Source organism: Crocodylus siamensis, chromosome 3 (assembly GCF_052110815.1).
Source record: "Crocodylus siamensis isolate JL-2025a chromosome 3, ASM5211081v1, whole genome shotgun sequence".
Lineage (NCBI taxonomy): Eukaryota > Metazoa > Chordata > Crocodylia > Crocodylidae > Crocodylus > Crocodylus siamensis.
Window position 1 is genome coordinate 205,470,592 of NC_143397.1, and position 72,089 is coordinate 205,542,680.

General features: G+C 40.9%; 1 protein-coding gene across 8 annotated transcripts; it reads left to right on the plus strand.

The window, feature by feature from the left end:
* Positions 1-7,486: 7,486 nt before the first annotated feature.
* On the plus strand, positions 7,487-40,568 carry LOC149869368 (uncharacterized). Of its 8 annotated transcripts, XR_016441465.1 has the most exons (9): positions 7,542-7,728; positions 7,839-8,583; positions 10,604-10,848; positions 14,231-14,420; positions 18,536-18,689; positions 22,007-22,163; positions 34,414-34,781; positions 39,178-39,345; positions 40,430-40,568. XR_016441465.1 is itself a non-coding variant. In XM_090040210.1 (6 exons), exons 3-6 carry the CDS (start codon positions 10,824-10,826, stop codon positions 22,986-22,988), a joined length of 615 nt encoding a protein of 204 aa, XP_089896336.1. In that variant the 5' UTR covers positions 7,487-7,728; positions 7,839-8,583; positions 10,604-10,823; the 3' UTR covers positions 22,989-24,375. The 8 variants fall into 8 exon arrangements, 4 of the variants coding, with proteins under 4 accessions (XP_089896336.1, XP_089896339.1, XP_089896337.1 ...); XR_016441462.1 differs by lacking the exon at positions 18,536-18,689 and having other exon boundaries at positions 7,509-7,728; positions 21,999-22,163; XR_016441464.1 differs by lacking the exon at positions 7,542-7,728 and having other exon boundaries at positions 8,116-8,583; positions 21,999-22,163.
* The last annotated feature ends 31,521 nt before the right edge of the window (positions 40,569-72,089 follow it).

A 72,089-nucleotide genomic window follows, 5' to 3' on the forward strand; every position in this document is an offset into this window, starting at 1 on the left:
GAAACTCTAGCTAGAAATGGGGAGGGACAAACAAAACCCTTCTTCATTTTTTGTCTATCGACCTTGGAAAACTTGAGTTTGGACTCAGACAGTGAGTTTACCTGATTGGAATTTAGACATCTGGCTAAAAAACTGTGAGGCAGTCATGTGGGTGATGAACAGAATGTTTACCCCCTTTTCATTGAAAATAATTGGCTAAGTCTTAATATTTTGGTGGGAAGACAGCTTGCTAATTTGTGTATCATGGGTTTTGAAGGAATTATTATTGTGGTGTAGTCAAGACAGTGACCAACAGCCTGGATAAGAAACAAGAGCAGTTGGAGTAAATGGATCAACAATGGTTGTTCCTCTGCCCCAGTTGAATAAGTGGATGATGGAGAGAGAGCCCTAGGGTGGAAAGCATGATTGGGAGAGGAGGAAGGGGAACAAATCAAAGTAAAGAATAAAACGAAGAGATTCTCAGTGGTCATCAATGGATACATCCAGGCAAATGGTCTTCTGAGTTACCAACCCCAATGGAAGCATAAATCCTTTCACAGATTTTAACACAACAAGAATGAGCTAGGGATGAATTGGAATCTGATTATACTTGGTGAACTCAAATTTCATATAGTTACCAAAGTCCCCATATCCACTATGGCTGGCAGAAGAACATTTTTCATGGCTGTGTGGTGCAGGAGGAAGACAACTAAGACAAGGGTGATGTTGGTTATTGTGGCTACACTGGAGATTTTTGTGTGCAAGAGAAATGACAGTGGAAGAGCAGCTACATTGCATTGTGGGGGCTGACCCAGCCTGGGTCCTTCTATTTGAGACTAAACTAACTGGCAGTGGTGAGGCCCCCTTCTAGAGACTTACTCAAGTAAAATGTCCTGTTTCCTCACAACTGGGGTAGAGAACAGCGGTCGGCAACCACCAGCATGCATGCCAAAGCATGGCATATGAAGCCATTTTATCATGAAGCCACCAGGGAAGTCATCCTCCCACTTTACTCAGCCTCGGTGAGACTGCAGATGGAGTACTGTGTCCAGTATTGGGCTCTCCATTTTAGAAAGGATGTGGAGAAGCTTGAGAGAGTCCAGAGGAGAGACACTCGTATGTCCAAGGCCTGAAGGGAAGGCCATACAAGGCAAGGCTGAGGGACTTGGGACTCTTCAGTCTGGAGAAGAGACAGCTCAGGGGAGACTTGCTGGCAGCCTACAGTTACATAAGAGGGGTACATCAGGACTTGCACACCTGTTCACCAGAGCTCCACAAGGGATAACAAGGTCTAATGGCCATAAACTCCAACAAGGCCGATTTAGACTGGATATAAGAAAAAACTTCCTTACAGTGTGTGTTTCCAGGGTCTGGAACAAACTCCCCCCAGAGGTGGTGCAAGCACCTACTCTGGAATCCTTCAAAAGACAGGGGAATATATTTCTTGCTGAGGTGATTTCCCACCTATGGGGTCTGGACCTGATGATCTCTGAGGTCCCTTCTAGCCCCTAATGTCTATGAAATGAAATCTATGAAAATTTTGGTCAGCATATGACAGCTGGCCCAGGCTCTGGGCAACTACCACTGGCCATGGAGCCTAGGTTGCTCACAGCAGGCAGCAGGGAGGCTGAAAGCCCTGTTACAAGCAGCCTGGGTCCATGGCTGGCAGCTGATGCCTAGAGGCCAGGCTTGCTGTGTCAGGTAACTGGGAGGTTACAAATACCTGTACTGAACTCTGGAGCCCTGACCAGGCTCTGTGGCAGTGGTGGCTGCAGATGCACCTTAGTGCACACTGGCAGGAAGGGACTGGAGGCAGTGCAACCCTGGCCCCACCTTTGTCATGTGCTCTCAGGTGTATATGCAGCCACCAGCACCATAGAGCCAGTGCCAAGGCTCAGAACCTGATGCAGCTCTTTGCAGATTCCTGGCTGCCTGCAGCAGCTGCCAAGAGCCCAGTCTGGCTGTGGCAGGCAGCCAGGAGGTGGCAAACAGGTGCACTGGACTTTTACAGCTGGGGCTTGGAGCCTGGAGTTTAGCCAGGCTCCATGACACTGACAGCTGCATTTTTGCCTTGAAGCAGACAGCAGGGGAGAAATGGACGTCATGCTGGCTCAGGCCCCTTCCCAGCTGTGCGCACGGAGGCATGCATGCAACTGCTGCTGCCACAGGGCCCAGACAGGACCTGGTCCAGTTGTTTGAAGCCTTCCAGCTGCTTTCCATAGCTGACCCAGAATCTGGGAAGCTGCAGCAGGTGGTGGGCAGGCTGCAAACAACTGTACCAGGATCTGGAGCCCTGGCACTGACTCTGTGGTGGTGGCAGTTGCATGTGTCCTGGGGGGGACTTGGCAAGGAAGGGGCGAGGGGAGGGCAACTCCAGCCCTTCCCCTGCCTTCCACCCAGAGGTGCATGTGCACTTGCTGTGAGCAACAAAGATTGGGCCCCTTGCAGCTCCCCCACCATCTGTTTCTGGTATGTCAAATCAAGATGTGGGTCAAGGTTGGGGTGTTTTGGTACTCTGGCCAAAAATGTTGCTGGGCCCTGGTATAGACCATTTCAGTGTACAGACCTATGAGTTCATCTAGATCTTCAGGCTGGTCAATTCAAGCCAATTCCCTTTTTGTCACTGAGCCTTTGTCAGAAATGGAAATGCATCACTTCACTCTGTTTTAATGCTGAGATACCTAAAATCTGTAGCATAACTGGATATAGAGGTGGCACTGTACTTCAGGATGTGCAGGGAAGATGATCCCTGATGATTTTGGCCATTTGTAACAGGCTGGCCTTTCAGGGCTGGGTCTCAGTGCCAGCCACCCACCTGTTCAGGACTAAACCCCTGCCTCCCTCTCCTGCCACGCCTTCATGAAATAATATGAATGTTATTTCTAAGGCAGGAGGCTGCCTGTTGTTCGGCCTCTTGTTAACAAGGGCCTAAGTACACACTCTGATGTCCCCTTACATGAGTCCCATGCCTCACAGCTTTTTCTATGTCACATCCGGTATTTCCATATTGTCTCATCTGATATATCTATTTCCCCAAGTCAGTGGTTTGGCCCCTCACTCCTGGCCCCTTACTGGGGTCTTTCACCCAGTGGGGCTCAGGTGTCTGCCCCCATGCCAGGCCCTACACTGGGCTCAGGCAGCCCCCACACTGGGCTTGCCTGTCCCCACTCCATTCCAGTGTTGGTAACCCACCCATAGGCAGGGCCTGGGGTTATAAGATGCCCCACCTCACCTTACACCAGGAAGGTAACTGGCCTGGCATTTTGTGGGGCCTCCCACACCACTAGGATCCCCACCAGACCACCCTTCCCTAGCAGGGTGCAGTTTCAGGTCATGCCTAGAACCAGGAGCTTCCAAACCATCCCCATACCTCCTACCCTTACCTCCAAGATGTTCCAGGAGCAGCTCAGCCTGATGTTGCCTCCTTGCTTGCTCAGCTCAGACTGCTGCTTCTCTCCTTGAGGGCCTTCTCTCCCTGAGGGTTAAAATGGAGGCTGCTCCACCCCCTCTGCCAAACCCAGGGTCCTCCTAGGGTTATGTGTTAGCCTTGATGAGGCTAGCACCCACCTGCCAGATGACCCACTGCCAACTAGAAACCTTAAAGTGGCAGGCACTGCAGGTGCCTTGCCACACCATCTAAACTGACAACCATGGATTTGATAAATTTCTTGAGCTGCTCCAGGAGAAGACTTGAATTCTTGTTGAGAAGGCAGGTCCAAAACTAGGTCATCTCCTGTCAAGAGACTGATCGTCAGATTCTTCTGCTGCCTTGACTATGTTAGACCCACATACTAGACATGTAGTGTAAGCAGGAGATGATGATCTTTGACAAATTCCTACAATTTCCAGCAGTTTCCATCAAATTAACTGTGGAATTGGAACTCAAGTTCAGGGTTAGCTGGAGCTACTGGCCAAGTGATTAGTGACTCAAGGGGCCACAATCTGTTTGATGCAATCTGTTTGCATCATGTCATGTTAACATGGACATGAATATTCTTAAAGTAGTTACAGTGTGGTCACAGAAAGCAAGGCCTATGCTGATCCTGTCCTACAGATGACCCAGTAGAGTGGAAGCTGTATTGTTTTCTAGGGTAGATCAGTGTACCAGTTACTGTTGACATCTCTAGAGGAAGACAAGAAACTAGGCAGAGATCAGGTCAATATCCAAGGTGCCAGGTCAAACAGATGTACAAACCAAGTTGATGATACCAGCCTGAGGTCAGATGCTAAATGTCTATAGCCAGGATGTTGAGTCAAGGATGTAGAATCAGTATTTGATTCTACGGGAAACTAAGAGACAAGCTGATATCAAGAGACAGAGTCAGAAAGTTGGAAGACAAGCTGGTAACAGGAGGCCAAGAGATAAGTCAGTGGCAGGAGTCAATGAGCTATTCAGGGAGATGATAACAAGGCACTCATCTCTAATATGGTTACACAGATAAATCTGCTTATTGTGTATTTCTTGACAAAACATGCAGTATCTCCAGTCCATAGATTTCACAGAAGTAGACTAGTGTTAGACACTGGGGTCTTTATTTGGATTATCACTGTTCTCCACATGTTCCCCATCAGTTGCAGATGATCCTACTTTTTGTAACTTCTGGATTTTGCCTTAATTGGGAATGCCAGTTCCTGTGTCACATGATGGGCATTGTTTGTTCTGAATGAAGAAAATACTCTTCTTTCAGTGTTTTATTTTTCTGTATTTGACATCCTGCAGTTTCTTTCTAATAGCTGTTGACTGCCTTATACTATGGAATCCTTGTCCAGGTAGACACCTCTGCTTTATCAGAGTCTTGGCAAATAAAGTACAGAATACAGTAAACTGGTGTAGATCTCTTGAGACGTACTAACAGCTTCCTGATTTACCCAAGATGTACCAATATGAATGTCTTATATCATTACTTTATCAAAATACTATTACTGTGTTTGTAAAATTGCCAGCACTCTATGTTAGTTCCAGTTAAGCTACAAAGCAGTAAGAGCTAAAAGAGAAATACAAAACATTGAAGAAAATGTGAAAATGATTTAATTTACTCAAGAAAAGATATTTTTGTGCTATTATTTATTTCTAACTTTACAATATGTGGGTAATTAAATACCATTATTGGTTGAATGCATGGATTCAATAGAGAGATAGTTAGTCATGTTAGTATGAAGTTAGGCAGACTTCAGGGTAAGAGCAGGTTGCAACTTAGGGTATATACAGCCACTGCATTTAGATTGACCCAGCCAGGGTTAGGTTGATCTAAATGTCTATCTGTGTAGGCATTCAGAGGGGCTAAATCAGGCAAAACATGGTGCACTTGATCTAAGTTAGTGCATCGAAAGAGTTGCGCTAATTTAAATCAAGTTTGGGTTAACCCAGGGGTTCTGAAACTTTATGATACCATGACCTCGAGTGCTGGATGGTGGCAGCGGGGGGTGGGGAGTTTGTATGTGGCAGCCGCTGCCACCATCCACCACTCCTCACTGCCACTGTCACTGCCACTTCTCCACGCCACTGCACTTACCCCCTGGGAAGTTTGCAGCTCCCTTTTAAGTTGCTTGAAACCACCCTGGGTGTTGCAGTGTACAGTTTGAGAACCCCTGGGTTAACCCAATCTAGGAGAGGATTAACCTGATCTCCCGAACATCTGAACATGTTCACATTGCAGCCCTGGAGCTGGGGAAGCACAGCAGCTCACCCCAGCCTTGGTGCTGTGATCATACATTCTCCCCAACACTGACTGGGCTCTTTTTAGCCCCCTGACCACTCCCCCAACTGGACAACCCACCAACCTCTCCCCTCACCCAGACCTGCCAACCCCCCACCCCCCATAGACCTGTCAGTCCCCCTGATTCCACCTTGCCTCTCTCCCTACTCTTGGTTATTTACTCCAGTTTCCCTATGTGGGTCTCAGAAGTGGTGAAAATGGATGTACGTGCTACTCCCAGGAGCAGCAACTGCTGCATGTGTTGACTCCCAGTCTAGGTGTAGGCATCTTAAAGTGATCCTCTGACATCTAGACTGGGTGCGGTGTTTAAAACCATGGTGAGTTTCTTATCATTTTTTGTTCTTAAACTGAAAGAGAATTAGTTCATTCAGATTTTGATGCCAAGCTCATGGATGTATTGTTTGCATATCAACTATGTCTTGTAAATGTTAGCAGCCTAATTTGTTTTCCAGCATAAGGCTTTAGATGTCAAATTTAAGCTTGATGATAGCCATTTAAAAAAAATCAACAAGTCCAAATTATATTTCAAAACATTTGCCACGAACTTTTAACATTTTTTGTAGACCTCTTACTGAATCTTAACGAACGCTGAGATTTCTGAATAGCCTTAACGGCAACTCAGGTTAGCCAAAGCTAATCTGCTGGTACCATCCCTATAAGGTCTGTATATATGGTGTAAAACAGCATATAGACATGCTCACTGTCTCTGCATCAGAATCAGTATAACTATTTCTGCAACTCTGGATGTGGGCTAAAACATAGAGACATAACCTCAGAGCTTTACTGAGAATTATTCCAAGAGCTCTTGACATATGTTGTTTCCCTGATACTGCTAACTCATTGCAGTCAACAGAATTATTGTATGCAAGTTAGCTTTAGGGAAAGGATTGTGATTGTTTGAGTTACATTTAATGTCACAATAACCCCATTTAAGGTTATGTGAGATGTTGACCTGATCCTGTGTATAATCATAACTATTAGATGCGGTAGTGTTAATAAATTATCTTTAAACTTCAGTGTAGCTTATAGACAGAATTTCAATTAATTTGAAATGTATGGAAGGTTTGGAATGTCTATAATATTATTTATTAAGAATAGTTAAGACAAAACAGACTAATATAAAGTTTAAATTTCTAAAAAGTCTTGGTGTTAAATAAACTGATAAACAGAATTACTTACAAATTATGAAAAAAAATCATTCTGTACACAGAGCAGGTGCTGTAGATTTAGAGAGGCTATGTTGTACTTTTATATACATAACAAAGAGGAAGAATCTCTGTTTTAAGTGTCAAACAGAACTGAGACTTAACTGTGAAGCTGTGATGGGCTTCTCTCTAATACATCAGTAAAGTTTAGGTAAAGTATTTATCCTAACCATCTCTCTAGCTTGATATTTTATTTTAGTTCTCTGATGTGTAATATTTGAAGCAGGAAAATTATTGCTTACTCTGAGGAAAAAAACTAGGAAAACAACTTTAATATTTAATCCAAAAGACAAACACAATAAATGAAAAAAAAATCCTGTGACTAAACATTAAATCACTGAATGTTTAGAGAAATAAAAATGATTTCCTATGTATGAAGCCCCACAACTGGGACATCTCAAATCTAATTTATATGTATAGTAGCCAAATAGTTTGATTAGGAGGAAGGATAGATAGCATAATGCAAGAGTCGCAAATATTCTTATATGTGGTTACCTGGCTGCTATTAATCTCATTTTAACAAAAGTATATTTTATGCATTATATCATTACTAAAGATGTTGGTTGGACAGATTGTTGAGTAAGATGAAGTCATTCACCTCCTTGGAGCTGAAATAATGAACCTGCAGTTTAAGTATAAAGAAAAGTGTAACGAGATTGAGACAATTGATGACATAACTGACAGATAACAGAAGAGCTGCATCCCACACGAGAGGATCTTAAAAAAAACACCCCAAAAACAAAAAGCAAGCCAAAAAAAAAAAAAAGAATGGAACATGGAAAAATAATTCAAAACTCAGAAATGATACTGGCTGTCTTCAAAATGAGGTATTTTTACTGTATTAAAAATACATTTTGATTTTTATCTGTTTTTTATGAATGGTTTATCTTTACCTTATCTAGCATATATATGAAAATCTGTTGTGTTCTTTTTAAAGATTTCTGAAAAAGAGAGAGCCATATTTCAACTGAAGTCTGATTTTTCAGAATACCAATCTACTCATGGACATTCCAGTGAAGAGTTTGATGCACAAGCTGCCCACCCTGAGTCTTTACCGAAGGTTAACTAATATCTAGTAGCAAGCTTACAGTGTAAATGATTGGTTTTAAGTTACTCTGATGCGAGCAATTAAACTATGGATGTAAAGCATAACAGCCTTATCTAACTTTTTGTTAATAGGTGATGAACAAGGGTAGTACTGATTTTTATTATTATGAATGGGAATTTTCTCAAATAAAAATATATTTTTTAAATATTCATATTCCCTGAAAAATGTCTAAAAACCACACTGTCAACTTTTGCAATTCGGAAAAAAGGACTACATACATGTTTCTAAAATGGTAGCTAACTGAATTGGGACATCTGGTATAATGCACAATAATTTCTAATCTTAAACAAGAGCTTGCGATGGTGAAAAATCAATACAATGAACAATCTTCTAAAGTTGAAGAATGTGAGTGGATCATACAGGAACAAAAAGCTGAAGCTGCTAATGTACTTGACCAACAGAAGAAATCTGTTCTTGAAATTGAAAAGCTGGAAAAGACTTTACAGTCATTGCATCTGGATGTAATAGCTTCCCAGCAGAAACACAAAGTGGAACTTGCTCAGCTAGAACAGCAGATAACACAGCTTGAAAGGACCTTACAGATGCCAGGAAACTTTGTAGTCAAAAAGATCAGGTATGCTCTTGCTATGAGAATGAGCAAAACAGCTATCTCTTTAAAAATCACATTGCACAAGAGAATGTGAAGGAGCTGGGTATACAGTATTTCATACATATTTGTTATGAATTCTAGAGGAAAAAATACTTTATCACAAATTTTGTAAGTACATATTTCTCTGGTGTTTGTCTCTAAATTCAAGATATGTTAGCATTTCTGATAACAATTCTGTCAAAATGCATGCCGATAAGAATAAACTGAATACAGTAGTATGATTTCTTCTGTTATGTCTGCACAGATTTTAGAAAATGTATTTGCCAGTTTTAACAGAAAATCCCATTCATAGTTGTTTTCAATGTCAGAAACCTACCTAATATTCCTGATTCCATGGAAGAAAGGTACAAAGGCCCCATTTTTAGGTGTTTTTTTCTCACATCAGTCTGTGACTGCTTCCTATGTGATAAAGCATATAAGGTGAAAAAGGGTTACTTTTTATTATTGACTTAATATCAATATTGTTGAAATATAAAATAGACGGATATCATTATCATTGTTTTGGAAATTTCTAGAACAATATTTAATTGCATTTAAATGTCCAGTGAGAGCATTTAGGCCTTCATTAAGATTTTTGTATACTTTTATAATTGTTAAACTGACTGTTATAACTGAAGTAAAAAGGCTCCTAATTTTCTACGACTGAATTTATAGAAAAATGTAATGGTTTATTGTTTCTTAGCTAAACAGTTCAAAGTCTCACTAGTGAGGAAGCAATGCTGATTTGTTTAAATTTAACAATATTTGGTTGTTAAATGGGCTAAAAGCCACAGCAATATTTCCCTGTATTTAGATCCTTTTTATTATTTACTGAAGCAACAGAGTGAAATGGGACCTTATAACTGTGGCAAGATATAATACACTGTCTATTAAGTTTTACACACCTGAAAAAATATGTTAATACAAATAATTGTTGTCATGTTAACATTGCAGGTTTCAAGCTGTCTAAAGCAATTTTACATTCTCAATGAAGAATGTTAACATTTGAACCAAAAACAGTACAGCACGAATAATTAAAGGCTTAAGTTAAATACATAGACAGTCATTTAAATTTAGATCTGCAATAACATTTACTATGATTCTCTAAGGCTTTGACTGTGCTTGACAGAAACAAAGTACTCTGGGATTAATTTCAAGAAATGGTGCCAACTGTACGCAATTTGCTGTAATTAAGACATGAAAGAGTACTAAATATTCAGATTAAAAGAAGCATGATGGAGCATGATAGAGAATCAAGGTGTGGCATGAAGCCAATAAAGCACAGTCACTCATGAATTACTCAATAGTGATTGACATGAAACTTAAGCCAATAAATTTGGAGTATGTTCTTAAAAATTACATATGCAAAATTTAAAACCGCAACACTATTTTTTTATATTAAAGTGTTTCTGACCTTCAAAATGTAAAATCCAATTTTTCTACATGCCATTTTAAAATAATGCTAGGCAAACAAAATTAAAATGTCAAATGTCTTTTCTAGAGACAATAAGTTCAAGTGGTAATGAAAATTGGGATAGAACCTTTATGTCTGCGGCTTTGGGATTTCCCTCTATGCTCATTTAACCTACAGTGGTTTGCTTTAGCGCCAGCTGAAAGAGCACTGTAGCCATTGGCACCAAGAGGTTAAATATCTTTTTATATTCATAAAATCTTTTTTTTGCCTCACTTTTAAAAACATTTATTTAGATCAAAGTACGCCTTTACCCTTTCTCTTAGAATTATGTGGAATATTTTTTCTTTGCCTTTGAACTTGTAAGTATTGATTAATGATGTATTTATTGTAATGTTGAATCTTTTCTTCAACAGGCTTTTTTAAAATTTAAAGTCCCTGTTAACTTTTTGATCCTGGAAGAGACATGGGTACTTGACCCAGTTGCTAATGAGGTGCTGTATAATCTCATGTATCCTATAGCTCAAAATAGCAGGATGCAGTATAAAAAGTACATCATAAAAGGCACTATTGGAATGCTTTTTGTCTTCACAGGCAATACGCAAAAGAGATGACCTTCTAAGAAAGTCGGAGGCTGATCTCCTGCAGGCAAGGGAAGGTATCAAAGCAAAAGTGACTGAGGTGGAGCACCTTGACAGTGTGGTCAAGAAACTGAAAGCAAGTATCCAGGACACACAGAAAGAAAAGAATCAGAAGGAAAGAGAAACCGTCATACTGAGAACTGAGATACAGCAGCTAAATCAGGAACTGCAGGATGTACATAAGCAGTACAGAGACAGGTAATAACGTACAAAAATAGTAATATTACTGAAATGTGAATTTGGCACAGTCTAATATGATCAAATTCTCAATCATATAGCCATATGAGTACAGTAATCAAATAAAAGGTTTCTTGTGCTGCTTTAGGGCAAATTGACATCTGTAGACAACAACTTTATCAAAGCTAAAGTAACAACTTAATTCTTTACGCCTATTGTAGGGTATATGTAGAAAATAGGTTAAAAACATCCATTTGTGTGACAGAGTGCCTACTCATTCACTGGCTATACAAATTATAATTTGAACCTAACAAGTTTGGTAACAATGCTATTGTTTAGGTGACTGTTTTTTAGAACTGCTGTGGTTGATCCACAGCTTTACCAGTAACATACTGATAAATTGAAGATGTTAAGGTTTTTCTTATAAGGATAGTACCTGCAGAGCCAAAATAAAGTTCAGTCAGAATAGTAGGTTTACAAGGCAAGCAGCCATTCAACAATGGCTAGTAATCTGCTTTAAATTATTTTTGACCAGTACCTTTAGACCTCGCAGTAGAGATTTCAGAACTATTTTTCAAAATAAATAAATTCAATAAGGAGATGGCATTATTAATATTTTGGAGACATGGCTTCATAAAGTTTGGAAATACATTACTTTTACCAAATAAAATATTAATGAAGTCATTTGGAACATAATAGACAGCCTGTGTCAACCCCTTAATTTTCTCTTCCACTATTCACAACATTGCCAGATACGTGTTTCTGGATAAAACCCCCTAGAGGTCTGCTGCAAATTCTTTTTCAATACAACCAGATCATTGCAGATAATTGTATTACACAGGGTATTGATCCAAAATCGTTGTGCACCGGAAACATCTGAAAAAACATGATTATAGCTTTCTGTTTATTGTTCGTACATCATATAAGCAGGCTTTTGTGTGAATCACCTGTAAGAAAGGCAAGGTGGAAACATCAGAGAAATTACCTCTTTACAAGAATCTATTGATCACTTTAAATCAAAGAAGTATGTTTGACATAAGATTACCTGCCAGTTTGAACATTAGGTACACTATGTTATAGCCTGGGGCAGTTGTAAGTCTGACAAAGGGATTGTAAATAAAGCATGCAGCTGCTAGCGCCTCTGGCTTGGGATCAACCAAGGCTCAGGTCCAAGGCATAGGTAAACTTAAAATAATTTAACCCTTTTTTACCAGTACCTTGTGAATTCAAGTTAATTATTAAGAATTGTGATAAATACATCCATGTTGTCATTTTGAGTGGGCATGCCACTTCAGAAATATACACAGCTTCATCTGTTTACTATTCAAAACTATAAAAATAAGGACTGGTTGCAGGTTACCTTTGTCTTGACTTAGTAAATTGTATATTCCCAGGTCAATTTTACAAACTTTTGAAAACATTTAAACAATGTATTTCTAAATGGTGCAGGTAACTGTATTGTAGTTTTATTTCAACCTTGTAAACTGTGCGACTTCAATGGAAAATCTTTGATATTCTAAGTTTTATATTCTCTATATATTACCTAGAACTTAAAATGGCAAAGTTTTAAATAAAGGAAAGAAGAAATGCATTTAAGATACTTAGAAATTTTCAACTTCCAGATATTTGGTGCCCAATCCTGTGAATATTCAGTTAATTAACTTTACTCCCAAATAGTCAGATTGATTTTAATGAAACCCATATAAATGATTAAAGTTATCTCTCTGTATGCTCACAGGATTTGCTCCTAAATTAGTTATACCAAAAATGTTATTTAGCAATATAATTTATATTTCTGATTGAATGAAGGCAGCTAAAGCTTCTCTACAATAAAATAATTTTTGCCCAAAGGGTTCATTTCAGCTTTTGAAAGTAAACTTGTTTTAAGTTGTTTATTGGATTTTGTTCATATTTTAATACATGTTGAAATTATTAAACAGTTAACTCTTTTGTTCACAGATATTCAGATGTATTGGAGATTTAATAAAGATGAGCTGTGGGTGATACATGCTCCTTGTTAAATATTTAGCTGTTCAGGTTAGCAGCATGCTTTTCTTGAGGCACAAATTTAACCAGTTAATATATAGCAATTTTAAGTTATAGAAATGGTGGCTACTGAATTATTTGTGTAGGAAGGAATTTATTTGAATCTTTTTTATGTTACTGAAAAAGCAAAGCATGTTTTCTCCTTATTTAAAGAAACTGATCTTCTGGATGTTCAGAATCATACATAATTATGTAGTGGTAAATCAGATGTCTGTATTTAGATCCTGTTCATCTGGGCAGCGTTGTTTGATTTCAAAGGCTAGCGGTAAACATAGACTTATTTTAATAGTGTACTGTACTTTCTGTAAAGGGTACTATTTATATATGACAAAAAGCCCTAGTTTCCAACTTCACTGAAACACCTCCCGTTCAACATTATACTAGGATCATTAAAAGAAAAACATTGTCTATTCGTGATAATGTGAGCTTCAGTGTTCGATTCTTACAGCTGTTGTGGCTAAAATTACTTTAATGTGTTTCTTCTTGGTATCAGTGTTCGGAACCTTTGAAATGTGCATTAGGTATAGGCCTGCTTTTCTTAGAAAGTACACTTCATTGCAACACACTTGTTCCAATAATCAGTTTAATATCACTGTACCTTAAATTTGGAAACTGAATGTTTATATATCTCTGTAGCCATATATTATGGAATGATATAAAAATACAGCTACATATGTGTATATGTATGTGCTAAGGGGCAAATATTTAAATTAAACCCCATGTACATATATCTTTTGGCAATATGGTCAACAAAGAACAAAGGAAAAATGTCTTTGTCTTAAATCACTTATTTTTCTGAGCGCTGGAAGCATACTGTTATGGTTTGTTTTGGTCTAATGAAAGAGTGCCATCTATTGGATGACCTTGGAAAAGAATGTATTTATACTGTGTACATTGTATTATTCTTTAAAAAATGCAGTGAAAGAAGATTTTCAGTTTAAATTGCATACATGTTGTTTGTGGGGCAAGATAATGTAATCTATGAAAAAGTTATAATGAATACTTGATTAAATTACATTATGAAGTGTTTATCAAAAGCTGTATGTTTGAGACTGAGACAAACACCAAATGCCTGAATATGTAATGGGATGTGATAGCAGTTTCAATATTTTGTGAAAATTTAGACAAAGTATCTTTATAAGAATTTCTGGAAATGCATTTCAAGATACTGGAGTCATATCTTAATTTATTTGTGTTTAATTGTTTTGTTAAAGACCTGGGAAATGAGTGAAGCTCTTCTTCTGAAAACAAATATTTATCTAGATCTTATAGAGATTTGCACTGCATTACATTTAAAACAAAAATATAATCTACACTTGGTCTTTAAATGTAATGTGGTTTTTTTTTTATCTTTCAGCCCAAGAACTTGCCAGTCAAGATGAAAAACTTTGTCTAATGGAATCCAGCTTGAAAGCAACTCAAGAGAAGCTAAGTGAGCAAATAGCAGAAACAGTTCGCCAAGAACAGAACAGTAGAAAATCACAGACAGAGCTGAAGACCCTGAGAGAACATATTATAGCTTCTGAAGAAGAAATTAATGATTACAAGTGAGTTACTGCTTTTTTAGTATTTCAGAAAGTTTTAACACAAGACATTAAAGTCAACAGTAATTCTTTTTGATACGTACTTTATTAATCATTTACTTCAGGTAAGGTATGGTGTAAATGTCTTCTGCTAATTTATGGAATAAACTATTAAATCTAACTATTTGATTAATGTCTGTTGTAAAATATTTTTTTTCACTTTACCAAAACTGTAAGGGTCGAAACCTGCCCCCACCCCAGCATACTATTATCTAACAGCTATCTGTTTTACTTGTTTAGAAATTTTTTTAAAAGATCTAGCCTTAAAGAAAAATTATACATTTTATTTATATAGTGCCTATCTGCCAATGGCATTTCTCTTCTTCCTCTTTTTAGAGACCAAAGGTTACATCTGGCTCTTATTGTCTTTCTTTTTTGTTAAAGAAGCTGCCTCTAAGCAAGACGCTACTAAATTAAAGAAAATTTAGTGTTTGAACTTCTAGTCACAGCAGCGAGGCACGTATAAGGGTGCTAAAATAAGATAAAGATCTTTTTTGTATACTGTACATTTATAAAAGTTTACTGTTTGTAATTATTCTCTGTTCTCATGGGCAAGTTTAGGTTTTGTTTGACTACATATTTGCCCTAAGATTGGAATGCAGAAGTACTTACCTTCAGGATTTGGTATTATTGCTAAAATATATTAGGAAAACTTTAAAAATGCATTTCCATATTTATGAGTCACAAATTGATTTCCTATTTTTCAAGATTTAGAATGTGATGCGAATGGCATGTGAACTGATTGCTTTTGTCTTATATATGTATTGTAAACAGTTACATTCTACTCACTGGAGTTTTCTTATATTGAGTAATCACTAGACAAAACAGGCAACCAACCTGTCCTGTAATATCGTAGAGCACAGCTCAAGACTCTCTGCAAGATAGCTGTACTACATAAAAAAGACCCCTATTAATATAGTGATTAGCTGAATCTTTAAATTCTTAGATTTCTTGCAAGCATCAAGGAATATCTCAAATAATCATTTCCTTGATAGCAGATTTGTTAAATTTAGTATCAGTGAGCTCTGTCCTTTTAAAATCACTATATGGTTCATTTCCTTTAAATGGTTAAAAGTGTCAGGATAATGCTATAATTATTTAAGTTTTGTGTAATTAATTCTTACACATTGAATATTCAACCTTCCTGTAGTTCATATACTTTAAGTTAATTTGTCTTTTGGAAATTGAGCAAACTTCATGGAAAAGCACAGGCTTTGAGAAATGTATCTTAATTTCTTTAAATAAAAAATGCCAGTGGTTCTCAACTTGTGGTTGCATCCCTAAGGACATTACAAGTGTTTTTCAATGGTGGATAGCAACATATGCTTGCTTTACTAACCAATTTCAGATCTTTTGCCACAGTGGATTTATTCATCCATTTTGAACTTGTCCTTTTCAGTTGCCAAAACCACATGGTATATCACCTGTAGTACTTCCAGGAAAATAACAGGTATACAACCTTAACAAAGGGTTCTAATGCCCATCTAAATGGCTGAATGGGGGTTGTATAAAGAGAGGTTGAGGCCCCCAGAAGCAGCTGATTTAGTAATGTGACGAAAGTATAGATGGAAAAAAAAAAAGAATTTTTTTAAAACTTGTTGCATATCATGAAATCTATTAATGGTGGAATAGAAAGCCAAATTAACATTATTAAAATATCCTCATTAATTTTATCCACAAACGGACTTTATTTTGTGTTGTGTGCTGTGTGATCAGATCAAAGCTGCTTTTTAACTTGATCGTAGAGTCCGAGAAATATTTTGTTAGCTTTATTTTCCCCTTGCAACATCTTTTATCTCTCTGTATGGGATAAAATTATGTTTGAATCTCTTAGTTGTCACATCATCACTTTTATAAAAATACTATGACTTCTTAATGCAGAAATATGCAGAGAGAAGTATATGTTGAACCTGAGCCTTTATTTTTATACAAATGTATTCAAGGATTCATATTTTTGCTAGGATTAGTCTAATAAAGTAAATGAAAACTAATACTCCCTTCCCAAAATTCAGACATGCTTAAACATTAAGGTTTCTGTTTATAATAAGATTTCGATACACATATTAAAAAATAGTCATGATGGACAGTTTAATACTTGATCTGATGATGCTACGTTCTGTTCCCAAGAAGGCAGAAAGGACAATGGGTCTCTCTCCCATGGGTTTGTAGGACTTGAAATGTCATATAGGTTGTGCTCAGTCTTTATGAAGGGTACAGCATGAGTTGTAATGCAGCATCCCCTTGCTGCTGATTTAGAGAAACTCATGCAGTCCTTGTATTTGCCTGTCTTTCTGCTTTCTGAGTGAATGTGGTTAAGCAAAGGGACAACTGAGGAAAAGGCAATGCAATATAGCTTGATGGGTGAAAGCTACACACATTTTTTTGGTCTTGTTTTACTGTAGTGTTATACCATAACTGTTGTTAGGATCTGTAAAAGCTAGAGTCTATTTCTGAATGGGTTTTTTTCCTTGTTGCAAAACCATAAATTATATTATTATTCCTAGCAGTGATAATAATAACTGATGGCATAAGATGAGATAGTAAAAGGTCCAGTGTTGCCATTAGTTCATAAGAATAGAAGTGCAGGATAGTTAAAATGTTTTCTGAAATGTTAGAGCGTGGATTGTGTAAAACCTTTAAAACATGTAGTCAGAGGGAAATAATTGAAATTTGTTAGAAGTCACAGGCTTTGTTTTGTTATTTACTTATTCTGGATGAACTAAAACTAAAGTAAAAAAAAACAAAACAAAACAAAAAACCCCACAATGTAAGCCTGTTACACTTGAAAGATTTGTTCGGAATGTCCAGTGGGAACCTGGAAATCGTAATAATTTGTAGTATCGATTGTGTGAAGCTATGCAGCTGGGGCCCCTAGTGAATAGACAGGAATAGACATTTTATTGATTAACTTTTACAGTCATATTTTCAAGACTCGGCTGCAACATAATTTTCACTTCCTAGCTTTGTGCTGCTGCATCATGAAACTTGGATTCTTCTCTCTTAACATTTTCCCACTTGAGGAAAACAGTATGGACTTGTCTCTTTCAGGGCTGTGTTCTGTAGAGATGCATAACTTCCTGCATAATCTTTTGTTCTAAATTTCCTTTCTGCTACTACAATAAAATATAATGTGCATAACTATTTTGTAATAATTACTTTATACTCCCCCCTCCTTTCCCTTAAATTACTTACTGGAAACTTATATTTGGGGGGAATAAAAAACTGTTAAAAATTAATTGCCCCATAATATCCTATATCCATCTTTTTCTCTATTACAATTTTAAAAGGAAAAAAAGGAACTTTAGCACTGAAAACCTAAAATGAATACTCAAGAGAAAATATCTTGCTTTCATGGGTGAAATTTGTTCCTGAGAGAAGTTATTGACAAAACCCCTATTGACTTCAATAGGACAAATATTTTAATGCAGTTATTTGTGGCTATTAAACAAAAAAATAAATGTATGGAATTCTTAACAAGGCAAACCTCACCAACAGTTGTTGCACATTTTAACAAACTCAACATAAAAAATTGTATTTTTGCCCATTGAAAGAAATGTTGCATACTGACTATATTGTAAGTGTATTAATATTCTGTACATAGGTCCTTTCCCCTACTTACGTGGATACATTGACTTGTTAATAACTTTCAGGGAAAACCCTGATCATCAGATTTCTCCTTAATTGAATTTAATGACTGATTGCTATCACCAACTTTATATGCTAGCTTGCATTCATTTGGAAACTTATTTTGTCTTCATGTAAATATGTAGGTAAATTACAGGAAGAAGCCAGATCCTGTTGCATCATTGGAGCTATGGCATATTAGTCCACCCCAGAATCAAGCCCATACTTTTCTCTTCAGGGTTTCTTATATTAATTTGCCTTCTCTGTATTCATTTTATTAATAAATGCATTCATTTCACCATTACCTCCAAACAATGACAGCACCAACTGCCCTATAGTGGCTAATATTGGGACATAAATGTTCTCAAGCATTACAAAATGTTAACCTTATTAACCTTGCTTGGCCTTTAAGTCTAACCTAAAGTAAAATAATACATATTTTCTTTCAAATTCAGAGAAATGCTTGAAAAACTCAAATTAGAGTTTATAGCATCAAAGCTAGAACAACAGCAAAACATTCAAGTAATGCCCTATGTCCAGCAGACTTGGATGAATCTTGAGAGAGTGCTGGCATCAACCAAGTAATAAGTAAAGGATTTAAAACAACAGGTAAGTTTGTTTGTGTTTGAAAAAGTATTTAGAGCAAATTCAGCACAGCATCATCACACTGTGACTGTTTTTTGGGGCCCCAGCTATGTAAACACTTATGCCAGTGGGTGTTCCTGTTGCAGCCCATACATATATCTATCTACTCACATGTATTTGCAGTATTTTAATTTTATCTTAATTAGATGATGTTCAAGATGAATATAACTGCCATAGACCACTAATGAGTTTAAAAAGTTAAGTTTTGCGTTCTTTTTAAAAAGCTTTTGGTAATAAGTAAGGTGTTTGGCATTCACACTATATTAATTCAATCTCTGAGTCATTTTTTTGTGGGGAGGAGGCATACTCGGTTAGATAATGGGGGGGGGTTGGACATTCTTGTGGAGATATTAGGCTTATATCACACTTTAAATCACATAGTACATTTTATATGCCAGATAACCCAAGAAGTTCTGAGAACTAGACAGATAAGGCATATACTTTATTGTCAGACTTTTTTATTTAACTTTCTCTGACTATTTTATCTCTGTATATCCATGTAAAGCCATTTTACTGAAGTTTTTACATTTAAGTTATTAAACTTAAACAATAAACTTAACATTTTTATCTACAGTAATATATAGTGTATGCCTCTTATGGGAAATGCCTTGAATAGTGAAATAATGACATTCTCTAACTGCATAGACTTGTTTGGTTATCTAATCCAATTGACGAGATTTAAGGGTTACCACTGTACAGTTGAAAACCAGGCAGCTCAGTTATTTTAGCTATACTACTGAAAGGAAACCAAATAGCAGATCAAATGTCTGATATAGTGCTTATGCTAAAGTATAGTTTGAGATTAAAATGTTCATGACCCAATTGCATGTTTGATAGCATTTGTAAAAATGAGAAAAAATAAACTGAGGATTTTAGTTTACAGTGTTACACAGTACATCTGGTATAAGCATTATCCAAAACTAATGAAACAATAAATAAAATACATGCGAAAACTGTCACTGGTATGTGATCTGATCCTGCAAACATGTATTCTCTCCCAGAAGCAGTTTGGGTGAGGTTGCATTGATTTCATTGGAAATACACTGGACACTGAGCATTGCAATCACAAGCCCAAATTATTTAAGAAAATAGAATATAAAATTAAGAAAGATAGATTGATTCATAAGAGTGAAATACAAATAGTCTGAATCGGGATTGATTTCAACATAATGTGGTGGAGGAATCCCCATTTATTGATCAACCTTAAAGCCCATACACAGCACTTAAAAAGATAAAGTAAGCAAGGTCAGATAATCAAAGCATTTAAATAGTAAAAACAGCAACTGCCACTGTAGACTGCTAAAATAAATCCATAATACAAATTGCTTTAGCAAAAAGTGGATGAGCAGCTGATCTTCCTATTGAACTTTTATACTGTTCAGTGACCACACTGGGGAAAGGATTGGGAGAAATGCCTTAAAGATCAATATTGAGTGAGATGTAGCAGGGATTCATTCTGAACATGAAAGAATTACAAGTATGAAAGTAGAGATCTTGAAGGAATGTCATCAAGAAAAGATTGTTTAGCTCAGTTAAAACACAGCACATATGTCATATGTACACTATACATTAGCTGAGCTTCACTACAGTTTATTTTCCTCGAACCACTTAAAGCTCATTAAATCAAACATTCAGGTCTTACAAAATATGACAATATAGGAAAAAGCTTTATAAAAATATTAGGAAGTCTATTTATTAAAATGCAATAATTTATATCCATAAAACAAAAGTATTTAATACATTTTTAGTGTACCATTTTCTGAATCCTATTACCATTTCATGAATGCAATATATCTGTAATCATATGTTTACCATAAGAATCACTCTTGTGATTTATGCATTCTGATTAGTAAGATATTTTTTAGACACTGCAAACATTTTCTGGAAAACTATGATGATTTCTTTCCCAGTGCCCAGAATTCCACCTCCTCTTCAATTTTAACTTTAAAAATAACATAGAAATAAGTATTTGGAGGTATGGAGTCTAGGTATGGCAACAGGTATTGCTTTACCTGTTGTTTCGATTCATATGCCCGTTATGATGCAGCATAAGAAATAGTCTGTTTGACTATTGACCCTCTTTGAGTGCAGAGTAATGATGATTTCTCAATGGAATCTTTTTTTTATTAATATGTTTGTTGTGTTACTAAGACAAAAGATATTTCTTAGCAAAAGGCAAAATTACATGATCTCAATGTCATTTTGTTATCCACATTTTTAACTTCCTAAACAAAAGCAAGAAAAAATATCAAAAGTATTACAGCTAGAGTATTTTAAAGACGTAAAATATTATTTAATTTTTTTTATGTTATTGAAGTGTATACTAAAGTACTGTTTAAGGACCTTACTCAGCAAAATATGTCCAGCTGAATAGGGCCCTGAAAGCATGCATAAAGTTTCTTCTCTATATACGAGTGTAAATCTGCATTCTGCTTTGCTGTAATGAATAGTTATTTACAACTATTATTGGCTCCATATTTGCAGTATGAATTGCTGATTACAGCAATTTTAATGGTAAAATTGTGAAACAATATTCATAGCTGTCAGAGAAAGGTCAGCTTATTTGCATTCATTAGGAACCTGGAGGACCATACAGCATATTTTTTCCTTTGGGATGATTACAGTTATTGATTTGTAAACAGCTGTAGGAAAAATTAATTAAAATTATATTTCACTTACTACTGGAGGCTGGATAATAATACTAATAAAAAAATTTCAACATTTAAAGAATTAAAGCTAGCAAATAAAAGCATTGTTGTTTCCCTTCATTACAGTTGTTCTATTTAACTTCCTTAGAATAATCATGCTTGAATGGTTGAATGAAAATTTTCACAGAACTTCAGTTAATATTTCTTCGATATTTGGACTTCTTTGATATTTGGGGGGAAATTTCATAATAACATTTGAATTACTTTAGCATAAAATGTTTTTTGACTTTTGTCCCTATAGGATTGATTTTGCAAGAGGCTTAATGTTTCAGCTTTGGTTCAGCAAAACACTTAATAATGTGTTCAAAGTTAAGCACATATATTGTTCTGCAAGTGAAAGTTCCCTTTACAAAAAGGCTGCATGTGTATTAGTAACTGTAAGCTTGCTTTTAGCCCAGAAGTGGTCCTTTTCAAGTACATGGGCCTATTTACATTCTTAAATTTTGCAAACATGCTTATGGATTTTGCTAATTTGAGCCTGAATGTTCTGCACTTTGAAGGAGTGAGATGTAGATGGAATATGGAATAAGGTGCAAAGAATTGAAATTCATTATGTGTTTGCTAGCTCCACAGGTTTGAAGAAGTGGGGACTGTCTGCAAGAAAAGTTAAACCAGAAACTGTGCCAACAACACAACCAGCAAAAGCGAATTGTCAGGCTGAAACTGTACATCATACAAATGGAAACAGAGGTGGAGACTTTAAGATTCACGTAGGAAAGATGCTCAGATGGTATGCATTCTTACATTTGAAAGCCTGCTTGTATTATATTGAGAAATACTGTACATGATTAGTGCATATTTCTATGAACTTTTAACACTTCAAATGGATTAAAATGTCTTATTTTGATCACATCCATATTGTTCAGCATGATAAGATTAGGTCCTGAGTCATTTAAAAAAAATATTTTGGCTTCTTTCCATGAAATTCAGGCATGTTTCAAATGGAAAAAATATAGAATTTAGTTTTCCATATTGTGCATATATGACACATGTTTGAGATTAATCAAATCATAGTCACCTCTAATTAACAGCAGAGAGCAGTTCCAACATGGGGCTGAGCCAGATGATGAAGAAATAAAGTGTATAATGAAAGAAGCTCCATATTGAGTGAAAAAATAGATTTTCTAAAAATACTGAAGAAAAGTTTTTAAACTTTGTGGTTAATATCTTCATGATTGTATATATTACCAGCTGTGAATAGTCAATTTACTTTTTTAAACTTAGGCAAATTATCAAAAATCTGAAAATGCCACAGAGTTCCACTACTATTATATATGCAATCTTTTATGGCTAAGGAAATATACTCTTTTTTTTTTTTAGCTTTCCCCTCCCAATAACATCCTACATGCCTATTGCATCCAGAACTACATTAAAAGAATATCATGGTTGCAGAGTGAAGCGCTCAGATAGGGAAAGCCAGAATAAAGGATGCCTCAACAACCTTATTCAGCCCCCTGTTGTTATTCATTATGAACCAGTATTTAATTATATGACCAATAATATGACTACATGGAACAAGGAACCATTTGGAAGGAAGGGATGGTTTTATGGTTAAGGTATTTGGTTAAAGTATTTGAATGCTGCACTGGCCTCATCACAGTATTCCTATCTGAGGTGGTGCAGGTCGCCTAAATCAACCTTTCCCAGGTGACCAACTCATTTGTATTTCTCATATTTTGAGTACCCAACTTGAGACCCGCCGGTCTGGTTTACAGAAATGCTGAGCCCTTTCAGTTGCTACTAAAGTCAATGGGAGCTGTGCTTTAAACGAAACAATATGATATGTGTGAATGAGGAGCGGGGAGAGGCGGAAATCAGTTGACCTAATATATTTTTCCTTTTCAAAAGTAAAAAAGACCAAACATTTTATTTCAAGTTGAACACAATATTATGCTTGATTTAAAATGTATCATTTCCTTTTTGGGCACTTGGACACTAGCTATTAAAGCAAAGGAACCAAGCTAGATTCCTGAAACTGCTGAAGAAGACTTTAACCCAAAGTCCAGTAGTTGGAGCACTCAACCATTCTGTGAGAGACTTGTATTCAATTATCTCCCTGTCCAAGGAGATTTAAACTCACATTTCTCCCACCCCAGGAGAGTATTGTAAACACTGGGCAATAGAGTTATTCCCTCTGTTTGGGTCAATGAGATTTAAGAAGTTCCTATAAATTGCATTAGTATCAGTAGAAGAAACTGAGAGAAGCCCATCCTAAAATGGTGTGAATGGAAATTCATCAAACCTAGATGATTGCTTTATCTTTTAGGCTACTGGGTAAAAGGGAACTACTGCTGCTTCTGGTTTTGTGCAAATCTAGCCCTTTGTTTCTTTGGCATTTATTACAAGTGCCCCAAAATGAAACATCTCAGAAGTGTTCAAAAGTTTGTTTTGACATTTTCAAAATGAAGAGTTTTTATAATCTGAAATACTTTCCCAGCTTAATTTTGGCTGAAACTGCTCAGAAAATTTGATTCACATTTGTGGATACTTTTGGCTGCCCCAAAACTGCACTTTTCAGTGAATGTAATGTTTGCCAAAAATATCTGACGGAACTCTACTATGTAATGCTACTACTCTGAAAAATCAGGTCCTAGATGCCTCAGAATGGGCATCCTAAATAAAGAAGACTTTCACCTTAATCTCTTCTGGCTTCATCTCACCCTCTGTAAAATTGAATAGCCACCCTCTTATCTCACATTGATGATGTGAAAAGGAATTCATTAATATTTCCAAAGCCCTTCAATACTACAGTGATCAGCATGCTAGAAAAGCCTATGAAGAACATTAATTATTCTATTTTCAAAGCAAGATTTGGATACTCTGCAATAAATAAAGTATGGGTTCACTCATTTATCAATGAGGATAACACAAAATATTGAATTAGCTGCTCATTAAATGAGCACAATCCATTCTATGTACCTGAACGAGGCATGGGCTTTGTGGAAAAAAAAAATGATACAACTATAGGATTAAAGATTGTGCCATAATAGCTATACGAAGGGACCAAATTAGGGTAACACTGTGATTTTTAAATTTGGTATTTCCTAAATTTTAAGTTCTTGACTTTACCATTTTCATGGTCCTTTAATTTTTTTTTGCAGTAACCCAGATTTTGAGGAAGAAAAGTTGAAAATTAAAACAATAAATTATCTTGTGAAATTATATTAGCACTTTAGTGGCTTATAATCAGTGTAGGAACATTTACCTATAAAGACCTATCCTGCATTTGAATTAGTGTTTTAACTGATAATAGTAGTGGGTTGACATCATCTGTAGGACTAGTCACTAGAGTAGGTGCAGGTAATTATTTCAACTGGAGAGGCTCTTAATGAGTTTTGGTGAGCTGTTGAGGACTGCAAGGGTAGCCCCACACCTTGAAAAGTATCCTGCCCCTGGCTGCCATCTTGGGACTGGAAGTCCTACCCCTAACCCCTGACTTTTGCCACTGGAAGTTCCTCCCTTTGCCCCCAGAAGTACTCCCTTTGAGAGGGAGCGTGCTGCCATCTTGAAACCAGTAAAAACAACATCCAAATCATATACTAAAAAAACCCAAAACATCTACTGTAACTTATTTTAATTTTTTTTAAGTGCTGTTTTATGTATGTTTGCATAGTGTATCTAGAGGTGATTGCATAATAGTTCAAAATAGTCTTACTTTTGTATGTTGTGGGGAGGGGGTAAGGAGGTGTATGTAGGTTGTATAGTTGGGAGTAGGTGTGTGTGTAGTGGGGTGCAGGGGTGGGCAGTGTGGATATGGTGGGTGGGGGATGTAGGGGAAAGTGGGGGTGTTGGTATGGAGGCAGGGATAATTGGTGCCTCCTGAGTCTGGGGAGCACAATTTGTGGGTGGGCCTGGGGGCACCCATATCCACTCCTATACTTCTGTGCCATGACTTAGTGCCCCCTCCAACATGCTGCTGGCCCGTGCAGAAAAAAAAGCTATGTCCTGAGTGGTGCTGAGTTAGGGGCCAATCTCGAAGGGGGCATGTGCCCCCCATGCCCCTCTATCGGTTGCCTGTATGTGGAGGGGTGTGGGGTGTCTGGTTGGGGTGGGGACTGTGGGAGGGTGTGTGTGGGGGGGGTAATGGTGGGTGATGGGAATGCATGTGGGAGGGTGTAGGTATGTTTGGGGGTATTGTGGAGGGTGTGGAAGTGTGTGTGGGGTTATGGTGGAAGGGTGAGGATGTGAAAGTGTGTGGGTGTGTGGGGAATTATGGTGGGGGCGGGAATGTGTCTGGGGGCTGTGGGAGGGTGTGGGTTGTTTGGAGGTACGGTGAGGGGTGAGGTGTGTGAGTGTGTGTTTGTGGGGGGGAGAGGTCTTCAGGGTCCCTGGGGTGTGCAAGTAACTGAAGTTGCAATTGGTGGCAGCAAGTGGAGGCAGCCCCACCTAGGCCCATAACACACTGCTTCTGCCCAAATCCCTGACTGCACATGTTGGCAGCATGTGGGGCTAGCCCCATCCAGCCCAATACTGCTTCCGCCTTAATCCCCTGCTGCACATGCTGGCAGGGTGTGGGGCAGCTCCACCCAGCCCCATAACATGCAGCTCCTCCACTCCCACCTGAGTACCTGACCAGAAGTGGTGGCAACATGTGGGGCCAGCCCAGCCTGGCACCATAGTGCTCCCACACAAATCCCTGGCCACACATGATGGCAGGGTGTGGGGCCAGCCCTACCCAGCCCCATTATGTGCAGCTTCTGCACTCCCACCACAGTCCCCAGCCACATATGGTGGCAGCATGCAGGGCCAACCAGCCCCATAGCACATAGCTCTTGGCACTCCTGCATCTTTTCTCCAGTGGGAGTCTCTAGCCCATACCTGAATTCTCACTCTCAGAGGGAGGCTGGAAACAGCCATGGGGCCATCAGCAAAAGCCTCTTCCAGGCAGAGACTTCTAGTCTCTAGGACCCCCTAGCATGGGACTGGGGCGGGGCAGAGCATGCTGGAGCTGGGGGGTGAGGGTTTCTTAGCAACCAGAACCAAATCTCTTGCAGGGACACATTGAGTTACAGAGGGACAAAGAGGTCCAAGGCTTACAGAGGAGCCCTGTGGGCTGCATGGAATTGCTTGGTGGGATGAATCTGGCCCACAGGACATATTTTGCCCGCCACTGCACTAGAGAATGATGAGATGCCTTGGAAGTAGGTACCACATACATTTTTGAACATATCCATATCAAAATCTGGTCCTCCTGTCTAGTAAATCCACTGGCTTTTCCATTCAGAGTCTCAGCCACCAAGTATTCTCCTAGAGCAGTGGTTCTCAACCATTAGGATTCAAGGCACCCTTCGGAAAATGCCAGTTCTTAATTTTCACTTAGTTATTTTTGACTACAAAAAAAAAAAATAGAGCCATTCTTCTGTTGCAAAGAACTCAGAAGGGCCACAACAGGTCAGAATAGTTTCATAACTATGAATTCCTATTTGAAATCTCTGGGTTTCTTTTGTGAATCATGCTTGCACATATAACAGTATTGACACTTCATGGCATCCCATAGCAGCCTTGAAAGACTTTCAGGGTACCCAGGATGCTTAGTCATCTACCCACCTCACCTCTCTTGTACACTCCTCACACCCCAGCTCATCTGCATTGCCTTGCTCAGAAATTAAATCCCCCCTCCCCCGAAACAGGATGCAGTTCTTCACCTCTACAACATGCAGTCTCAATTCTCCTTCTCCCCGACCCCACCCTGGGAATCAGCCCCAGAATTTTTGTTTAGCCAGTTCCAGTCTCCCTACCACCAGCTCCAGTCTAAATATTCATTCTACCTCAGGATCTTGTTTCTGTCTGTTGCGTTCATTATGCTAAAATTTGCCATTTATGTCCCCTCTGCATTTGAGTCAGGCTGTTTCCTCTTCTGTGCTGGTTAATGATAGTGAAACTGCTGTTAATCCCTTAATCCTTTTGAATGGAGCATGCCTAGTGCAGATGGAAGTGTTGTAGAATTTAGCTGGGAAACTTTAGGGGTGTCTATATAGAGTTTCTACTGAGCACGTGCAAACCAATTTCTCAGAGTCATATCTTGGCAAAATTTGGTCAAATTTTCATAGATAAGGCAAAAAAAGTATACCCCTCTGCCCAAATTCCTGCCCCTGCTACAAAGCATGGATGCAGAATAGATTTTTAGCTGAATGGTTATAAGACTTTTTTTCTTTAAATAGGATAAATAGCATTTCATTCTTGGAAAGAGCTTGAACTACTTTTGCTGCAACATTCCAAAATCAGCCTGAAGTGGAAAATCAGCATGAAGAATTTCAGCCCAAACAGTTAAAGTTTGGCAAAGTTATAAGCGACAGAAAACAGGGTCTTATAATTTAAATGTTAAATACAGGCAGCACAGCCTAGTCTGCCTATAATAATGCTTTCCTGCCAGCAGCTGAAGAGAGTGCAATAGAATCTCTTGATGATGTCATCCTGCTGAAGCTGATGACAGCATACAGGGGGCTTCTTGGCTCATGGACGTGAACTGAAACTTTGAAAGTAAGATATAAACAGCCTTCAGGGAACACATTTTAAACTTGTCATAAATCTGTAAGACCTTGTGCCCATAATTTTATACAGTATCTTATATTCTGGTCCTTTGAGGGATAAAGCCAGGAATAGTATACAAGAACTTAGAGAAAAATTTCAAGTGAGGAAGATGTCTTGTTCTTGCTTTGTTTTGCATTAATTTCCAGACACTTAGGCTAGGCATAGAAATTACACATACACCAGTATAAATGAACAGAAACTTGTCTAAATCTGTAACAGAACAGAAATTCAGTGCACACAAACTGGTTTAAAAATGGCAGAACCTGGTTTAAGATAGACCTGGATAGGTGTAGTATCAGATTTAATCATTTTAGAATAAACCAGTTTATTTAACTTCTGTTCAAGTTCACTTCCTAACTCAAGTTAAATCACAGTCCCCTGGCACCCCAGGATGCTTTGTGCTCCTTCCAAATCTCCCCCTTTGCAGGGTAGGTGAACTAACCTCCACTAGTAGTCCACAGCTCTGACTGAACCAGGCAGGTACTGCCTCCCGGCTGTCTCAGAGCTAAGGCAGCAAAGCCTCTGCTCCCCAGCCCTGTTTCCTGCCTGCACCTGTCAGTCCAGTACAGCAGTGCAGGGTAAGGTAGGGGAATGGAGCCCCCTGCCCTAGCCCTGGGCTTCCCCCAATTTGGGGTCTGCCTAGCTGGGTGGGGCCCTGAACCATGCGGTGTTCTCCTCTCCCATGCCAGCAGGTCTGGCTGGATAGCCCTGTCCCCTGAGAGTCTCTGTCTCAAAATGGGGGGAAGGAACAAAGCCCCCCCACCCCATGTTGGATCCCCAAACTGAGGTCTTCTCTGATGGGGAGGATGCCCATGCCATGGGGGCGGGGGAGGGGGGGGCGTTCTCCTGTCCCCACCCAGCTGGTCCAGCTCCATAGAAGGAAGGATGTGGTCCCACTATGCAGCACAAGGACCCCGGGCTGTCTGGTACATCTTGCAAGCTGCTGCTAGTAACAGGCTCCAGTAGGATGTGCCAGGTGACCTTGGCAGCCTGTGCTGGGCAGCAGGGATGGGAGCACTCCATAGAGAGAAGAATTAGGCCCTGCTGCCTGGTGTGGGCCTCCCGGGCTGCCCAGTACATCCTGCCAGAGCCTGGCATCAGCAGGCAGATGGTAAATGTGCCAGAAAGTCTGAAAGTCTTGCAGACAGCAAGGATAGGAGCACTCCATAGAAGTAAGTATCCTGCACAATGCAAGCCCCCAGACCATCCAGCGTGTCCTGCTGGCTGCCACTGGTTTTGGCAAGACACAGGAAGCTTGAGAGGCCCATGCCAGGCAGCGGGGCCCAGTTCTTCCCTCTATGGAACACTCTTGTCCTTGTCACCCACTGCAAGCCCCCCCAAGCCACCTAACAGATTCCACCAAAGCCTGGCACTAGTAGAAGGCCAGACGTCCCAAGCAGCCTGTGGGGTTTGTGCTGGACAGCAAGGCCTGGTTTTTCCTTCTGTGGAGCCAGCCTGGTGGGGCGGGGGGGCGGGCAGGGGAAACCACCCTGCTGCACAGTGCTCCCCTCAGCTGGGCAGACCCCAGCTCAGGGAAGCTGAGACCAGGGTCAGGGGCTTTGTTCCCCACCCCCCTGCCCTGTGGGTCACAGGCAGAGACTCATAGGGGACAGAACTGTTTAGATAGCCTGGCCCAGCCAGGCAGGGGGATAGGGAAGGCTCCCATGGCATGGGTTTCCCCATCATGGAGGACCCCAGCTTGGGGGTGAGACTGGGATGGGGGGCTTTGTTCCTTCCTCCCCCCTGCAAATCGGAGGCAGAGACTTGCAGGGGGCAGGGCTGTGCAACCAGTTTGACCAGGCAGGGACAGGATCCTCCCCCCCCCATGGTGGAGGCTTTCCCCAGCTGTGCTGGCCCTGAGTCTGGGGGTTGGGAGGGCTCCGTTTTTCCATCCTGTACAGTGGGGGGTAGCAGGGGATTTGGGGGCATGTTCCAGGCAGCCAATGAAGGATGCCTCCCTCATCTATGGACTCGGGTGCCTTTGGTAATGCCCAGCATGCTGAGAGGCATGCAAGAGCCCCTGCCTTCTCTTATCACCACCTTTGGCCTTCAGCTGGTGCAGGCATTTGCCTGTCTTCTCCAACCAAAGAGTGAGCTTGAGTTTGATTAGTTAACAGTCCATTCTACATAGATTAAAGAAACCTGTGAAGATTGGGTCAATTCCCAATTCAGGCTTTTTGACTGTTTGTATTTAGCCCTGGTCTCTTCCAAAATTGTTCTTAGAAAATAGTCGGGAAGAAATTTTCACTGATTGCCATCTGTAACATCATCATGCTAAAAGCTGCATTGGCCAATACCTGCTTACTGAAGGCCAAAGACTCTTCCTTCTGCATTTTTGGTACGGGTGCTTTTATCCATGAAGAAACCACTGTTCTATTAGAGTTGACTGTAAATATATTTGAGATTTCATTAAATATTGGATTGTGCCTTTTAGTAGAGTCAGGGTCCAGAACGCAAAAGGACATATGTTTTGTTTCTAAATTTATGACTAGCATGACTGAATCAAGTCTCCTAATCCCAATGTACCATAAATGTCAGTTGTCCTTTGGGGATTAGTTTAAGGTCTCTGCTTTAGAAGTTGCAATTTTCCTTTTTCTGACAATCAATCTATTTTCACTTCCTCCTTATAAAATATTTTTCAGAAGGTTGTTATGATATAATTTTGACAGTCTTCTAATTACTGGACCAGAGTCAGTCAGGCCTGTTTTTGAGACAGAAGCTGCTCTGACAGATTTCAAAATAAAGTTTCATATCATGTTTTGCCTGCTACATGTGTCAGGCTATATGAGCACTTGTGCAAACTTAATCTTCTTTCCTCAAGACCAATCCTGTTCCCCCTGGAGAGTTATATAGCTCTCCTATAGTATAGAATATGCTATGCTGAAGGATGCACATTACAGTCCAAATCATACTTTGTCTAAAGGTATCTAAATGCTACTTATACATCTAAACATAGGTATGTAAGAGGCACTTTATAACACATAAGTGGATTTTGGATCCTATTTCCACCTGTGGAACCTGGGAAGATGTATAAGTCTCTAAAACTATAACTGAAGGATAATCAGGTAGGAAGGTTGTTTGACAGGATTTGAACCCTTCCACATTTTATCCTAATGGGAGAGTGAGGGTAGAAAACCTAAAGGGAGTCTAAACCTATATTTTTTACTTCCCAACACTTCCCAAAATGCTCTAGCCACCAACCAGGGTAGGCAGGGTTGAAAATATTCTCCATTCTCAAGAGAGAAAATATGTTGAGTCAGCAGGAGAGTAATCCGGAGAAAGTCTGGCTCTGAGATTCAGAGAGCTGGGCACTGCCCTGAAAGGGAGGCAGTGGAGGATGTGGGTTTTGGTCCCTGCTTCTGCCCTCAATGGTGTTTCTGCTTTTTTACATTTAACATGACATTTATTAAGAAGGACAAGTCTAGTCACAAAGATGAAGATAGGATTTAAAATCCATAAATGGATTTTCAAGTCCATACATGGACCAAAGTGCCATTTATTTGTCAACATTTAGTCATGTTGACAGTTAAGCTTTTAGGCAAAATGTGATTTGGGCCAGCATGCCTCCATCTTAGTCCATGTTGAAGACATGCTTAACTGAATAGAGGAGGAGGAGAAAGAGAAGCAGAAAGGCTGACCCATCTTTTTCCAATGGTTTAGCAATTACAGAACTGGACCAGGAAGTGAGAGACCTTGGATCTAATCCCTTCTCAGCCAAATAGGGTTTGAGCCTACAGTTCCTAGAGAAGTACTCTAACCAGTAGGCTATGGGCTAAGCAAGCTGAGCACATTCTGCATTCCTCATGTTGCAGCTTGCCCACTCAGAGGAAAGGAATACAAGCATCTAGTCAAGAAAGAGGGAGCTTGGATCTAGCCTAGTTAGCTCTCAGCCTTGGGAACACAAAACAGAATCCAGGACTTTCTCCCTTCTAAAAGAATATTGTTCACACTGAGTTGCAGATTCAGATTCCCTCTTGCTTTTTCCTCTTCTGTCCCTCATGATATGCACTGTGATCGTCCTTATCTGCCTTTTAAATTCTAGATCAGGGGTAGGCAACCTCCAGCATGGGTGCCAGAGCACAGAACATGAAAGCATTTTGCTTGGCACATGTGCCTTGGGGCAGACAGGTAAGGGGCCAGGGCTGGCACAACAAGGTTGCCACAACATGGATTGGGCCCCTTATGACTCCCCTGCCATCTGCCCCTGGTATACCAACATCCTACAAGTTGAGGCTGCTGGTGTTTTTGGCATTCTGCCCAAAAACTTTTCCAACTGCTGTTCTAGATGTCTTCTATATGAAGGCATCAGTGTTCATAACATTCGGAGTATTGTCTTCATGAGAAACCATCTCTTTCTCATGGTCATCACAGGTACTTGAGCTAAAAGAGTAGCTTAAAAATTAGGGGCTCTTATCAGGGAATTTCCAGGAAATTCTTATTTCCATGTAAAAAGACTTTGTCTAAAGGTATCTAAATGCTACTTACACATCTAAACATAGGTCACACTTCAGGGGGAAAAAAATCCCAATGATGTAGTATCTTGTTGGGTATGACAATGTTACTTATCGCAGGGTAGAATTTTGTGATTTTCCCACTTTTAAATTGGAAACTGAACTGCAGTGCCATATGATTTCATAATTCTTATTTTGCAGGTCCAACTTAGTTCAGGTACCTGTGGGACTTCCCTTTGGAAGTGGGATAGAGGAATCTTCTTAGAAAAGTTATTCCTGATTTTATGGTGGGAAGGGGCAGAATGGAGAAAACATTAGGAGAAAAATAGATCAAGCTACATACATATCTATCTGTCTGAAATCATGGTGTAATCATCATGTGTAAGAGGGCATTCATAGTTTCTTCATTCACCCTAGGTATCCATGTCAGCATGGGATGAGGGTCTGGTTTCCCCTGAATAAATGGTTCACTTGAGAAACTGTTATTTGAATTTTGCTACAGCAGTTTAGCCTTTTCTTTGGCCTATTCTAAATCTTTTTTTTAAAAGATATGGAGCTTCAAAGTTAATAGCTTTTTGAATATTACTCCCTGTGGTTTCCACTGTTGGGATATATGACTCACAAACATGAACACAGAATCCTTTAACTCACAGTAATGTCCTCTGGGGCTATACATCTCACCTGCTCGTTCCCCTTGGGTCTCCTCCACCCAGTGAATTGTTTAAAAAGAACAGAGTGGACCTGACTGCCAGGTTTCTTGTAGGGCTGAGTAGTTTGGGAACCGCTGCCATAAACAATTGGCTGATTCCCCAAAGCCTTTAATAGGTACAGTTGTGCCTGATAAGGAGAGATCTTCAGATGCTGCTGCTCAGCATTGATCATCATGTAGGGCTAAGCAAAAAGAGGTCCACAAGCAACTCTCTGCTTTCTCTTAACCAGCTCCAGGTAAATCTAATTATTAGTGCCTCCTGACTTTCATCACACTGCTTCATATGATTTGGCTTCATCCTTTACCTCTGTAGCAACTGTGACAATAAAGGGATTGGAATGGAAGCTGTGGGAGGAAAGACTGAAAGTTAGGTATGGTTAGTCTGGACAAGAGAAGAGACATTTTGGCATTTTTCAAAAATTTGAAAAATTTCTGTAAAGAACTTCTGTTCTTGTCACAAGGGAGTAGGGTTTAAACTGCTGTAACGAATATTGAAATTAATTCTTAAGAAAATTTAACCATAAGAACAGTATGTAAATGAACAAGCTGCCTAGGGAAGTTATGGAATCTTTCCTTTGAGGTTTTAAGAGCAGACTGAACAGGCTAGACTCCAGTACTGCAAAGAAAGGCCTGGAGGTTACAGTTGACCATAAGATAACTATAAGCCAACAATATGTAAAGCCAAAAAAGCCAACAGCATAAAGGTTTGTTTTAACAGGAATATCTTTTGCAAATCAGAGGAAGTGAGTCCTCTACTCAATTCAGCAATGGCACCCCGTACTGCAAGAATGATGTGGGCAGATTGAAACGAGTCCATCAGAGAATGACAAAAGTGATTAGGGGCTTGGGAAGCATGATTTATGAGGGTTCAACCTTAAAGTAATTTAATTCAGATAAGAGAAGACTGAGAGATTTGAGTGCAGGCTTTATAATGGGCAGTTATAAAGATGGTGTAGATAGCTTTTTCTCTGGTTGTAGGTGACAGGACTAGAAGTAACGGCTTCAAACTGAAGCAGAGAAATTTAGGTTGGTGATTAGGAAGAGCTTTCTGACTGTGAGGGTGATGAAGCATTGGAACAGGCTACCTAGAGAAGTTGTAGAATCTCCATCCTTGGATATTTTCAAGAACAGGTTAGACCGACACTTGACTGAAATAATTTAGTTAGGGATGTTTCTGCCCTGAGCACTGGGCTGGACTAGAATGCTTCCAGCCCTACTTTCATATGATCCTTTGATCCCCAGAGCTCATCATCCATGGTCCCCACAACCTTTTCTGATGTGTCCCCCAGGTGTGGTCATGAACTTGCTCACCATTTGCGGTAAGGAGGAGAACCAGTGGATGCTCAGAGTCAACTACAAGAGCAGGTGGTGTTGAGTGGATAGTGGCAAAAATGGGAGCCTGGGACATAACTGAGACTGGCAGCAATACAATTCAAAGACGAAGATACTGAAGCTCTGATACAAGAGGGTTCAAGAATCCAGCTTCCTGTCCATTGCCTGCAAAATCATGATGCCTATTATGAGGAGCTCTCCCACATCCTCGTGGGGGCAACCCTGTTTACTTGCACTACATTTTGGACACCTCTTGTAGAACAAAGAAGAGGACTTGGATGCTATCGTGGTGGCAAAGGTCCAAACACACTCTGAGCATGGTGAGGTGAGTGTTGAGACTACCATGGGAGGGGGATCATTCAACCCAACTTGATGTCCAGGGTCAATGCACATTCCTTGTGGTGGCCAGCGAATGGGCCCACTTACTATACATGAACCATCCCCTGCATAAGCATTCTTAAAGTTTTGAGGCACCACTCAGGACACTTGATTCCCCATCTCCATGTGCTGTTCCCCAGCTGACTGAGGCACAGGGTGCCTTAGTATTGAGGCTGCCTGCCAGCTAGCCCTATGCTGAGGCACCCTATGCCCCAGCCAGAACTCCTTCCTCCCCCTCCACTCCCCAATCTGCAGCACAGGGAGCGCAGCCTAGAGCTGGAAGGAGCTGGGCACAGTCTGCAACAAAGGGCATGTTCATGGGCTTGTGTTGTGGCACAAAATTGTGCTGCTGCAAGTGCATGCCACTGCTCACCTGGATACATCCAATCCATTTTATCAGCATCAAAGGAAAGTCAAAGGGGATGGATAGACAAAAAATGAAGAGCTAATAAAAGTTGGATGAGAGGATGTGAAGGATTTGTCACTTGTGATAGATTCATAGATCCATAGATGCTAGGGTTGGAAGGGACCTCAATGGATCATCAAGGAAAAATTGCTGGGGTGATGTGACCCTGGCCACGTGTTTGCCCAGTCTCTTCTTGAAGACCCCCAAGATAGGGAGAGCACCGCCTCCCTTAGAAGCCTGTTTCAGATTCTGATAACCCTCACTGTGAAGTACTTTCTGATGACCAGACTAAATCTACTTTCTATCAGCTTGTAGCCATTGTTTCCGGTTATTCCAAGGTGTGCTGTGGTAAACAGAGCATCTCCTATTCTCTGATGCGCCCCCCCCGCCCCTGAGCCTTCTCTTGTGGAGGCTGAAAAGGTCCAGGTCCCTGAGCCTTTCCTCATAGGGTCTTTCCTGCAGGCTTCTAAACATACAAGTGGCCCTCCTTTGGACCCTCTCAAGCTTGTCCACATCCCCCTTGAATTGTGGTGCCCAGAATTGGGTGCAGTACTCCAGTTGTGGCCTAACCAGTGCCACATAGAGGGGGAGCATCACCTCCCTGGACCTGTTTGTGATACATCTACTAATTACTTTGTCATATTGATGACTCATATTCATCTTGGAATCGACAAAGACTCTGAGATCTCTTTCTGCTGCTGTGCTGCTGAGAAGGTCATCCCCCAGCCTATAGGTGTACTAGTGATTCCCTCTCCCTAGGTGCAGCACCTTGCACTTGTCCTTGTTGAATTGCATCCTACTATTCTCTTCCCACTTCTCTAACCTGTCCAGGTCCACCTGGGTTTGGTTTCTTCCCATTAGTGTGTTTGCTTCATCCCATAGTTTGGTGCCATCTGCAAATTTGGACAGAGAGCTTTCCCTGCCCTCATCCAGGTCACTGATGAAAATATTGAACAGCACTGGCCCAAGGACTGAGCCTTGGGCGACCCCACTGCCCACATCTTTCAAAGTCGATACTGATCTGTCCACCACCACTCCCTGGGTAAGACCTGTAAGCCAATTTGCCACCCACATGACTGTGTAATTGTCTATGGTGCAGCTGTTCAATTTGTTTATAAGAAGAGGATGGGATACCATATCAAAGGCCTTCTTAAAGTCCAAGTAGATGATATATACCTCAGCTCCTGCATCAAAGCATTTAGTGACCTGGTCATATAAAGAAACAAGGTTAATCAGGCTGTGCTGGTTGCCCTTCAGCATTATATTACCCGCTGGACTCTTACAAATGTGATCCTTGATAATTTTTTTCAAATTAACCATTGGCCATTGTCTTCTTCAGGAAGTAGCCCTAAACTTAGACTTAGGTTTAAGCTTACTTATGAAAGATAAAGTTGCTGAATAACTGCAGTTTGGCTTTCAATTTCTGTGGTATCAAGCAGACGCACAAAATAATTATAACAAATAAGGACCATCTCAAACTTCTCTTTTTGTGAATGACAAAACTCTTCCATGCCCAAGAGAAAAGGGTTCTCTGCAGTGCACAGTTGCTGAGCACCAAATTCTGCTGGGCTAAGGATGACTTACAATCCAATGATTTTTAGATGGATAATATGGTTTCTTATAAGCAATGGTGCTATCAGATAAAATTGAATAATTCCTCTCCTTCTAGTGGGACTATATCCTCCTCTTTCCTTTGACTACTTTAGTGATAGGGTACAATCTTATTCAAAGACCAGAGAATTGCAAATTTTGGATGTGGACAGGCAAAATTATCGTACTAATTTAAAAGACTGGGGAGACTTACCACAAATGAAACTTATTTGTTATAACTATGTTGTGTGTCTGTTCTATCAAATATACCCTAAGGCAGGCATGGGATGCTTTCTGGGCACAGCTGAGGCCAATAAGTATATCTAAATACAAAGAAATGGAAAACTATTTTTCTTACTATTTACCTGCCTGCATAATCAGGATTTTTAATATAAAGACAAATCTTACTCAAATACATTGTCATTTTCCTGCTTTGCTGTGACCACAGGAACTTTGAAGAAGTTCAGGATCCAGCACAAAAGCTAAGAAAGTGTAGTAAGATTTATGTGTATATCTTGAACTGAGGGAACAGTTACTTTAGATGTGACATGAAACCTAACTTTAATCAGTTGGAAGACTTGGGGATGGAGGACCAAAAAATCTTCACAGAACTATTGTTATTTGGCCCCTTCTTTTTGAGGGCTCTCCCTTCCTACCCATTCTCCCCTGCCTCACTCTGAAGGGAGCCCTAAACCCCACACATCAAGCAAAAGGAACTGCATTTCTGCCATGTCTTAGATCCAAATCTAATCTGGCTACATTTTCTGGCTTTCTAGAGTTATATAGATTGTTTGTGCTGCTATTCCTTCTTCAGGTCTGTTATATGGAAGAGGAGGGATCCTGAAGGTGCCAGTGCTTATGTAGATGCTGCCAATACATCTGTGCATATTTGATTGCTTATATGATTCTTTCCCCATAACATAGCAATTGGATTTTGCATGAAAAAATCCATTTCTGATGCTGTCAACTTGTGATGCTAGTGTTAAAGCTATACATGGTATAATAAAGAAGAAACCAAGAGAAAGAAGGGTTTTTTGTTGTTGTTGTTGTTGTTTTTATTTTATTTATCTGAGTAAGTGTTCTAGGACAAAGCAGTAACACATACTACATGGCTCCAGGTGCCATCCAAAATGTGCAACCTACAAAATATACAATATATAAAAAATGGGGTCTTTTTCTTAGTTCCTTTCCACTGTTTTGCCCTCTCATGTACTTCTTGTCAAGTTGTTGAAGTCTTACAATTGTTGCCAGAATTATATTTTTTTACACCTCTGCATGCTCTTCTCTGTCCTACCTAGATTTTCTTTCAGTCAAACTTACCCTTTCTTCTTGGGAATGTGGCAGGTCTGTTTTAAAGTCCTTCATATACCACATCTTTTCCTAGTCTGCCCAATATGCAGTGTTAATAACCTCTAACAGCTGGTTATGCGTTAATGTAAATATTTTTCTTTTAACATTACTTGTATTTACATACTCTTGTATAAATACAGTTTAAAAAGCAGGAAAAGAGACTAGAAGTAATGGAACAATGAAACAAATGAAATTTAAGTTGTTGCAGTGGCCATTTTACTTCTGTATCACAGTTATGATCCCATCTATTGTATAAGCAGGAAGGTTAGATTCTTCATGGTATTATATGACATAGAACATTAGAAATTAACGTTTACCTTCACCGTATGCATTTGTATTAGGACATACACCTCTAATATTTAATTTCAGATGACACTTAGCTAGAATAGATATCCATATTCAGAAACCTAAATAAGAAAAAAAATCACAAGCTTTATGAGAGTGCCTACCTAATAACAATACTTAGTTCTTATCTCATACTTTTCAACCATAGATTTCAAAGGTGCAAGTCTCACCGTTTTTACAGAAAAAGAAAGTGGAGCACAGAGAGCTGAAATGTTTTGCCCAAGTCAAAACAAAGCAGGAAAATGACCATATATTTGAATATTGTTTGCATGATATTCTAAATTCTGATTATGCAGGCAGGTAAATAATAAGAAACATGGTTCTCTGTTTCTTTGTATTTCGGTGTATGCACTGGCCTCAGCTGTGCCCAGAAAGCATTCCATGCCTACCTAAGATATATTTGATGTTTAATCATATTTTTCCATGGCAGAAATGTTCCTTAAGCTAAAAAAAAAAAATGGAACGGTGTGATTGCCCCTAATCTTTGTTCCTGCAATTAATAAGGGGACACAAGGGATTAAAATCATGGAATAAAACAATAAAGTTTTTGTTTAAATTGGATGCTTTCAGAAGAAAGAATTAAGATTTGGCAAGAATGAAAGCTTTTCCATCTAAATTATACCACATAATCTAAACTGTTTTACTTTTTAAGCTCTAAGACCATGAAAATCACATAGCAAAACCAAAGGAGGAGATTGGCCAGACACAGAAAAAATATTGCTGTGCACAGGAGGTGCTTTTAGAAGAGCAGTCTCAGCTCAAAATTCTCCAGTTGAACTTGGCTGCAGCTGAAAAACAGATAAAACACCACACGAGTCAGGTAATAACCATGGGTATAATAAGGGAACTAGGATTTTAGTGTTTGGAGTAACATAGTCACTATTCTTAGAGGATTTTCCACTGGATAAGGAGATATGATTTAAATATTAACTGTAAAATCCACATGAAATGCAGAACTCACCTTGAACACGAACATCAGAAATATTGCTTAAAATAAGAACATTTAATATAAAGGGGCATTTCTTTTTAAAATTATGAGTTACTTATATGGAGCTGAAACTTTTTCAGTATAATTATACAAATACTTTTAAAGAAAAAACAGGACTGGATTATTATTACTGCTTTTATTGCTATTGTTATCTTTTTTTTTTTAATCCCCCAAGAGCATACTAAATGCATACTACAAGCATATAAAAAGATAAGTCTTTGCCCTGAGCAGTTTACTGTATAAATAAAAGTAAGTGCTGATGTATACAGAGGGAGCAATTAATGGGAAAAGATTATCATGACCATTATTATACAGAAGTTTGCTTTGACAGTTTTGGTTGTATCTGGGTGATAAAGTATATTTGCTTTTGCTTTAATATTTTGTTTTGTTGTTCATATTTAAATAGTATTTTTTTAATTTTCTAGTATGATGGGAATGGGAAAGAGGGAAGAAAGATAAGAGAAAGTGATGAAGGGATAAGTTTACAATAGAGCAAATGGAAAGAAGGAAATATAGGAGAAAGTCTAAGCAAATCTGAGGGTGGAGAAGAATAACTTAAAAAAAGAAAATGTTAAATGAGAAGCATGGTGGCCTGAGAGAGTGAAGTGTAGCAGAAAATGGATTTGGGAAATCTGACAAAAGTAGGTCACAGAACAGTTTTACTTGGCCTCCATGCAAATGAGAAGTCTGCAGTTTGCTTTTCAAGATACGGTGTGCTGGTAACATCTGGCTATGTTGAAGTGTCCCAGGCTGGTGATTCTGCAGCTGGTGAATGCTAGACACTGGAATTGAAAGGCCACCTCAGAGCTTTCTCTCCCATGTGGGAGCTTCTAGATGATTTCTGACATATCCAGCAAAGGTGGAGCTTTCCATAAAGGCTTGGACATGAAATCTGTTTTGCTTGTGTTGATGCCAGGGAGAAAATATAAGAACTAAGGGAAAGTTTTTTCCATTCTCATGTGGAAGGAGATTATGGCAGGCATCATCTCATAACTACTTCTTCTATCTGTCACTCTATTGCCTGTTCTGCTGTTGCCGGAACTGGACCAACAATGGTAAGTTATCACTTTATTCTTTTACCAGCATGGTGAGCTAATGTTTGTGTTTGATGCATCTTACTTAAAACACAATTTAATTCGTTAAACTGGAATCCTCAAGAACCTCACTTACGTGCCACATAATCCTAGAAGCTCTGAAAGGTGTGTTATCTGCAAAGTGTCTGAATACTTAGTTCTAATGTATGTCAGAGAGATAATCTTTTCACTAAAAGTAACAGAACAGTTGACTGTCCATTTTTATTAAAGATTCATTTCAACTGTTAGGGGTGTTCAAAATGGGTCATATTCGAGTCAGATTTAGATTCAGCCTGAATCAAGAACAGTGATTTGACTTGTTGATTCGGATCACTGCCCCGATTTTGATTCAGCCAAATCTGAATCTGAAGGTTTGATGCTTCGGGGCCCTCCCAGACCCAGGGGGTACCAGTCACCAAGCCAGGGAGGGTGTGTATGTGTGGGGGGGCCCTGCATGCTTCCCAGTGGACCCAGAAGTGGACTGGATGTCCTTCTGGTCCACTTCTGGGTCTGCTGCTGAGTGCACTGGGGAGCCCCTTGCAGTCCTGTGGGACACTCCATTTGCCCCACCATTCATGAGCCAACTGATACCTTGAAGTATGTAGAAAAAACATGTAAAGCTGTCTGTATCTGAATTGCCAAATCTTTCCGAATCTCTCTGAATCGATTCAAAGAGTTCTGATTCAATTCGGAGAGATTAAAGGGTCTCCTGATTTGATTTGGATTCAGAGAGTCAGCCACCTAATCAAGCTGAATCTCCACCAAATCGAATCAGGGACTGAAGTTTCGCACAGCCCTATTAAGTATCCTTCTAAGAAATGAACAAATACCACTCAAGGCTTTGAAATAAATAACTTCTGTCTTTAGCTTCTTAATAAATATGTTAATTTCCCATAACTATATTCTTTAATAAATAGCTTCTATTAAAATAAAAAAGAATATTAGTAAGGGTGCAGGTAGAAGCACAGCTCCCCATAGTAACTGAGGCTGCTTTGCAGGAAGCATTCTGAGTTACAACGATCCCCTGAAACAAACAGAAGTCATTGTTGGTTCCAGGAGGGAGGGCAATCTTGCTGCTGGCTGCAGCCACTTTCTGCTAGCAACAGCCCCATCTCCCTTGCAGCTTGTCCCTGTTTCAGAATGGGAGTGGGGGAAAAGGAGCAGAGGGAGCTCATTCTAGGGCTTCCCCAGTCGGTGCTGGAGGGTAAGGTGGGTGAATTGGAGTCCTTATTTTTCCCTCTCAGGTGGAGGGGCTTCAATTCACCCACCCCACGCTCCAGTGTGGACTAAACGCCCCCAGACCAAACTACTTCTACTCCCTTCCCCTCTCCCATTCTGAAAAGAGCTCGAGGCTGCGAGGTAATGCAGATACAAGTTACAGAAGACACTCTATTTTGAAACATGCAATGAGGGGTCAGATTTTCACTCAATCAGCCTTTCCTGAAGCTGTCTATAGCTGTGTGCTTGTGTTTGGTCATGGCTATAGACTTTTCTGTAGCCAAACCTGGCAAAAATTGTCACTTCTGTCTGCACCCTGAATGTTTCCAGTTATTATTTTTTACTGAGCAAAGTTTTAATAGAGAGTGATTTTAGGTGTAAGAGGAATTTATGTAAAGATAACTAGTCACTGAAAGATAAATTCTTGGAATAATGCTGTTCCACATAATATTGTTTAGTTGTATGTGTAGCACAGCATACTATTTTTTGCCTTTTGACTAAGGCAAATTAACTTTGCTTTTGATAGCTGTTGATCCCATTAACCCTCTAATCTAATCATTGTTGATCTTTCAAAAACAAAACATTTTGGAGGGAGAGACTGGAGAGTTTGTCATTTTTGAAGAAATGTTCTCTTTAGTGTTTTCAGGGACTCTACTAAAAAGGACTTTAAGAGTTGTAATATGACAACTTTGTAACCTGTTTTAATTCAATCATATGGAGTTTTTAACTGCCTGATACAGAGCTGTTTTACTATTATCTTCAAGTATAATTTTGACTGTCTAGCCTGCTATTTAAAATAACTTTGGCCAAAGGACTTCTGAATTCCACAGACTAATTTTTGCTTTAAGACCAAAATGTGTAAGCTGAACTAAAGTGTATCTTTTTTTTACAAAATAAATAAATAAATAAAAAATATCCACATTCTGATTTTAACATTTCCAGTGATGTGGACAGCACGGTCTTTGAGTGGTTTGTACTGTCAGTTACCCTAACTATTGAAAATATATGCCTTATTTCTGAATGAGCTTAGCTTCAACTTCCAGACATTTTAATCTCACTGTCCTTTTCTCTTTTTTTTGATGGGTACACTGTTGAAGCACTTTATCAAATACAGTATAACCCATAAATCCAGCATGCTTGGGACCTAGCACCTTCTGGAAATTTGAAAATTCCATATTTTTGAATGAGTGAAGCTGGGGCTAGGGACAGGGTGGAGGGGGCAGGGCACAGTGCAGCCCAGTGGCTGCAGGCAGGTGGTGTTGGCCGCTGGGGGGGCTGCAGCAGGGAGCAAAGCGGAGGGAACTGTAAGTGGATGCGGGGGTGCAGCCCCGCCCGTGCCCTGCACCAATTTACAGTTTCCTCTGCTTTGCTCCCTGCTTCAGCCCTGGGCGTGGGTGACGCCACCTGCCTGAAGTGCCAGATTTTTGAGAATTCTGGAGTTTTGAGTGTCAGATTTCTGAGGTTATACTGTACCTGTTTCCCATATAGTTATATAAACTGTAACCAAACCAACTTAAATTGCCTTTGATAAACTAAACGTTGAATTCCCCAACTCTCCAACTGTAACACATGCTTGCTTATCGCTAATCATTCTTGTGGTTCTTCTCTGAACTCTTTTCAAAAGCCTACTGCCTCTTCTTCCTCTTTACTTTTGTGAATTATGGAATGCAACGTAGATGTAGACACTTTGCCAAATTAAGGTGTAATGACTTTCCTAGACCGACTCAGTATTACTCTTTATACCTCCAACCTTCCTAGATTCAATATTGCACTCGCAGCGCGTCCACAGGTGGCAGATAGCGGAATGACGTTCAAGGAAGGTTAGCTGTGAAATAAGCAAGTATAACTCTGACATATAAACAATCATGAACCAAGCAGCAGGAGCACCACCAGGATGTGGTGAGGAAAGCAGATTGCAATGGTTTCCCTCCTGAAAAGCCACATATATTACTTGACGGTGCTGTGACATGGCAAGTACAGGTTGCCGCTACAATAAGCCTGCCCAGCACCCAGCCGTAGGTCTACAAATCCTCAATGGCAGAGCAGGCAGAAGAACATGTTAGAATTTCAATAACCACAAAGGTGGATGAGGGCTGTAGTAGCATGAGATCCCCAGTTGTCTTGGTTCCCTTGCCACTGGATCAAGATCCTGTCCCATTAAGAGCCATGTGACGTACAGCAGCTTCTGCATGATAAAAGATATCACACACAGGCTTCTTCAATGAAAACAACTCATGGAAGACAATCATCCTTAACTGAGAGGGACTGCCAAAGAAGAAGATCACAGTGATAGTCCATGTTTATCTGAATCTCTTCTGTGATCCTCTTCAAAGGCATTGGTTTAGAGATACAGTCCTCCTCCCTCTCAGCATAGCACACATTCTTTGTTTCTAAGGACATAGACAGGCAAGGTTTTTTTGGTAAATCTGATATCTTTTCTAAGACCAACTCAAATAGTTGGAAAAATTCTTTGCAAGCTTTCGGGTACAAATACTCTTTGGCATCTGTTTACTCCCCAGGTACCTCTCCACTATTTACCAGCTACATTCATTCCCCTCCCTCCACCCCAACCTGTCTCTCACCCATTAACTCCTTAATTTACATTTTCACTGACTGGCTTTCTTGCATGCAGCCCAGCCTCTGGCTCCTTTACTATTCATTCCATCCAGGAAGAGCATATACCGACTGCAGATGCTTCCTTAGCCTGACAAAGGGTATTTGTACCCTAAAAACTTGCAAAGATTTTTTCCAACTATTTGAGTTAATCTAATAAAAGATATTAGATTTACCTAAACAACCTTGCCTTCTTTGTTTTTATATATATGACATGAGACAATATTTCCTGTGCCCAGATTGACATGTAAGCCTGCTTGCTCTGTCTTGATGATCTTCTTTAACATTCTCCCAATCTGTTTTCTGTGAAACATATCAGTAATGTTTTAATATTTGCTTCTAGGGCACTGGTAAAACCTGTTAAACAGTATAGGGCAGGGAACTTATGGCTCTGTGGCTCCAGTACAAAAAAACAACCAACCCCTTCCCCTCCACTTATGATTTCCCATGTACAGTTTACATTTTCAGTCTTAATAGTATGCCATTTTCGTTTTGTACTATTTTAGTTTCTTAATCAAGGTGTCATGTGGAAACAAGCTAAATGCAGAATAGCAGTCTAAATTTATTATATCTCTACTGTTACATTTATCAATCAAACTTGAAATCTCATCAAAAATGACATAAACTTAGCTTGGCAAGAACTGTTTTCCACAAATCTGTGTTGATTGGCATTAATTATATTAGTCTCCTTTAATTCTTCTTTAATTAAATCTTATATCAGCTGTTCTACTATTTTGACTAGGATCAATGCGAGGCTGACAGACCTGTATTATCTGAATCATTACATTTACCCTTTTTAAATATTGGTAAAGTGTCATCTTTTTTGCAATATTCTGGAACTTCCCCAACTTTTCAACACACACAAAATCAGCTTTAGTGACGTAGAGAACTCTTTGGCCAGCTCTTTTAAAACTCTCAGGTACAAGTTGTCTGGATTTGCTAACTTAAAAGAATGTCTAACTTTGGTAACAGTAGTTTAACACCCTCTTGTTGAAAAGGGAAGAATGTCCTGTTTGTCACCTGATATTAATATGTATTCTGGCATTTTCGGAAATACTAAGGAATATTTATTGAACACTTCCACTTTTTCTTCATTATCATGGGTAGTTCTACCATCCTGTGTAGTGATGGACCAATACCGTTATTAGCATTCCTGTCTTCCTGATATGTCTACAAAGATCTTTCTTTTTGTCCTTAACTCTTCCAGCCATAGATTGTCCTTCTGCCCTTTTTTTCCTTACAAATTTCCTACCATTTCTAACTCCTAGTTTATACTCATTGCTCCCAACTGCCCCGTTCTCTTCTGTCTTTTATGTATTGCTTTTGTTTCCCTTTAAGTCAGGCTTTCTTCTAATAGTGTAGGATTCTCCCTCCGTTGTGGGATTGAATTTTTTTGAGCATCTACTAACCTGCTCATGAGCAATTTCTAGTTACCTTTTACATTTTTCTCTCTAAATTGTTATTCCAGATGACTTTGCTCATAATTTTTTTTCAGCTTTGTGAAACTATTCCTTTTAAAACACTCTTTCTGTATAGTGCTAGTTGGGACTTTGTGCAAAAGAAATATAAACTGGCTACAAACACTTTTACCTAAACAAGCATTAACTTTTAATTCTGTGATCAATCCTCTTTGCTAATCAATTCTAGGTCTAATATAGATTCTTCTGTGTTGGATATAGCAGTTTTTGTTTAGGGAATGGTTATGCATAATTTTTAGAAATATAAAAAATTATTTAAGACTGAGAAGTTGAGTCCTCCACCACTTGAACATAAGTCTGAAGTCTTAAGATAATTGGAGTTTGGGTTTTTGTTTTTTTGGGGTTTTTTCCCCCTGAGTCTGGCCATTAAAATACCATATTTTCTTACGTGCCACGTGGCCCCGCATAAGACACATGCTTTGTTTTTGGAAGGCAGATTTTAGGGGAAAAGATTTTTCCAAAATTGTGGCCTCATATTGGCTTTTAATTGAAGTACTTCCATGCAAGATGGCTTCCAGCTTCTGTGTCCCTTCCAGGCACGAGGGAGGCATAAACCAGTGTTAACCATTTTACAGCTGCTCTTTAATTGGCAACAGTTTTTGGCAAATTTTGTCTCATAACTATGGTATGGGGGATAGGTAATACCGTAATACGCTTATTATAGGATAAAAATTGTCAGAAATTGGTGCCAATTTGAGAGAAGCTATGAAAGGGTGAGCACTGCACCCCACACCCTCTTCCTTCCAGGGAGGAACAGAGAGGCCAGGAGCCATCTTGTAGCAGTGTATTTATCCTTCAGTGCCTCCGTGCAGGGCACATCTACATGAGACGCTAACTGTGCAGTAGCTGAATAAAACCATGCAGTAGTGCATCATAGCACTAACAGGGCTAATATACTACTGCCCCATATTATAAGGCTACTGCACAGTAGCGTCACTTAAGAGGCATTTGCTGGCATTACTGCACAGTAACTCTGGTTACTGTGCATTTATTTAGTACTCATATAATCAAGTATTTGTATAATCAAGTACTAAAGAAATGCACAGTGACATCTTATGTAGGCACTCCCTCAGTAAAATTCCAGCAAAGAAAGATATGCACCTCAACTTTGAAAGACAGATTTTTGGGAAAAGGTATGTGTAATATGTAAGGAAATATGACAAAAAAGTCCATAAAAATGCATTTTCAATATTCAGATTTCCACTACACTAAAAAAGTAACTATTTTTTGTTTGTCACACTTGCTGATAATGTTATTCCATTTTGAAACCTGTTATTATATCAATTAATTCAAATAATTTACTTACCTAAATAAATTATTGACAGTGACTTTTGTCATGGTATTGGTCCAAGTGGGCTTTCACAGATTCCAAATTTCTCCCTAGCTTCTACTTATTCCTCTATCAATATTGTATAAAGACTTTAATGGAAATATAACCTAGTAAAACTATGATGCATAACTTACTTATAGAAAGGTGCTGATTACCTTCTTTCTAGAATAAAAAAATGATTAGGTTGTGTTCCTGCTTTTTGTTTCCTTTAAGCCAAAGGCTTCCGTTCTTTAAGTGATAAGCAGCTTTTCCCTGTTTAAAGGCATAAAAAAGAAATATAACAGCTCTCATTTCATTTTTTGTGTTTTACATTTCATTAATATTTGAGTATTTTTATTACAAAATAGTTACAGACATTCTTAGACAATATGGTGAATGGCCTCATGTCCCATTTATACGTGGGTTATACTAAATGTTAGAAAAACGTATTTGATTGTGCATGTGCTAAATTAAGTAAAACTTCAGCTGACTGTATTAATAATCTCTGCATAAGGAATAAATATATCTGTTCATAAAATTTAACTTGTCTTCCTCTGAGTTTTTTATAATTTTTATATTTTTGGATATTATAGCAGTAGTTGGTAATGACCATTATAGTATGCAAGTTTGAATGGGCGAACACAAGCTTGGATTTTACAAAGGAAAAATGGTTTTTGTTTCCATATCTATGCCTTTTATAATGGGATATGTTAATACATAAGAAAAATGTTGCCGTTTCATGTTATTTTTTCTACATTATTAACTACTACATTAACATTGTTCTGTTTGTTATAATAGACAATGAATAAAATTCTGTAACAGGTACAGATGTCATATACCTTGTTTTTTAACTATATATTTACTGGGCATATCTATATGAGATACTTAATGTGCAGTAAACTAATTCTACTGTGTATTAGCATGTCACAGCAAAGGCCATGCTATTGAGCTACTGTGCAATAGAATTAGTCTACTGCGCATTAGCTTCACTAAAAAGGTGTGTGCCAGTGCTTCTGCACAGTAGCTCCAGTTACTGCACATTGAGTTAGTACCTGTTATTACAGGTCCTAACTTAATCATGTAACTATGGAGCATTAATGCACATGTAGACCTGTAGATTCTCAGATTCACCAGCAAGTTTGACATTGGTTCAAATATTTTAAAATAAGGATAACAGCAATTTTTATTAGGAATGGAAGTGGAGCTGCACAATCCACTTTTGCCTTCCGTTATGTTCCTAATATTTGTTAAAAATATGGAAGTAATAATGAACAATTAAAAGACGCATGCAAAAAAAATCATGGAAAACTGATTCTGAATGTCATGCCTACATGTCCTTTTTCCTTTGTTTATCTTTGTTATTCTTTAATCAAAGCTATCACGTAGAAGTCATGCAAAATCATTATTTCAAATGCATGTTAGTGAAGCAGTTATTTTTACTTCAGTATTACTTGTATTTGTTGACCTAACCAAAGGGTTGTAGATTTTTTGCATGTACATGGTTTAAAAAATGCAACAAATCTGCCTTTACAATACAATTTGCTATCTTTTACAATATTCATCCTCATATACGTTCTATGTCTACATTCCCATTTTAGGGTATGTCTGTGTTCCTAGTATTCTCAGGGAAGCATATGTCATTTGAACCTGCCCTACATGTCCATTCATAGGTGTTACAGCCATAAATACAGTGGTAAGCTGCTCTTAAGGCATCCCCCATAGCTTATCTTAAGCATAGCTGAGGAAGAAATATCGAGAGCAGTACTGTGAGGTACCCCACATAAAATGCTATCATGAAAAGATTGTACCAAATTCAGCTTAGGTATAAGAGGTTATGTTACAACTTTAGAAGCCACTCGGAGAAATCTGTGCTCCCACAAAACTCAGAGCTACACCACTCAGCTTGTAGCTTTCTCCCTTGATCTAAGTGGGGAGATCTGATCTAGGAACTAGGGCTAGTATCAAGGAAACAAAAAGCCCTTTTTAAATACATAGGGAGTATGAAGAAGGCACCAGGTAATGTGGGGCCCCTGCAGGATATGCTTGGCAATCTGGTGGTTGCACCAGAGGAGAAAGCAAACCTCTTTAACAATTTCTTTGCCTCCATTTTCTTGTGCAGGGACCAGAACTCCCCTACCGAGATTCAGGATGGACTCAGGAGAAACTCCACCAGGCTTAGGGTCTGGGAGGACCAAGTTAGGGAACTTCTAGAGGGGCTGGATGTGTTCAAATCAGCAGGTCCAGATGTTCTCCACCCCAGGGTGTTGAGGGAATTGGCAGGGGTTATCACGGGGACCCTAGCACAACTTTACAAGCACTTGTGGTGCTCTGGCCAGGTGTCAAACGACTGGGAGAAGGCCAATGTGGTCCCTATCTTTAAAAAAGGGAAGAGGAAGGACCCAGGCAACTTAGGCCCATTAGTCTTACTTCAATCCTGGGGAAGCTTTTTGAGAAGTTTATCAAGGAGCACATCTGTGATGGGCCAGCAGCAGGGATGGTGCTCAAGGGCAACCAGCATAGTTTCATTAGGGGCAGGTCCTGTCAGCCAACCTGATTGCCTTCTATTATCAGGTCACCAAATCATTGGACACAGCTGTCATGGTGGACGTAGTATTTCTGGACTTCAGGAGGGCCTTTGACACTGTCTCCGACCCCATTCTCATTAAAAAGCTAGGCGACTGGCATTGATGCCTACACAGTCAGATGGACTGCAAATTGACAGAGGGGTTGTACTCAGACAGTGGTGGTAGATGGGTCATATTCGACCTGGAGGGAAGTGGGCAGTGGAGTCCCCCAGGACTCGATCCTTGGGCCCGCACTGTTCAATTCCTTTATTAGTGACTTGGACAATGGGGTGAAAAGCAGCCTGTTTAAATTCACAGGTGACACCAAGATGTGAGGTGAGGTGGGCATGCTAGAAGAGAAGGACAGATTATAGCAGGACCTGGACAGGTTATTTCAGAGACATCAGGGCTGGAAGGGACCTCGGGAGATCGAGTCCAGCCCCCTGCCCAAAGGGCAGGAAGTCAGCTGGGGTCATAGGATCCCAGCAAGATAAGCATCCAATTTACTCTTGAAGGTGTTCAATGTAGGTGCTTGAACCACCTCCGCTGGCAGACTCTTCCAGACCTTGGGGGCTCGGACAGTAAAGAAATTTTTCCTTATGTCCAGCCTGAAACGGTCTTGCAGGAGTTTATGACCGTTCGACCTAGTCATCCCTTGGGGCGCTCTGGTGAACAAATGTTCCCCCAGATCCTGGTGGTCACCCCTGATAAACTTATAGGTGGCCATCAGGTCACCCCTGAGCCTGCGCTTTTCCAGGCTAAAGAGTCCCATGGCTCTCAGCCTGTCGTCATAAGATCTGTTTTCCTGACCTCTGATCATGCGCGTGGCTCTCCTCTGGACTCTCTCAAGCTTCTCCACATCCTTTTTGAATTGTGGAGCCCAAAACTGGACGCAGTACTCCAGCTGCGGCCTCACCAAGGCCGAGTACAAGGGGAGAATGACGTCCCGGGATTTGCTCGAGAAGCATCTATGGATGCACGCCAGCATTTTGGTCACTTTACTAGCCACAGCATCGCATTGCAGGCTCATGTTCATCTTGTGGTCAATGATGACCCCCAAGTCTCTTTCTTCTGTAGTGCTATCCAACGTAGCACTGCCGAGCCTATAAGGATGCTGCAGGTTTTTCCTCCCAAGGTGGAGAACCTTGCATTTTTCGGTGTTAAACACCATCAGGTTCTCATCTGCCCATTTGCTGAGCTTGTCCAGGTCAGCCTGGATCATCCGCCTATCTTCTGGCGTGGATGCTTTGCCCCAAAGTTCGGTGTCATTAGCAAACTTGGCCAGTCCACTCCTGACTCCAATGTCCACATCATTAATGAAGATGTTGAACAGGATGGGTCCGAGGACAGAGCCTTGAGGGACCCCACTGGTCACAGGGCACCACGATGAGTGACTGCCATCAATTACAACCCTCTGGGTCCAACTACGGAGCCAATTTCCCAGCCAGCGGATCGTGGTGGAGCCAAGGCCACAACTGACCAGTCTGGCCAAGAGGTGATCATGGGATACCAGATCAAAAGCTTTTTTGAAGTCAAGATATATGACATCAATCTCTTCTCCCTGGTCCAGGTGACAGGTCACCTGGTCATAGAAGGAAATGAGATTGGTCAAACAAGACCTACCCGCAACAAACCCATGCTGGCTATCCCTTAGGATGTTAGCCTGGGCCAGTCCATCAAGGATGGCCTCCTTAATAAACTTTTCTAAGATCTTCCCCAGGATAGAAGTCAGGCTAATGGGCCTGTAGTTAGCCGGATCCACTCTCTCTTCCCTTTCTTGAAGATCGGCACCACATTGGCCTTCTTCCAGTCTTCGGGCACTACACCAGAGTGCCAGGAGTTTTCAAAGTTCCATGCCAGGGGCTGGGCTATGATGCTCACCAGCTCCTTGAGTACCCTGGGGTGCAGATTGTCAGGGCTGGCTGACTTGAAGGTATCCAGCTTCTCAAGGTGTTCCTTCATGAGGTCAGCGTTTATGGAGGGTAGGGGATCCCCATCACGCAGATCTCCCTGTCCCATAGCAGGCATGGGCGTCCCATGGGACTGATGAAAGACTGACGTGAAGTAAGTATTTAACAGGTTTGCTTTTTCCTGGGCATCAGTTGCCAGCTGCCCCATCTGGTTTAGCATTGCCCTTGCTTTTCCTCCGGCTCCCCACATATCTGAAAAAGGACTTTCTGTTGTCCTTGATGCCTGAAGCTAGTTGGAGTTCAGTTGCAGCCTTGGCTTTCCTGGTTTGCTCCCTGCAGGACCAGACCAGTGCAGAATAATCCTCCTTGGAGGTGAATCCCATCCTCCATCCTTTGTAGGCTTTCCTTTTTAGCCGCAGGAGGTCCCCTAGGTCCCTAGAGAGCCAGGAGGGCTGCTGTGCTTTCTTGCTGCCTTTGCTCTGTGTTGGAATAGATTTAGCTTGTGCATTGAGGATCACTTCCTTGAGAAGCAACCACTCTTCTCGAACTCCCATCTCCCTGAGGTCATGGTCCCTAAGGGCCTGACCGACAAGCCTCTTGAGCTTGTCAAAGTAGGCTTTTCTGAAGTCAAGGACTTCTGTGTTGCTGACTGACTTGCCAGCTTTACGGCGGATGGTGAAGGTGACCAGCTCCAATCACCCAGCTTCCCATCGATCACTAGGTCGCCGATTAGGTCGTCCCCCATAGCCAGTACCAGGTCGAACAGCGCTTTGCCTCTCATTGGCCTATAGACTTCTTGAGTCAGGTAGAGGTCATCCACGCATAAGAGAAAGCTTTGTGACCACTCAGATTTTGCTGAGTGATCTTCCCATGAGCTGTCTGGGTAATTGAAATCACCCATGACAACCAAGGTCCTGGAGCAAGCGGCCTCAGTCAGTTCCTGGGCGAACTCCTGGTCAAGCTCAGGACTGTGGCTGGGAGGTCTGTAGTAGACTCCCACCGTTGTGTCCCCTGTGCCGTATTCCCCAAGAACTTTTACCCAGAGGGTCTCTAGCTGTCCATGCTGGTCACCAACATCAGCTTGCAGGGATATGTAGCTTTCCTTAACTTAGAGAGCTACACCCCCGCCCCTTTTGTCAACACGATCCCTCCTGTATAGGGTATAGCCCTGTATACCCGTGGTCCAGTCATGGGTGGATTCCCACCCGGTCTCCATTATCCCAATGACATCATAATTCTTTGCACTGAGCAGGAGGATGAGCTCCTCCTGCTTGTTGCCCAGGCTCCTGGCATTAGTGTACAGGCTGGCAAGTATCCCCTTGGGGGCTCTTGCCTTGCCCACAGATTGTGCCAGGGCTGGGGCAGAGGTGGGCTCCCTTAAGTGCCTTGGTCTTCTGGCTTTGCAAGGGTTGCTCAGCAGGCCAGCAGTGGCAGTAGTCCCCCATACCCCAGCGGGCTTAGTTTAAAGCCCGGTGGAGCAGGTCAGCCAGCTTGGCTGAGAAGAGGGGGGAGAGGTGGAGGCCATCTCTTCCCAGCAGCTCGCTGTCTCTCTCGCCAAAGATTGGGCTGTGGTCGTGGAAGCCAAAGCCTTCCCGATGACACCAGCTCCGCAGTCTTTGGTTCACTACGTGGATCCTCCTCTCCCTCCTCAGCCCACGGCCCGAGACTGGGAGGATTGACGAAAACACCACCTGAGCTCCCAGACATCTAAGCCCCACTCCCAAATCCCTGTAGGGCCTCATGACCTGGCTGGGGGTGCTCCGAGCCGTGTCATTGGTGCCCACATGAATAAGGAGCATGGGATAGTGGTCTGTGGGCTGGAGGAGCTTTGGGATCCTCTCCGCAATGTCTCGGATGCGGGCCCCCGGGAAGCATCAGACTTCCCGGGCTAAGGGGTCGGGGCGGCAGATTGCCCCCTCAGTCCCCCTCAGGATGGAGTCTCCCACAACAAACACCTTTCGTGTGAAGCGGGGGCAGTAGCTGTGGTTGAGCCTGGGTTGCCTGTGGGAGCTGGCAACTGAGCAGGCTCTGCTGGGGCTGCAAGAGGTGCGAACCTGTTGCTAAGCTCCGGCGAGGGAGGGGCCTTGGTGCAGCGGGCCTTCAGGCCCTTGAGCACCTTGGTCCATGCCCCTGACTGGGCAGAGTGGGAAGTCCCAGAGTCCTCCTTAGTCCTGGAGGGAGATGGTGCTCTCCCCTGCGGCTCCCGGGGGAGAAGGGCCTGGCAGTAGGAGTCTATCTCCTGCTCGCAGTCCCTGATGGCACGCAGTCTGTGGACTGTGGCCTGGAGCTCCTCCAGTTGGCATGCCAGAGACCCCAGTGGGGAGCAGACCCCGCAATGGGAGGTGGCCATGCTCCCGGACCCGAAAAAGGGACAGGCAGCCCCCACAGCCAAGAGCCAGGGGCTCCGTCTGTGTGGACATTGGAACCATGGGCTCTGTCTGGGTGGCCGTCTCTGAGGTGCTCAATGGGGGGGCTGCAGAGCCTGAGGGGACCCTCGGGGTGCGGCGCGTGCCCATCCATGTCATGCCTCTGACAGGCTGGCTATGGCTGGGACTGACTACTCTGGGGGGTTGGCAGGCAGGGTCTCATGCCTTCCCACGCCCCCTCCTGCGCAAACTCCACGCTAACTCAAGCGCCTGTTTACGCAGCCTGTTCACGCCGCCCCAGTTGTGTGGCTCCCTGGGGGGGTTGGGCCAAGTAGGGGCCTGGGTGGGGGCTTGACCCGGCCCGGCTCCACACAGCCACCTCCTCCCAGGGAGCAAGGACTTAACACCTTCCCACCACAAGTCCACTTACCTCCGACTATGCTGGGGGTCAGCAGGGGGCTCTGTGGCTGCTGAGGGGGTGTCTGGGGGGCTTTGGGGGAGCGGGGGTGCAGCAGGCTTTCACCCGTGCATCTCTTACCACTCCAGAGCCTAACTGAGCTTTTTTTTCCCTGTTTGGCGGGCCCTTTTAAACTGCGTGCATGCACAGTGGGCCTGCCATTGGGGAAAGCTGATTTCTCAGGCCAGGGGGGGCCCTGCCCGGGATTTGGGGGGCCCTGCCCTACAGAAGGGGGACTGGTGAGTACCCCCTCCTTCTCTTCTCTCTCCCTGGGGGGCCTGGGCCAAGTAGGGGCCTGGGCAGTGGCTTGACCCGGCCCGGCTCCTCGCAGCCGCCTCCTCCCAGGGAGTGAGCTTCCCACCACGAACCCACTTACCTCTAGCTGTGCTGGGGGTTGGCAGGGGGCTCTGTGGCTGCTAAGGGGGTTTCTGGGGGGCTTCAGGGGAGTGGGGGCACAGCGGGCTTTCACCCGCATGTCTCTCACCGCTCCAGAGCCTAACTGAACTTTTTTTCCCCTGTTTGGCGGGCCCTTTTAAACTGCGTGCATGTGCAGTGGGCCTGCCGTCAGGGAAAGCTGATTTCTCAGGCTGGGGGGGCCATGCCCAGGATTTGGGGGGCCCTGGGGATTTATAGGGGTGGGCAAATGAAAATAGGATGGGATTCAATACTGACAAGTGCAGGGTGCTGCACTTAGGCAGTAGGAACCAACTGCATACCTATAGGCTAGGGAATTCCCTTCTCAAAAGCACGGTGGCAGAAAGAGATCTTGGAGTCATTATTGACTCCAAGATGAACATGGGCCAACAATGTGAGGACGTGGTCAGTAGGGCTAACCGTACCTTGTCATGCATCCACAGATGCATCACAAGCAGGGCCAAGGAGGTGATCCTCCCCCTCTGTGACACTGGTCAGGCCACAGTTGGAGTACTGTGTTCAGTTCTGGGTGCTACACTTCAAGAGGGATGTGGACAGCATCAAGAGGGTCCAAAGGAGGGCCACTTGCATGAACCAGGGACAGCAGGGCAGACCCTACGAGGAAAGGCTATAGGACTTAACCAGTTTAGCCTTTTCAAGAGAAGGCTGAGGGGGGACCTGGTGTCTGTCTATAAACTTACTAGGGGGGACCAGCGGTGATTGGGAGAAACCTTGCTCCCCCAAGTGCCTCCTGAATAACAAGGAATAACAGCCATAAGTTGTTAGAGAATAGGTTTAGACTACACATTAGAAGGCACTACTTCACAGTCAGGGTGGCTAGGATCTGGAACCAACTTCCAAGGGAAGTGATGCTGGTTCCTACATTGGGGGTCTTTAAGAGGAGGCTTGATGTTTACCTAGCTGGGGTCATTTGAACCCAGTTTTCTCTTCTGCCCAGGGCAGGCGGTTGGACTAGAAGATCTATAAGGTCCCTTCCGACCCTACATCTATGAATCTATGATTAGCATAATGCTTTATATTCCACACCCCTTTTCCAATAACTACAAAAGATAAGTTCTAGTGAGCATAACATTTCCTTCTTTCCTTGTGTTTATCTTTTTCAATAAAATGTATGGTACTCAGTCCCTTTTTCAGTAACAATTCAAGTGTTCAGACATATTGTAAATGCTCCTGCTTCTTGGTTTCCTGATTATGCAGGAATTCCCTGTTAAAGTTTAGCTCAAACATTACAAAAATATGACAACAACAACAATCCTTTGCTTTTTTTGTTCTGGCTACTCTTTTTCTTTTTGAAAAGGAGGGAATAACAGAAAAAACTGTTTTTCTCCACTGACATATAAAACACCACCTGTGTTATATCTCTTCATAAAAAGACACGTGGAAAATGGTTTACTACATTAATGAGAAGATCTAGAAGAATCTAGAATAGGAATAAGTATCAAAATATTTGTATGCATAGTGTTAAGGTATCTGTGCTATAAATGAAAAAACAACCTTTTATTCATCAGTGTCTCTATTTGCTGCCAAGGGTGAGTTAGAATTTCTCAAATATATGTTTTCATTAAATGAAAGGAAAGAGGGTAACATTGCTTATTAATATTTTAACACCATTTGGTATACCTAAGTAATAATAAGTTAAGACATTATATCAAAAATTCCAAACTATGATTTAATATGTATTTTATTTTTTGGGCTCCTTTTTCCTTTACTCATTAGGAAATAGGTAAATGGGCTTCCTACTAGAAAAGCAGATAATGGCCACTGAGATTTGCTGCAAGCAATCATTTCATTTTTTTTCTTCTTTTGTTCAAAGGTTGAGTTTTATGGGGAAACATTAGCAAAGCTGCAGAAAGACCTGAAGCAATCAAAAGAACAGTTCATATAGTGCACTAAGAATCTTGAATCTGCAAAACAGAATATTCAGGATTTAAAATAGGAAATAATTTTATTGGAAGGAAATCACAAGGAAATGATTAACAAGGTAATATTTCCTTTATCAAAATATGTTTATCCATTGCATAATATTATATGATTTTTTTTAAGGTAGAAAATGCCATGCATTGTCATATATAGCAATAATTGCAAGTGAGAACATGGCAGGAATACAACATATGTATGTATTTTGGTATAAAATTTGTACCATATATATGGGATACAGGTATACAGTGCATAAGTAATGTATTTTGGTGTAAAGAACAATTAATAAAGAACAAACCAACCCCTTCCCCCACTCCCGCCCCACCACCACTCATAGTTCTTTATAGTGAAACAGAATCTATAAAAGCACTCAAATTATTGATTTACAGGTCCCCCCTTTTTGACCTCAGAAGCTGATAAGATAAATGATAAAATTAAAAACCTCTAATGAGGTATTTCTTTTGTCAGAGTCCCCATTTTGATGGATTTGCAGACAGGTGTCCACTAGTCCCAGTCTCCCAAATGTCATCTCTCCTTCCTTCCATTCTCTGTCTCCCTAATTATTTTCCCTTCTGGCTTATTTCTTTTTATTTTTGATGTCTTAAGGGGATTTGTTTCAGGGGGAGGCTCTTTACTTTATGTTTTATTGTTTGGGGTTTGATTTTTATTATGGAAGGTTTCGGCTTCCCTAATGGCTCTAATCTTCCCTCCTTATTCACCCAGGGATCTGGTACATATTCATTGCACCATGGCTAAATACAGATGTTCAAAAAGTCCAAGATGGAACTGATTCAAGCTACCCAGCTTGAATTCAACCTACACAGTTTTCTAAGCTGTGTAGATTGAACTGGGGGTGAACAGAATGCACATTTACTCTTGGAGGGCAGTGGGCGAGAGGAGTGGGGGGAGGCAGCATGCAGGTGCCTGCACTGGCCAGGCCATAAGGCAAGGGGCTCTTTCACATGTTTTTGAATGGGGCCTCTTTCCCCAGCCCTACCACCACACCAGTGGCCCTGTCAGTGGCAGGGGGACACACCCTAGCTGCGCTTGCTCAGGTGGGGAGGGGGCAGGGCTAGGCCACAGGTTGGGGGGGCCTCTGCTCCTGCACTGTCCTGATGCTGCCCAGCTCAGCTGATAGACTGAAGAGCTCTTAGTCCTGCTTCTCCCTGCCAGTGTCAGCCAAGCTGATCAGGGCAGGGGGAAGGGTGGGGGAGTCAGGCTCCCCCGATCTGTGCTTAGGCCTGATGGGCTGGGGCCAGGCTTCTGGGATGGGGGCTCTACTCCTCTCTGCCTCCCACCACTGCTCAGGTGGGTTGGAATGGGCAGGTAAGAGCTGTCAACTGAGCTGCTCGGGACTGGGGGTAATGGGAGAGTAGAAGCCCCCACCCCACAGGGCTGGCTCCAGCCCCCCCAAGACCCAAGCAAGAACTAGTGGGGGGAGCTCGCACTCCCCCACCCTTCTCCCATGTGTGAAGCTGACACAGGCAGGTTGGGGCAGGGCTGAGATGTGTTTGGGCTGTCAGCTAAGCTGAGCAGCACTGGGGGATGAGGGGAAGCAGAGCACTCCCCCAGTTGTGTTTGTTCAGGTCTGGCAGGGGCTGGAGCCAGGCCTGTGGGGTGGTGGCTTCCACTCCTCCATCTCCTGCCTGCAACACTGAACAGCTCAGGTGACAGTCCTGGTGCAGCTCTCAGCCCTGGCTCCTGCCTGATTATGTCAGCTGAACTGGGCAGTGGGAGGGACATGGAGAAACAGAGTCTCTGACCTGCAGACCTGGCCCTGGACCCCCACATACCCAAGCACACACAGCCGGGGGAGCCTTCACTACCCCACGCCTTCCCCCAACCCTGACAACCTGCCCAGCTCTCAGCCCTATTCCTGCCTGCCCACATTAATTAAAGTCTGTGGAAGTTTTTCAACTTGATGGGTGAACCATTTGCTTAACCTGAAATTATATTAGGGGCAAATATATTTTTGTGATATCTTTTATTGGACCAACTGTGAAAGCTGTTGGACAAACTTTCAGGCCCTTCCTTGAAATTATACTGAAATATATTTGAGAATAATGTATAATAATGTGCTTTGTTTTTGCAGCTTCTGATTCTTGTCAGTAGGCTATTCCTAAAAAATATTAAATTATTAAATTTATTCAAACATTCTTTAGAGTTACACTGGAACCTAACACGTTAAGGGTGTCATTGTCACATGTTAAGGATGCTTGCCTTCTCAAAATGATTCTTAGAAAAAGGAAAAGAATAAACTAATGCAGCATATACTGTGAAGAAGTTTTTGGAGATCTTTATAAATTTCTTGTTCAATTTTTAGTGTCTCTTCTGTGTCTTTTCTCCTTCTGGGAGAAAAGTCCTGGCGATATCCTTGCTGATGTTTGAGATGATTCCCCTTTTTTTTGTTAAGGTTCTCCTTTAAAGGTTCTGGTCCCTAAGAACCTTCAGATGAACAATTGGTAATGAAGTCCCAAACCCTCCCAGTTGGTTACCATCTTATCTCTCTAACAGTTGATTATTTGCCTTCTTCTTCTACCTGGTTATCTATCACAACTCAGTCAGCCATTGTTTTGTCTTGTTTTATCCCTTAAATTTCTGTCATTTCTCCTTTCAGTCTCTCTTTCTGCTCATCTGCTCTCTGGTCTTCAGTATCTGTTGTCTTACAGTCCCGCTTTTCGATCTATTCTTGCCAGGTGATCTAAAAAGAACTTCTTTACCTGAGTACCAAATATGTAAATTCTGTAACAGGAGAGATAGAGGGGGGAAATTTAACTTTTTTTTTTTCTCCCTCACTTCACATAGATTCATAGATGTTAGGGTCAGAAGGAACCTCAATAGATTATCAAGTCCGACCCCCTGCATAGACTGAAAAGAGCACTGGGTTCAGATGACCCCAGCCAGATGCCCATCCAACCTCCTCTTGAAGATCCCCAGGGTAGGGGAGAGCACCACCTTGTTCCAGACCTTGGCCACTCTAACTATGAAGAAGTTCCTCCTAATGTCTAGTCTAAATCTGCTTTCTGCTAGCTTATGGCCATTATTTCTTGTGACCCCCAGGGACACCTTGGTGAGTAGAGTCTCACCAATTCTGTGCCCCCATGATGAATTTATAGGCAGCCACAAGGTCGCCTCTCAACCTTCTCTTGCGGAGGCTGGAGAGGTCCAGGTGCCTTAGTCTCTCCTCATAGAGCTCATCCTGCAAGCCCTTAACCATATGAGTAGCCCTTCTCTGGACCGTTATCCACATCCCTCTTGAAGTGTGATGCCCAAAACTGCACTCAGTATTCCAACTGTGGTCTGACCAGCACCCGATAGAGGGGGCGTATCACCTCCTTGGTTCTGTTTGTCATGCATTTGCTGATGCATGATAAAGTGCAGTTAGCTTTTCTGATGACTTTTGTCACACTGATGACTCATGTTCATCTTGGAGTCCACTAGGACTTCAAGATCCCTTACCGCTTCTGTGCTACTGAGCAGGTAATTTCCTATGCAGTAGGTGTGCTGGACATTTTTCCTCCTTACGTGCAGCACTTTGCATTTCTCCTTGTTAAATTGCATTCTATTGTTTTCTGCCCATTTGTTCAACCAGTCGAGGTCTGCCTGTGGTTGTTCCCTGCCCTCCAGTGTGTCCACTTCTTCTACCCACAGTTTTGTATCATCCACAAACTTGGACAGAGTACACTTCACTCCCTTGTCCAAGCCAATGATGAAGACACTGAAGAGTATCGGTCCAAGGACGAAGCCCTGTGGTACCCCACTACCGACGCCTTTCCAGGTCGATACTGACCCATCCACTACCACTCTCTGGGTACGACCCTCTAGCCACCCCACCAGACTGTGTAATCATCCAAGTCACAGTCTCTTAACTTTTTCACTGGTATGGGGTGGGATACTGTTTCAAAGGCCTTCCTGAAGTCTAAGTAAATGATATCAACCCCTACTCCTGTCAAGGTGTTTTGTAACCTGGTCATAAAAAGAGACTAGATTAGTCAGGCATGATTTACCTGCTACGAACCCATGCTGGTTTCCCCTCAGCATAATTTTTCCTGCTGGGCTTTCACATATATGAGCCTTAATAATGTTTTCAAAGCATTTGCCAAGGATGGAGGTGAGACTGACTGGCCTATAGTTGCCTGGATCCTCCTTCTCGTTCTTGAAAATAGGGACCACATTGGCCCTTTTCCAGTCCTCCGGGACCTGTCCTATGCACCACGAGTGCTCAAATATTCTTGCCAGTGGCTGTGCAATGACATCAGCCAGTGCCTTCAGTACCCTCGGATGGAGCTCATCTGGGCCTGCCGACTTAAACACATCCAGTCCTTTCAAGTGACTCATTTCATCTAACCTTTTGAACATGGACTTCTAAATGAGTATAAGCTATCTTTTGTCACACTATTTTACCCTCACAAGTAAATTACCAGTGACCTTTTCTGGATTATTGAATGCATGTCAATTTATTTGACATAATCAACACATTTTGTTAATCTTTCTATCATTCTTGTAAGGTACTTGTCACTGTAATATTTAAGCACCATATAACAATCAAAAGCTGCATGCATGGTGTCCTCAATGGCAATATTTGCACATCCTCCCTTGTTCCTATGAGGCATTTTTAGTTTTTCATTTTATTTTATTTTATTTTCTCTCCCTACCCCCTCCAGTATCTCCCCTTCTTTTTTTAGAAATTAGGAAAATTGAAATAAAGCATGTTAAAAAGACTACATCTAGAGTTGAACATGGTCTACCTCTGTGAGTTCGGCTGCAGAAAATACTTTGCCACTTGCATATCATAATTTTACTCTGGACCCCTTTAGTTGAAAGAATCCTGTAGTGAAAGCAATAGCTGTCTTGCAGAGTTGGATTAGAGAGGTCTTCTTTGAGATAGGTCAGATTCTTTGAGGTAGATCACAACTATAGCCTTAAATTTGGTCTGTTAAGGAATAGAGATTCCTCCCAAGAAGCAATCGATAGTTTCCAAATCAAAGACGTTGCCTAAGCAATCAAAGGGGGAGAGAGAGTCAACAACCTATGTTGAAAGAAAGAACATTCATTCTAAGTTGAAAGTAAAGCACCTCTGGGCAAAAACATATGTGAGCTGTAGTTGACAAAATGGTTCAACCCAACTTCAAATAATATGAGTAGAGTTCTGAAATGGCGACTGCCTACTTAACCATTTGTAATATTGACATAACATAGATTTGTAGCAGGCAGAGCTGACAGTCTCAAACCAGATGTTGATGCAATGATCTACATGACAGGAATTCTGATAATTCATTACCATGCATGCAAAGGATATGGACAGTTACAATATGGCTAGTTGCAATCAGTCCTGAAATTAATGTATGGATGGAAGAGATGCTTTTTCATTATCACCTACTTTGGGGGAACCAGTGGGTGCACTCCTGTCAGCGTTCAGACTGATAAATATTGATACAAATCATTTTTATACGATCTGCCTATTTATTAGAATTGCTTTTCTGCTCAATGTGTTGAAGTCCGTGATGCACTGCATACCGAATTTCCCAGTGTTCAGACTTCTATTATCATTGCAAGAAATAATGAAATGTATTAATTACTTTCTTCTTAATGTTGTGATTTATTTTCAGATATCAAGTCATCACTGATTTCCAATGCCCTTCTGGTGTCTGATTCACTTTTTTATCATAAAGAAAAAATCTACTATACAGATTTTTATGGAAGAATGTTAAATAAAACTTGTAAGAATATACATAAAAATGCTCACTGGACATGTCTACATGAGACATTTACCGAGTAGTCAATTAATTAGCTCCACAATAAAATGTCACTGTCTATATGTGCGGTGCTATTAGAATGGAGTCAACTAATTAACTCTCCTGTAGGATACTACTACCAGACACAAGTAGTATGCTACAGCAAACTTATTTACTTTACAGCAATACGTGTGAAAACACTGATGGGACTGGCTGGGGCATGAGTGTGCTTCAGGGTAGAGGCTGGCTGCTGGCTAGCCCTGCACTAGAGTACCCTTGTGCCTCAGCCAGCCCCTCCACAGCATGTTGAGTAAGGTTGTAGCAGCCCTAGGTAGGCAGGCTGACCCTGGGAGCCCCCTGCCAGCTGGGGCTGCTCCGCCCTGGCTTAACATGCTGCAGTCCTGGGCACGGGTGCAAACGTGGCTCCTGGGAGTAATAAACTCCAGTCTGAACTGGTGAGGAATGCATAATGGTTTGGTGAAATCTAAAGGTTTTACTAGTAGTAGGTTGTAGAACACACAACTGTATACATAGTAAGAAACCTAAATGAATGCCAATCGTATTACTTTTTCCTGTATATGTCATATATATGTTATAATGTCATATGTATATTTTATAGAGAAATTCTTTAAAAATATATTTTTTTGTACAGAAAGATTCTGTCCAACTGTCTAGATGCCTATTGTAAATTCAAATTATAATTAAACCATTTAGAAAATTTTGTTGTTGTTGTTCCACTTCATAAGCTTAACAATTGATATCTAGGGAGCTTTGATTGCTAAAAGCAACTGCTATGACTTCTTTGGAAAGGTGAAAAGTAATACTGCTGCAGTGATTATAAATAATCTATTTCTAGCCCTGATTAATCACAATATATCACTCCATAACTGAAGTGTTTGTCCTGGGCTTCAGACCAGAATAACTTGGGAGTGAAATTCCCCTGGGTGGAGGGAATGTCTGCATGACTCTTAGTTTTAAAAGACAGAACAAAACCTATTTGTTTGTAGCTGTTTAGAGAATTATAATGTTAGAAAAAGAAAGGCAAGTGGATGACAAGTGGACAATGATTCAGGATCAGTGTAATTTACATGGCCCCCACATTTGGGGAGAAGGCATTTCATATAACTTTTGTCTTTTACAGCTATGATTTTGCTCAGACATAAGAACTTTCATTTAACTTCTGTGAAAGTTTATCAATACTACTTCTCACAATTTCCTGCATTCTTCCTAGCATTCTTCCTATTTCTTCCCATACTTCATTTGAGAGCCACACTCTTTGGTTTCTTGTTGCTAATCTGTTTTACTGCTACTTGTGGCCTTTCTATCATGTCATTTACTTCCTGGAGGATTTTTTCTACTTAGTTTTTTTGGTCTGTTTGTCACTTTTGTTTTGAGTGCAGAATATGAGTCAGAGCATGTCCATCTAAATACTTTGCTGACTAATAGAGAAGGCACAACTCTTTCAGACTCCTTCAAGAAATCAACCACAAGAGTTTAGGGCTTTGTTACAGTACACCTTGGAACACATTCTGATGCTTCATACAGGCTCAAACAGGGATAACTGGATACAATTTAAGAGCTCATGATATACAGGAGATTAGAGAAGGTGATCTCCTGTTAATGGTCCTTTTTGGACTTTAAATCTGTGGATTTAAAAAAAAAATCATTTTCTTTAATTGCTGTGGGAACTGATGATTGCAAGATAATAGTACTTTATTTATTTACTTACTTACTTACTTATTTATTTATTAATTAGTAATAGTAATTATTATTATATGGGCAAACTCAGGTTATTTTAATCCAATGTAAACGTATGTGGATAGCAGGCCCCAAAGATTGTTTCAATTTAGTTGGCAATTTAATTGCTTACCAAGGAATAAGGAGTATGTGTGAATGAAAAAGATAGAGAGGAAGGAGGATAATGATTCAAGATAGGTTAAGGGGCTGGTGATCTTTTTCAAGTAGTTTTTGGTTCTGCTTGGATCTTCCTTCAAACTGCTAGTAGCAAGCCAGTATGTATCTCCAAGATCCAGTCCTTCAGAATAAGGATCTCACTCTTTAGGAATTGATATCACTATTGGCCTCTATCCACCCACATGCTATTACTCCCATATTTGGTAACAACAAGTTTATCTACATGTTGCCCTAGACAATGTAGCAATGCACTATGTAACCATACAGAGTGCTACGGCAACGTAGTGATCACGTGCATCTTTACGTGATTGCTAGTTACGTAGCCATAGCTGCTCATTCCCTGGGTATAGCGTGCCACTAGTATGACATAGTGGCGAATATACCTGTGCGCCGTGTGCGCAATGCAGTAACCATCCATACTGTGCCATGCTTTAATACTTTCCAAAGGAAGTACTAAAGCACAGCACCATAGCAACATCGCCATCCGGTGACGTGTAAATATGCCCAGTGTTATTATTTCTCAGTTTCCTCCTTAGTTTCAGATCAGCTCTTTTATGTTTTCTGAAAATATATTGAAGACATCTCTTTTAAAAGACGAACTCAGTATAAGGAGACTTAACAATTTAGATTTTCTTTTTAGGATGAAGGATTTTAAGGACCTCCCTAGCATACACTATCCTTTTAAATATCCAATTTAAATGCCTCTTATATCTTCTAATATAGTGTAGAGCATGTCTATCACCATTGCATGGCAGTTCTTCATCATCCTACAGAGACTGCTGATCTTTTTTAAGAATCACAAAAGAATATTTTGGAGAAGACATTAAAATATATATTATGAAATAACTTGATTCATTTGCTGCTTAAGAATAATTTATCTCCAAATATAGTCCAATACACACAAGAAAACAGATACAAAGCAAAAGAAAAGTATAGAATCATAGGATTGCAGGGGAACTAAAGGATCAGCTAATCCAACCCCTGCACTATGTACTATATTAATAGTGGAAGCAGAAAAGGCACAACTGAAGAATTTGGAATGATTCAAAATTAATCAAACAGTAATTCACAAACCATATGCAACTTGTATAAATGTTTGAAAATTTCAGTTGGACAAGGTATACAAGATGCACGTAACTCCTTTCTGCTCAAAGTTTTTGCTTCATAATATTCAACATGCATAACTAACTATGGGACTAAATTTTTACACCTCACCCCTCCCCCCCCTTTGGAAATGCTTGCACTTACTGGGGTGATATTCCAAAAAGAATCTTTGGCGCCAAACACTTCAGGATTTAAATTATGTGTTACATTTGCCTGACTTTTTTTTTTTTTTTTGAAGAGAACAGTGTTGAAGTCTTTGAAAGCTTTTTTGGTTCTTTCGTGTTCTGAGGTTGGAAGGATTTCAAGAAACATTTACGTTTTCTCGCCATATGTTTCTATTGCAGCTTTTGTGTTCAGTTCAGATAATATTATGGTTGTCAGTATGCAGTGAACATCTGTATTACAAAATGTCATGTTGGTGGCAGCAGGGGAGAACTCCTGTGCTTTTTGCATTTCAGACAGCAAATCCAAGTTCTCAACGATGAACGTGACCTTAGTGTGCAGAATCAGGCGGTCACTGAGATTATTTGCCTGTTTCTTCAGTTTCTTCTTTAGCACTGACAAACTCAGGGTGATCTAAAATACGCATTAGCACAGTCCATGCCTTATTTACATGACATGCAGCTGGGTAGAAACTCATCCAGAAGCCGGTAATCGGCAATTAAGTTTGCAGTTGTCTCACACTTTATAAAACAAAACCTTCAGCTTGTCTGCATGCTTGAAAACAGCTCCAAATCCAATGATGAAAGGTTTCACGTGTCTCATGTCTTCAATAACTGTCTCTTATTTCTTTAATAGCTGTGGCTGATGATAGTGCAACATGAATTAAATGAGTGGGACAAGTAACTCATAATAGCTCTGGTTTCTGATTGAGTTTCATCTCCCATGAAAACTCAGCCATATAGAATCACAGGGCTGGAAGGGACCCCGAAGGATCACTGGGTCCAACCCATGTATGAGCAGGAAAGACATCTGGGGTCACGTGACCCCAGCCAGGTGACCCTCCAGTCTGCTCTTGAAGACCTCTTGGGTAGATGATTGCACCACCTCTGGGGGGAGCTTGTTCCACAGTCTGGACACCCTAGTTATGAATAAATTTTTCTTAATGTTCAGCTTGAAACTATCTTCCAGGAGTTTGTGACCATTGTTTTTAGTTTTTCGCCAGGGTGCCTTGGTGAACAGTTGTTCACTGAGCCCCTGATGTACACCTCTGATATACCAGGAAACCACAACCAGGTCCCCTCTCAGCCTTCTTTTCTGTAGGCTGAAGAGTCTGAGATCCCTCAGCCTCCCCTTGTATGGCTTTCCATGCAAGCCTTTGATCATACGGGTGGCCCTTCTCTGGACGCTCTCAAGGTTTAGCACATCCTTGTTGAAATGTGAGGCAGAATCCATGTTAGTGGTGGCCACATTTTCCCAAGTCAGTTGGTACATCTCTAACATTGCATTTACTGCTGCATGGATGCCTGGGGTGTCAGTAAATGGGATGAATGTCACAGCTGCACAAAACAATGCAAGCTTTTTGCCTTTGAAATAAAAAAACAAAAGGCTGATGTCCAATACATCAGGGGATTTGTTAAAAATCAAACTAGACACCACATTTCCATTAATTATCTTGATCAGTTTAGATACTAAATCCTTGTTATTTTCTCTCAGGTACTTACAAGTGAGGTTAGGAAGAGTTTTTGCTGCTGGACAGTATTGTCACACAAAGTCACTGATTCATCCCTCAATGAGAAACAGTAGTTGCCCAGCAAAACAAACAGCATACACAAATTCAATAATATAGTCATGTTGGGTTCTCTCTTTCATTAATGCCCTGTTAAAGGCTCCAAATATAGCCTATTTATCCCTAATCTCACATTCTTCTTTAATTTTGATGTGTTCCTTGCTTTCTATATGTTCTTTAATCCTGTCAGCATGAGAACTGACTTCAATGCTGCAGTACTTGCAGCACAATTCATCCTCTTCACTTCCCTACTTACTTTTTTTGAAAACTTCTAAACACTAATTTTCATGGATATATTCACATAGAAGTTTGCACTTTTTACCTGTCTTTTCCTTTTTTTTCTGTGTATGTTTTTATTCAGTCTCACATTAAACGGAAGCACTAAGCACCTATTTATGTCACGTGAACCAATTATGGCGCAATCTTAACATAGTTTAATCTGACTGGCTCCATTGTGTTTCTGGAGTGAGTTTTACATTTAAGGACTGCTTCAGCTTCAGTGCTGCAATACAAAAGCATCTATCATGATGGCATTTCATAAAAATAAATACCTGGGAAAATATTATTGAGTGAACTGAAAAATGGGTGTAAATGAGTAAAAGCTGAATAAATTCAATTTAAAAATCAGGTAGTTCATTGGTGAAATTTGGTAAAAATGTGGAACACTATTTGTAAATTACTGTTTGATTAATTTTGACTTACTCCAAATCCTTGATACTGACTGCCAACCGGACATTGAGCCATTGGTAGTAATGAATGGCTCAAAGTCTAGTTGGCAGATGATAGCAAGTAGAGTGTATCAGGAGTCAGTCCTGGGGATGTTTTTCATAGAATCATAGAAGTAGGGTTGGAAGGGACTTTGTAGATCTTCAAGTCCAACCCCCTGCCAGGGCGGGAGAAAAGACTGGACTCAAATGAGTCCAGCCAGGTAGTCATCAAGCCTCTTCTTAAAGATCCCCAGGGTAGGAGCCAGCACCACTTCCCTAGGAAGTTGATTCCAGCTCCTAGCTGCCCTAACTGTGAAGTAGTTCTTGTGGATGTCTAATCTAAACCTACTCTCTAATAATTTGTATCCATTGTTCCTTGTCATGCCAGGGGGTGCTAGGGGAAACAGTGTCTCCCCTAAACCCTTCTGGTCCCCCCTAGTAAATTTATAGACAGACACCAGGTTCCCCCCTCAGCCTTCTCTTGTAAAGGCTGAACAGGTTCAGGTCCCGCAGTCTTTCAATGTAGGTTCTGCCCTGTAGTCCCCGGATCATACGGGTGGCCCTCCTCTGGACCCTCTCAATGTTGTCCACATACCTCCTGAAATGGAGTGCACAGAACTGGATGCAGTACTCCAGCTATGGCCTGACCAGCGTCGCATAGAGGGGGAGGATCACCTCCCTGGCTCTGCTTGAGATGCACCTATGGATGCACGACAAGGTCTGGTTAGCCCTAACTGTGACCTCACATAGTTGGCTCATGTTCATCTTGGAGTCAATAATGACTCCAAGATCCCTTTCTGCCTCCGTGCTCTCAAGAAGGGAGTTTCCCATTCTATAAGTGTGCTGCTGGTTTCTACTGCCTAAGTGCAGCACCCTGCACTTGTCAGTATTGAAACGCATCCTGTTTGTCAGCCCACTCCTGTAACCTATCCAGATCTTGCTGCAGTCTTTCCCTCCCTACTAGCGTGCTCACCTCACCCCAAATTTTGGTATCATCAGCGAATTTAAACAGGTTGCTTTTCACCCTGTCGTCCAAGTCGCTGATGAAGAAATTGAACAATTTTGTTCAATATCTTCATTAATGATCTGGAAGATGGGATGGATTGCACCCTCAGCACCCTGAGCTAGTTTGTGGATGACATCAAGCTGGGGGGGGGGGGGGGGGGGGAGGGTTGGGCTAGAATTCAGAGTGACCTAGATAAATTGGAGGACTGGGCCAAAAGAAATATCATGGGGTTCAGTAAGGACAAGTCCAAAGCCCTGCACTTAGGATGGAAGAATCTCATGCACTACTACAACCTGGGGACTGACTAGCTAAGTGGCAGTTCTGCACGAGAGGACCTGGGGGATACAATGGACAATAAGGTGGATATGAGTCAGCATTGTTCCTTTGTTTCCAAGAAGTCTAGCAGAATCCTGGGCTGCATTAGTGGAAACATTACCAGCAGATCAAAGGAACTAATTATCCCACTGTATTCTGCACTGGTGAGGCCACATCTGGAGTCCTATGTCCAGTTTTGGGCCCCCTGCTATAGAAAGGATGTGGGCAAGTTGGAGATAGTCCAATGAAGAGCAGTGAAATGATGAGGGGCCTGGGGCACCTGACTTGTGAAGAGAGGCTGAGGGAATTGGATTTTTTGAGTCTGCAGAAGAAAAGACTGAGAAGGGATTTAATAACAGCCTTCAACTACCTGAAGGGTAGTCCAAAGAGGATGGAGCTAGTCTTTTCTCAGTGGTGACAGATGACAGAACAAAGAGCAATGGTCTCAAGTTGCAGCAAGGGACATTTAGCTTGGATATTAGGAAAAACTTCCTCACTAGGAAGGGGGTGAAGCACTGTAACAAATTACCTAGAGAGGTGTTAGAATTTCCTTCCTTTGAGGTTTTTATGGCCCAGCTCAACAAAGTTGGGCATGGTCCTGCTTTGAGCAGGAGGTGGACTAGATACCTCCTGAGGTCCCTTGTAACCTTAATTTTCTATGATTAAGATATGAAATATTTATTACTTGACTATTGGAAGTTATATTCTTGTTTGTTTAATTTGCATAATATACTATGCTACCTATGCCTGCACAAAATGATGAGCTATATTATATTTTAAAGCAGAGAGCAGTGGAAGGGGTAATATATACATCATCTACTAAATGGGATTTTTCCGAGGAGAACTGTTTTGTCACCTTTTCCAGTGGTACAATATCTGCTAACTTGTGTTCCCGGAAGGCTCTGTTGGCTAATGTAGATAGGAGTTATCTCCAGAACCTTCTTTCTTCCCTTCTACAGAGTCTAGTATTAGCAATTAGTCTACTCTCCTGTTCTCTAAGAAACTGACTCCTGCACAAGACACAAGTAGAGAAGTCCAAGAGTCCTTTAATTGCCCTTTCTCCCATTTGAATTTCCACATAGGTACTGGAAACAACTTTGAACTTATTGTAATCACTATAAAGTAGTACTTGATCCATGTGCCCCATAAGTAGTTAACTTTTTTCTCTGGATTTATGCACTGTGCGTGCCAGGAACAGAAGATTTGTTTCTCATTCAGACCACTAAAAAAAAAAAGTAAAATGAAGCTAAAATTAGGCATTAATAATTCATAAAACATTTTGACATTTGTTTCAATTAAAGTAAAATAGAAATGTAGACATTTATTTTGTAGCCACATAAAGCAAAAATCCATACAATTTTAAACTGATTAGATCAATAAAGTATGATCTCATGAAGGGATTTTACAATGCTTCTCCATTCTCATGATAATTGATGCCAGGAAAGCTGTTTTTGCCTAGGTATGTGTGTTGAATCATAGTGAAGAAGTTGCAATTAAAACCAATTTCATAACAACTCAGGCTCTGTGTCATGAGCTGCCATACTTAATGTGTCATGTAGTGAACCTACATACAAATATTTGCCTGTTAGTTCAAACTTGCCTTCTTAATGTTTAGCCTCATAAGTAAAAAAGTATCCCTGCAGTTATGTTATTCAAACAAATAAGTAACACCAACCTCAGTGAGTCAACATAAGTTAATCATCATCACCCTGTTTGTTTCCAACACCAGTAGGGTGGATGAGGGGAAAATACCCTTATGACCACCCATTGGAATTCAGAATAAAAGTAGATTTTAATTAAGTCTGACTCTGAGAAGGGATTTCTCAGGGGGGTTAAGCATTGGAACAGGCTACCTAGGGGGGTTGTGGAATCTCTATCCCTGGAAATTATAAGACGAGGTTAAACAAAAACTTTTCCAGGAGGGTTTAGTCAGGGATGATCCTGTCCTAAACTGGGGGCTTGACTGGATGACCATATGAAGTCCCTTCCAGTCCTACTTTCCTATGAGGCTAATTCTCTTTGCCTTCATGATAGTTTTGCTCTCTTTGCAAAATCTGATTTGGAGTTGGTTAAACCGAACAAGCTGTTGCAAGGTTAAATTCAACAGATCCATGTTTGTATTCTGATTAAAGCAAAATTTAATCAGATAGCTTGAGTATGAAGAACCACATCCACAAAACCATGACTTCTGAGTCATGGATTTCTTCAACTAAAAATAAAAACTTTGCATAATGAAAAACTGTCATGCAAGTGATATTACATATATTTTTGTATTGAGTCTGTGGAAACCAGAAATTCAATATCTGAATGTTCCACATCCTTACCAACTATCTTAATAATAAGCAGGGAAAGATTGAACTTGGAAGGATATATCCTGGTTAAAAAATGCATTATGTCTGCCATTTGACTTTGAATTAATACTGTCCTAGAACTGTAGCCACTGTAGAATTGAAGTTGCAACCAATTTTCACATGATTAATAAAAGCAGCCATCAAATTGAAGTTGCAGCTACAAAAATGATTTTTGATGCAGCTTTAGTTGGAGAGCACATTTATTTCTTAATGGTATCTCTTGAATCTTCCTTTCCCTCTCATGAGGTGTGGAAGCTGTGATTTGGTTACTTTGCTATAGTTCTTCTGTAACTCTTCCTTGGATTTTTTAATGTTACTCAATCCTGTCTGTAGCAGTTGACGGTTCTTCTAGCACTATAATTCTACTTATTCATT

What these genes read in the sequence shown, in the direction of transcription:
- LOC149869368 (XM_090040210.1), top strand. Translation starts at nt 10,824, where the DNA reads ATGTACATAAGCAGTACAGAGACAG. An exon ending in CATAAGCAGTACAGAGACAG is followed by an intron (nt 10,849 to 14,230) that starts GTAATAACGTAC and finishes TTTATCTTTCAG; the next exon opens with CCCAAGAACTTGCCAGTCAA. An exon ending in GTAGGAAAGATGCTCAGATG is followed by an intron (nt 22,164 to 22,753) that starts GTATGCATTCTT and finishes TTTTTTTTTTAG; the next exon opens with CTTTCCCCTCCCAATAACAT.